This window comes from Physcomitrium patens, chromosome 20 (assembly GCF_059467195.1).
Source record: "Physcomitrium patens ecotype Gransden chromosome 20, ASM5946719v1, whole genome shotgun sequence".
NCBI lineage: Eukaryota > Viridiplantae > Streptophyta > Bryopsida > Funariales > Funariaceae > Physcomitrium > Physcomitrium patens.
Window position 1 is genome coordinate 13,843,416 of NC_143429.1, and position 72,089 is coordinate 13,915,504.

Here is a 72,089-nt window from a genome sequence, read left to right on the forward strand (position 1 = left end):
AAAGTCAAAGCAATGTCTATAAAGCTTCTAAGAAGCTTTTATACCAAATACTACAGAATTAACTTATTTTTATCTACTTTTATTTACTTCTACCTATTTATATATGTAATTACAGGCTTACATAAGTATATCCATGACATTACCCCTTCTTCTAGGGACGAGTTCCATGAAGAGTGGTCATCATATATTGAGAAAATCTATGATGTGACGAATTATATTTGCTACATATTTTGATCTTTGTTCTCTTCGAAGATGATTGATAGGGCTTCTCAACCATCGATAGTGTCCCATACCAAGGCGGAAAGAATACCTAGTTATTTGATCATTGTTGAGGCCTTCATAACTTCCTTCGAATAGAATATTTGGAACACCATTTGTCACGGACACAAAATACAGACTTGAAATCTAATAAGAAGTTCAAGAAGAAGTGGCAGAACTAGATTAAACAGATGAGTACAAGAACAACACCAGAAAGGTGAGCTAGAACTCCAAGAGATGTGTTGTCGAGACTGAAGAACTCTTCAGCCTCGACTCCTATATAAACTACTGGCCTATGGTTCTAAGGAAGCGCATCAAGAAGCTTCCCAAGAACTGTGAAGCTTCTCGAGCAACTACCCAAGAGCTAGGAAGCTTCTCAAGTAACTTCCTAGAATCTACTAGAATATTCTAAGAATCTTCTAGAGTCTTTTAAGGGAATCTTTAGGGAATCTTCAAAGAATCTTTAGGGAATCTTTGAAGAATATTCTAAGAGAATATTTAAGGAATCTTCTGGAAGTTTCTAGAGACTTCTTTCTAGAAGGTTCTAAAAACTTGTCTCTAGAAAGGTCTAAGGACTATGTCTCTAACACCATTAAGAGTTGTTCCTACCTCTAGTAAAATCATCAAACATTGAAAGTCCTTTTCCAAGTCATGATACCAAACGCATTGTATATCGCCATCTATTCGAGGAAGAACATGTCATTCTTGAAGATCTTCATCTCAATTGTGTCGTCTTGAAGGTTGTAACAATTATAATGTCTCGTCTGACAAGTCAGCAAATGAAGGCTCTTGAGTCAAATTCGCTGGTTGTTGGTTCTCCATCTCCTGAGCATTACAACTACAAAGAAGCTACAAATAAGGATTGAAAGTAGAATGTTATCTTGCCTAGATATTTTTTCTTTTATAAAGAAGGTTTTATCTTGATTTTGATAGATGTCGTCGATGAAAAGCCTTCACTACCTTTGCTACATTTGCAAGATTCTTTACTGGCTCCCATGTGCATTCACTAATATCATATCTGCGTCAATGAACAAGATATTTTAATTTATTTTGACGTCACCTTGAATCTATGACTTCTTCTACTTCAAACTCTTCACTATTGTGCACTTCTATAGGAAGAGGTAGAACTTGTCGTCTTCTTGGTATATCCACTATCTTGTATGGTTCAAAAAAGAAACGTGGAATACTAGATGGATTTTCATTGACTTCGGTAGATGTAAATAATATGCAACTGGATTAATTTGTACAAAAATAGAAAATGGTCCAAACCTTCGATAGTCCAACTTGTCACAAAGACGAGTGGTCTTGATATTGCGATGAAGTAACCATACCTTATCACCCATGTGGAATCGTCGTTGTTCCTTTTGATAGAGATCCGCAATGACCTTTTCTTGTTCTTGAACTTCTTTTAACTTTGCCTTTATCGTTACATACAGCTCTGACAAATGAATTGCCAAATCTTTCGCAGCAAGATTATCAACTTTTGAAAAGTCAAAAGTATCAAGTCATAGATGATAACCATGATTAACAAAGAAAGGTGTTTGTTTTATAGAAGAATGTATCATGTTATTGTAAGCAAACTCTGCCAATGGCAAAAGAGTTGTCCAATCATCTTGTTGGTAGTTAATGGTACATCTTAAATACTGCTCTAAAACTTGATTAACACGCTCCGTTTGTCCATCAATTTGAAGATGGAATGCCAAAGATAGTTTTATATCCACTTTTAGAATCTTAAAAAGAGTCCGCCAAAATCTTGATACAAATTGAGTTCTCCTATCTGATATAATATCCTTGGATAATCCATGATAGCGATAGATATTGTCAAGAAAGAGCTTAACTGTTTCTTCACGTGTGATAGATTTTGTACATGGTATAAAATGTGTCATTTTGGTAAAACGATCTACTATCACAAATATAGAGTCGTAAGAACCTGAGATTAGAAGATCCATGATGAAGTCTATAGAAACAGAAGACCATGGTTGTTCTGGAATGGATAATGGCTGAAGAAGTCCAAAAGGTCAATGACGAGGAGTTTTTGATCTTGAGCAAATATCACATGATTGTATAAAATCTTTGACTGCCTTCCACATTTGAGGCCACCAAAAATCCCTAGATATCAGCTCCAAAGTCTTATTATATCCAAAATATCTTGCTATTAAAAAGTTGTCACAAGCTTGAAGAATACGTAAACGTGCTTTTCCTTCTAGAACATATAGGCATCCTTCAAAATAGAGTAGGTTGTTCTTGAACTCAAATTTAGAGGAATCATGAGATTTAAAAGAATTATTTTTGATATCATGAACAAGAGGGTCTGAAGACATACTTAACTGGACTTGCTTGATAAAAATTAAATCAACAGTCAATATTGATTTTATTTCTTGAAGATGAAATTGCTCCGGCTTTAAGAGAATCATTCTTTGTTTCTCAAAAGCTGCATCTCTTTCTTTTGGTATAAGATAAGAACGTCTAGATAAAGCATTAGACAAACCTTGTTGTTTTTTTGGCCAATAAGTGATGATGAACTCAAATCTTGATAAAGACATGCTCCAACGAGCTTGACGACAATTTAATATACGTGTTGATATGAAATACTCGAGGTTCTTGTGATCCATATACATGGTGACTGGACTGAAAGTGCCTTCTAGATAATGATGCCATTCTTGAAAAGAATCTATAATTGCAAGAAGTCCTTTGTCATGGATCTCATAATTGATTTCTGCTATTGAGATTTTTCTTGAATGAATGGCTACTGGATGAAGTTTGTCATTAGTTCCTATTTGTGACAAAATCACATCCAGAGCAAAGTCTGATGCATCTGTTTATGTAAAGAACACTTTGGAAAAATCAACACGATACAAGATTGGTACAGAAACAGATGCTTTCTTCAAAGATTCAAAAATAACTTCCGTTTCTTGATTCCATTGGAGTTTGTCTTTACAAGTCACATGTATAAGTGGAGTTGCAACTCAAGAAAAATCTTTGATGAAGATCTGATAGTAGTTGGCAAATCCCAAAAAGTATTAGACATCTCTTACCATTTTTGGGATCTTTCAATCTATAATAGTTTGAACTTTCTTAGGATCCATCATAAGTCCATCATTTGAAATGATGTAACCTAAAAAATCAACTTGAGTAGTGTGGAATACATACTTTTCTATCTTGGTATAGAGTCCTACATCTCTTAATTTTTGTAACACATGACAAACATGAAGTTCATGTTCTTCTCGATTCTTAGAATAAATCAAGATGTCGTTTAGATAACAAACCACAAGATCGTCCAAAACTCTCAAAAAACATCATTCATTAGATGTTGAAAAGCTGATGGTGCATTTGTAAGTCTAAAAGGTATGACTGTCATGGACATACATTGGAAGATTCTTCGAATATTCTTCTAGAATATTCTCTAAAGATTCTCTAAAGATTCTTTTAGAAGGTTCTAGAAGATTCTTAGAATATTTCCTAAAGATTCTCTTAGAAGGTTCTAGAATATTCTTAGAAGGCTCTAGAATATTCTGATAGATTCTAGGAAGTTGCTCGAGAAGTTTCCTAATTAGTAGAAGTTGTTGGAGAAGCGTCCTAGTTAGCGGAAGTAGCTCGAGAAGCTTCCTATTCAGTAGTATATATAGGAGTCGAGGCTGAAGGGTTCTTCAGTCTCGACAACACATCTCTTGGAGTTCTAGCTCACCTTTCTGGTGTTGTTCTTGTACTCATCTGTTTAATCTAGTTCTGTCACTTCTTCTTGAACTTCTTGTTAGATTTCAAGTCTGTATTTTGTGTCCGTGACAGTTTGTCGAGACTGCATTTTCACTGGTATCAGAGCTAGTTCCTTCTTGTTAGAGAGTGGATTACCCCTCTTCTTGAAGGTGTGCTAGTGTTTTAGAGGTTGCGGATTACCCTCCTCTAAACTGATATCTCTTCTTTCTCAATATTGGAGCCTTATTCTTCTTGGAGAGAGTGGATTACCCCTCATCTTGGAGTCTTAAGGCGTTTTAGAGGTTGCGGAGTACTCTCCTCTGAACCAATATTGTTCTCTTGTCAAAACTCTTTTTTCTTCTTTTTGAAGGTTAGCCGAAGGTTAAGACGTTAAAATGGCTGAAAGTTTGGAATCCAAACTAGACGCCATCATAAATGCTCTTGCCTCGTTGTCACATAGGACAACAGAGATCGAAGGAGTCATGGTAGGACTCCATAATAATGGAGCATCTGGGATAGCGCCATCTAAAGCATATCAGCCTCAAACTTCTGCGCCAGAAGAAGCAGTTCTACCTTCAGTTCAACAAGATCGAGTAGTCCTACAACGAAAAGAGCCTCGAGTTAGTCTTCCGGATAAGTTTGATGGAACTCGTTCCAAGTTTTGAGGTTTTGTCAACCAAATCAGGTTGATAACAATTTTACAGCCCGAACGTTATCCGACGGAGGAAGCGCATGTTGGGCTTGTTGGAACCTTGCTTACAGCACAAGCTCTGTCTTGATTTACTCCCTTGTTCGAGAAGCGATCGCCAATCCTGAGCAACTTTGAAACGTTCTTGGAGGCGTTTGCAGAAGCATTTGGCGAGCATGATAAAGTTCGATGGGCTACAACAAAGATCCGATCGCTACGACAAGGAACACGCTCTGCATCAGTCTATGCCTCGGATTTCAGACAATTGGCAAGTGACATTAATTGGGGTGAAGAGGCGTTGGTGAGTCAGTTTTATTGGGGCTTGAAGGATGATGTGAAGGACTTGCTGTTATCTCTTCCTAATCCTCAAACGCTCAACGAAGCTATTAGCCAAGCTGTAAAGTGTGACAACCGCCTATTCCAACGTCGCCAAGACCAACGTCCAAGATACCAAATGACTCGTTACGACGTGACTATGTCTGCAAATAGCTTAAACTCACATTCGGAGGCAACAGACATGCAAATCGACACGGCGCGTGTCCGATCTCTTACTCCAACAGAGAAGAAACGGCGTATGAAGGAAGGGTTATGTTTGTACTGTGGAGAAGAAGGTCACAAGGTTGGAAATTGCCCAAAGAAGCAAAATTGGCACCCTGTCAAGACTAGAAGTGCGATGATTTCAGAAAACGACGATGCCCAGCCACAGTAGGAACCGTGCGGCTGGACAATCTAATATCACGACAACAATCAGGTTCCTCCTTCTCTGTCCAACCTGCTCGTTGCTTTACAATTCCTTTGTTTTTAGGCCCTCAAAAACAAAAAACTTTAGCTTTATTGGATTCGGGGGCATCTACTTGTTTTTTAGATGAAGAGTTTGCTAAACGCCACAAGATCCGTTTAGTACAGAAGTCCAAACCTGTTCACGTAGAGGTGATAGATGGACGACCCTTATTGTCAGGCAACGTTATCCACGAATCAGAACCTATAGAAGTGGTGTTTAAGGACCATAGTAGTCACGTTGTTTTTAATATTATTAGAACCCCATCAAGCCCTGTTATCCTTGGTCTTTCTTGGTTAGAAGATCATAATCCGTCCATTGATTGGAGGCTACGAAGGATAACATTTCCTGAAAAAAATAATAATAAACCTGTTGGTAGAACCTACATGAAGAAATCCATGTTTATTGGAGCGAGAGCGTTCCTAAGATCGTCCAAGGAAGGCGCACCATTTGTCATTTATGCAGCTCCAACTAGCGGCGAGAATATCTCAACATCGAATATACCAGAGCAATATAGGGATTTTGAAGACGTGTTTCAGAAGAAGAACGCCGATATACTGCCGGAACATCGACCATATGATTGCGCCATAGACTTGGAGGAAGGAGCGCAACCACCTTTTGGTCCAATATACAACCTATCGCAGACGAAGTTGGCAGAATTGCGGAAGTACATCGATGAGAATCTAGCCAAGAATTTTATTCGACATTCAAAGTCGCCAGCTGGAGCACCAATCCTATTCGTGAAGAAAAAGGATGGCTCACTGCGGATGTGCGTGGACTACCGAGGACTCAACAAGGTGACCAAGAAAAATCGCTATCCCTTACCTTTGATCTCCGGCCTCCTAGATCAACTTGGACGTGCAAGGATTTTTACAAAGATTGATTTAAGAGGAGCTTACAACCTTGTGCGAATCAAAGAAGGAGATGAATGGAAGACAGCCTTTCGTACAAGGTATGGCCATTTTGAGTACAATGTCATGCCTTTTGGTCTTACCAATGCTCCAGCGGTCTTTCAACATATGATGAATGACATCTTTCGGGAGTACCTCGATGACTTTGTTGTCATCTATCTGGATGATATTTTGATATTTTCCAAGAATGAAGAAGAACATGAGAAGCACGTTTGTTTGGTTCTTGAAAAACTACGCAAACGAGGACTCTACGCCAAGTTGGAGAAGTGTCAATTTCACCAGAATGAGATGGAATTTTTGGGCTTCATTGCGACTACAGAGGGCTTGAAGATGGATCCAAAAAAGGTAGAAGCAATTATATCTTGGGAAGTTCCGAAGACGGTTAGAGATGTTCAGTGTTTTCTTGGATTTGCTAACTTCTATCGGATCTTCATCAAGAATTATTCTCAAGTTGCTGCACCACTCACGCGTCTAACAAGCAAAGACAAGCTCGAATGGGGATCACAAGCAGCAAAAGCATTTCAAGATCTCAAGACGGCATTCACTACGGCTCTAATCTTGGTACACCCTGACTTTGCAAAGGCTTTCTATTTAGAGACCGATGCTTCAGATTTTGCTTTGGGAGCTGTGCTTTCACAGATGGGCATAGACAAGAAGCTTCACCCAGTTGCGTTCTATTCACGGAAGTTTTTTGCTGCTGAGATCAACTACGAGATCCACGACAAAGAGCTCCTTGCTATAGTGGATGCCTTCCAAGAGTGGCGTCACTTCCTCGAAGGAGCTGCACATCCAGTGACTATTTATACGGACCACAAGAATTTGGAGTACTTCATGACAGCTCGAATTTTGAATCGTCGTCAAGCTCGATGGAATATGTCTCTATCACGATTTGACTTTATTATCACCTACCGCCCTGGAAAACAGCAAGGATTATCTGACGCATTATCGAGGAGATCGTATCTTGCGCCAAAGGCTGGAGAAGCAGCGTTTGATCAACAATGTACAACATTGTTGAAACCAGAAAAATTCAAGATTTTTGCTACTGTTGCAACTATCGATGACGGCTTCCTCAGCGAGGTACGTACTGCGACCATTGAGGATTCTATAGCTCTTGACATCAAACAACGTGTCGATAATGACAAGTTTAAGGTGGAGGGAGATCTTCTGTATTTTGAGGAGCGGTTGTATATCCCGAAAGGACCAACTCGACTCCGAGTACTTCAATCTCGCCACGACTTTCCAGCTGCGGGACATTTTGGATTCAACAAGACTTTAGAGCTCATTTCACGAGATTTTTGGTGGCCCCAAATGTGGAAGGATGTGAAGGAATTTGTCCTTTCTTGTGATGTTTGTTCAAGATCCAAGATCCCTCGACATCGTCCGTATGGACTTCTCCAGCCATTGCCTATTCCGCACCGACCATGGTCTTCAGTTTCTATGGACTTCATTACGGACCTACCGCCATCGAATTCATTTGACAGCATCTTTGTTGTGGTAGATCGATTTACCAAGATGGCACATTTCGTGCCTTGCAAGAAAACATCGTCAAGTGAAGACACCGCAAGACTCTTTCTTAATAACATATATCGTTATCATGGCCTACTAGATGATATCGTGTCGGATCGAGGTACTTAGTTTGTATCCAAGTTTTGGAGGTCCCTCTTTGAGATATTGAAGGTGGATATTAAGCTCTCTTCGGCTTTTCATCCTCAAACTGACGGTCAAACGGAGCGGGTGAATCAAGTTTTGGAGCAATATTTACGATGCACCATCAACTATCAACAAGATGATTGGACTGCATATCTACCGCTTGCTGAGTTCGCATACAACAACACTCTTCATGCGTCAACTCAACAAACACCATTCTTCTCCAACTACGGATACCACCCCAAGCTCGATTTATTGAGTTCTTCAGCAAATAACAACCCAGCAGCTGAAGGATTTGTGAAACAACTATCGGAGCTTCAAGCGACGTTGAAGCTTCAATTGCAATCTGCCCAAGAGAGTTACAAGGCATCTGCAGATAAATATCGAAATGAGGCGCCTACTTTTAAAGTTGGAAGTAAAGTATGGCTTCTTCGACGGAATATCAAGACCAAGCGGCCATGTGATAAATTGGACTATCGGAGATTAGGGCCATTTGTTATCGGGAAGCAGATCAATCCGGTGGCATATCGTCTGGAGTTACCAGCTACTATGAAGGTACATCCAGTCTTTCACGTGTCTTTGTTGGAACCTTATCGAGAGTCAGCTTTTCCCCAAAGAGTACAAAGTCCACCACCAAGTATCGAAATTGAAAACCATGAGGAATACGAGGTGGAAAAGGTACTAGATTCACGGCGTAATAGAAGAAAATTGGAGTATTTAGTGCATTGGAGTGGATACGACATCAATGAACGAACGTGGGAGCGTGCTGAAAATCTTGCCAATGCGCCAAAAAAGGTACAAGAATTTCATCAACGATATCCTCATAAACCTAAGCCGATTCAACGATAGCTTCTTGCTGAAGCTTGCTCATCAAGTAGCATAAAAAGGGAGGAGGGCACCTCCAAAACCCATAGTTCGATAGTGTAGAACTTTGTTAGCAACTATAGTTTGCTCTCATCATTTTAGCCTTTAGACATGGATAGTCAAGATACTACACTTGTTATGTCATCTCAAGCGACTAGCTCACGAAGACGACCGCGAGATGAAGAACCGCCTGCACCACGACGACGTCGGAGGATACCGAGCAACAGATCGCTAGTAATTGTATTTGAGGTCGAGCCTGCCTACGACGGTCAGCCAGAAGGTGTGTTTGGAGGACAGTTTCACAATGAAGACACAGAAGTCCACGCTTGGTCAGAGGTTGAAGGTGTTGGTCACTACCGTTGGCTCCAAGGGCCGATGAATCATTTGCCTCGCGAACAACAATTGGAATTCATAGCGGATGTGATGCGACAGATTTTCATTTTTTTGCGTTGGTATTGACTGATAACAACATTGCTTCTCGGAGACCTCGAAGCTAGAAGAGGAGATGATGTCATGGACATACATTGGAAGATTCTTCGAATATTCTTCTAGAATATTCTCTAAAGATTCTCTAAAGATTCTTTTAGAAGGTTCTAGAAGATTCTTAGAATATTTCCTAAAGATTCTCTTAGAAGGTTCTAGAATATTCTGATAGATTCTAGGAAGTTGCTCGAGAAGTTTCCTAATTAGTAGAAGTTGTTGGAGAAGCGTCCTAGTTAGCGGAAGTAGCTCGAGAAGCTTCCTATTCAGTAGTATATATAGGAGTCGAGGCTGAAGGGTTCTTCAGTCTCGACAACACATCTCTTGGAGTTCTAGCTCACCTTTCTGGTGTTGTTCTTGTACTCATCTGTTTAATCTAGTTCTGCCACTTCTTCTTGAACTTCTTGTTAGATTTCAAGTCTGTATTTTGTGTCCGTGACAATGACGTTGTATTCAAAATGTCCATACCTAATTCGAAATGCAGTCTTTCATTCATCTCCTTCTTAAATGCGTACTAGATTGTATGCTCTCCAGAGATCTATTTTTGTATACATCTTAGCTTGATTCAACTGATCAAGAAGTTTAGATATTAAAGATAGTAGATACCTGTTCTTGATGGTAATCTTGTTGAGTCCTTGATAATCAACATACATCCGCAATGATCCATCTTTTTTCTTTACAAATAGAATTGGAGTTCCTATCAGAGATTTAGAATGGCATATAAAATTCTTGACTAGATTTTCTTCAATATACTCCTCGAGTTCAGTCAACTCATTTTGTGATAAACTGTAGATTGGTCTGAATGGCGATTGTGCTCTTTTCTAAAGGTCCATTGAGTAATCATAGAGACGATGTTTCGATAGTGTATCTACATTCTTTTTTTCAAATACATCTAGAAATTCTTGATATTGGCTTGGAATACTACGTGAAGTCTTTGCACTATTAGAAACGGGTGTGGTATAAATAATATATGGTGATTCTTTCATAGCAGCATGCAAGAAAGCTTTTGCATCTATAAACACGAGTTTAATTGAACTGGACTTATGACTCTCTACTTGATTAACTACACTGTTAGTTATACTTTTAGAGAAAGTAAGAGTTTGGAAAATCTAATCTATTTGAGGGTTGTATTTTTCTAACCACGATAAACTTAAAATGGTTGGATTAGAGGGAGATGTAATGATATTAAATACTACAAAGCTATTATGACCATTGATTATTATTTCTATAGGAAGGATTTCGTGAGTAATATCTCCAGAAGACAATGGACGACCATCTATGATTTCTACATGAACATGTTTAGTTTTCTTTATTAAAGATATGTTATGTCTTTTAGTAAATTCTTCATCTAAGAAACATGTTGAAGCTCCTGAATCTAACAAGTTAGAGGCTTTGTAATGTTTAGGTCCTAAAATAACATTTAATGTAAAATAAAGAGAGGGTTCTGAGAAGAGAATAGGACCTTTACTAGATCTTGTATAAGGTTCCAGCCACACGGTTCCTATTGTCGCTGGACAAACTCGTTTTCTGACATATTGTCTTCTTTGATAGCCATACTCTTCATTTTGTGGTTGCGTCATTTCTTTGAATAATGTTGAGCAGTGTGTTTTGATTCTCCATAATATTAATATAATCCTTCTCAATGATGACGAGTCTTTTCTTGTTCAGTAAGAAGTTTGAAACGTATTGCATTGATTTACATACCTTTTACTTCTGAAGATATGTATTGAGAAGACGTAGGTGTTGCCATTGAATTGTAATAATGTTGAGGCCTACTTATGTGACTCTCAGATCGAAATTCAAAAAGTCAATTATCACATTTTATAGCAAAATCAATTACTTGACTCAATATTTGAGGATCAAGTAAATTGAGCATCAATTTTTTACCTCATATTATAGTCCATAAAAGAATTGGTTAATGAATGCAACATCATTTCACTTGGTATCAATCGCAAGTTATCAAAATTGTAAAGCATATGTTGTTACAAATCAATTTTCTTGTCACAAGATATGGATCTTATTTGTTGCAACACGAATTGTATCATGTTCTCCATATATAGATCAAAATTCTACTAAGAAAGCTTCTAAATTATCCAATATTGGATCTTCTCGTTCAAGAAAAGATAAAAATCATGATAATAAAAAACCAAAAAGTAGTGTTCCAATAAACCTGACTTAAGATTGTAGAGTTGGATAGCTTTGGGGTTGAAGTTCGATTGTCAATTGTACTTGATTGATGAATCCTCAAAACTTTGATCTTGTACCATCAAATTTCTCGGATAAGGTAATTCTTGGTTCTCTAGCATTTGAATGGTATTCCACCATGGAAGAAGGTGCATGATTTGATGTAGATGTTGAAGCAGCTCTGACCATCTCTACATCTCCACTTTCTGTTATTCTTGTTCTTCCTTCTGTTGGTGAATTAAATTGATACATCACAAGCATTAATTGCCTTAGTGGTTCTTGCATTTGTGTCATTGCACTCTTCAATTCGATAAGCTCTGCCATGATAACATTTAGAAAAAAAATGTCTAATATTGCTCAAGACAAGTAAGAGAACGGACTTGAGAACAAAGAAAATACTAAAAATAATATCAGTTTTAAAGAGGGTAATCCGCAACTCTTAATACGCTTATGTCTTATCAAGAAAAAGGGGTAATCCACTCTTAATCAAGAAAAGACAAAGCTCTAATATTGTAAGTGTACTCTTATCAATCTGTCAAGGATAAGAACTCAATGAAAAAGCAATTCAGACAAGTGAGCCTTCACTCAAAGGAAGGTAACAAAATATAAATAAAAAAGTATGTATATTGAAAGAGAAACTGGAATGGCTATTCCCAAAGACTAGAAAATATGAAGACTCTTGAAACTAGACTGGAAACAAGAAAGGAGTTGACAAGAGTGAAGAAGGCTTCACTCTTCTCTCTATATATTCTATTTAACTAAGAACTACGTGGCCACGTTCTATAGCACCTCCAATATGTGTTGACTTTGTAGGACACATGCCTTGACTTACAAAGCAAGTTTTTCTACGTATGGGCCACATTATTAGCTGGATCTTCAAGTTAACAACATGTGTGGCACATGGCCAACTTGTTGACTACTTTCTAATCCAAAAAATCAATTAAAGATACCTATAAAGTCAAAGTAGCATCTATGAAGCTTCTAAAAAGCTTTTATACCAAATACTATAAAATGAACTTACTTTTATCTACTTTTATTTACTTCTACCTATTTATATATGTAATTACTGGCTTACATGAGTATTTTCGTAATACTTCTTCATTCTTGTCAATGCCTTTGTAGTCTTTAGTCTTATTTTTAGACTTCCTAATCTTCTTATCTTTAGCAATAGCCACTTTAGTTTAATATTATATCATCTTTTAGTGATTTTTTAGTCTTTTTGAATGTCACATGAGTGTATTGAGGTTTTCTTTCTCTGAGATTCATATCTTTGACACGTTATTTAGAAGACTCTTCTAATCTAGTATCAATGTATACAAATCAAAAGAATCTCGAGTATTTTATGTTGGCACGTGATTTGAATCATTACTTGGTGTGTTGGAATATGTCTTTATTAAGATTTAATTTTAAGATTATTTATTAATTCAAAAAATATCAAAATTTATCAAATATCTTTTTTAGATGTTTTTATCTTATATCAAAAGAAAAAAATGTATTTTTTAATTAAAAAAAATATAATTTTCTTTATGTCAAAGCATTGCTATCTTTGAGCAATGAAATCAACATTTATTCTTGATACAACCTTTTTCAAGTAAGTACAATTGAGTATATCCTTTGATCTTCATGTTTATGATATTATGAATAATTCTTCTAAGTCTAAAGATATTTTAAAGTTTGAATCTATGAACAATCTATTTTATTTTGAGAGGCAATTATATATTTTTCAGAAGGTAAAGCATAATTATTTATTCTTCAAGCTTGTCACAACTTTTGAAGAGCCAAATATTTTAGATACAATAAAACTTTGGAACTAATATCTAAAGATTTTTTGTGGCCTTAAATATAAAGACAATTAAAGACTTTATACAATCATGTGATATTTGATTATAATCAAAAACTCCTCATTATCCATTTTATGGACTTCCTTAGCCATTATTTATTTTAAAACAACTATGGTATTTTGTTTCTATGGACTTTATCACGGATCTTCTAGTATCAAGTTTTTTTGATTCTTTATTTATAATAGTAGATTATTTCATCAAAATGAAAAATTTTGTATTATATTCAAAATCTATTACAAGTAAAAAAAAATAGCTAAATTATTTCTTGACAGTATCTATTCCTATTATAAATTGTGTAAGAATATTATATCAAAAGAAAGGACTCAATTTGTAATAAGATTTTGATGAGTCCTTTTTAAGATTCTAAAGGTGGATATTAAGCTAACTTTGGCCTTTTAACCTTAAATTAATTGACAAACAAAGTGTGTAAATTAAGTTTTAAAATAATATTTAAGGTGTACTATCAACTATCAATAAGATAATTGGATAGTTTTTTACCATTGATAGAGTTTGATTACACTAATCTAGTACATTATTTTACTCAATGTATATTTTTTTTTATCAATTATGGTCATCATCTATAACTTGATATTTTTAACTTTTTAAAAGTTGATAATTTTATAATAAAAGATTTGACAAATTATTTATCAAATTTATTTGCAACAATATGGACTCAAGTAAAAAAAGTTCAAAAAAGAGAAAAGATCAATGTGGATGCTTATTGCAAGAAACAACTTTAATCCTATGTTGGCAACAAGGTATGGTTACTTCATTGTAATATCAAGACTATTTTTCCTTATGAAAAGTTGGATTATTATAGATTTGGACTGTTTTCTTTATGTGAAGAGATTAATTTAGTTGCTTATTGATTGTACCTACCAAAGTCTATAAAAATCAATCTCATATTTGATGTATTTCTTTTTGAACTATACAAGACAATGGATATATCATGAAGATGACATCCATCAAAATTAAGATGAAAGATTTTAAATCTTTATTATAAAAGAACTACAATTCATAAAAAAATAAATTCAACTTTTTATTTTTGTTTATAGTTTTTGTGTATTTGTGGCACTAAAGAGATATAGAACCAACAGCCAATAGATTCAACTCATGAATTATCATTTGTTGACTTATCAAATGAAATATTGTAATTATCACAACCTTGAAGATAATATAATTAAAATGAGGACCTTTAAGAATGATATGTTTTTTTCAAATAGATGATAAGATACAATATATTTGATATCACAACCTTGAAAAAGATTCCTAATATATGGTGATTTTATTAGAGGTATGAACAACTCTTGATGGTATTAGAAATATTTTATTTGAAGGAAGTTATTAAGTCCTCAATAATAATCAAATAATAAGGTGATCTTTCTATTTTAAAATAAAATATTATTAATGACTAAATAAACCTATCAACTATCTTAAAAAAATAAAAAAATAAAATATGTTGCAAATACAATTTATTACATCTTCAACTTACATAATATGTAATTATCACTCTTTATAGAATTCATCTTTAGAAAAAGAGATAATATCACATATATATATATATATATATACATATATTTATTCTAATATTTATCTAGATATTATGAATAAATAAAAGTACATTAATTTGATAATATCTTATAAGAAAGCTTCTTAAAATCTTTATAGATGTGGTTTCACCTCTATACGTGTTTATAAGTGATTGATATGTTAGAAACTTGGCCGATAAGTTAGCCACATATTGCAAGTATTGGTAGCTTGTGATACAAGCTGATGATGTGGCACACATTTAAGAAACTTGCCTTGCAAGTAAAGACATGTATCTTACAAATTAGACATGTGTTAGAAGTCCTATAGAATATTGCTACAAAGCTTCTAATTAGATAGTATATATAGAGGCAAGAGTGAAGACTTCTTCACTCTTGTTAATATTTTTTTAGTCTTTAGTCTTCTTTCCAAATTTTTTAGTCTTCTTGTCTTTGGCAATAGCCATTCTAGTTTAATATCATACCATCTGTGAATAGTTTTTTAGACTTTTTGAGTGGCACAAGAATATATTCATCTTTTAATTCTTTGAGATTTATATCCTTATCAATAGAAGGACCAAGATTTAGTTGCATGGAAAGATAAAATAAGTGTGAATTAAAAATCCTAATTTTTTCTCATTTATCTTAATTTTATTAGCTTAAATTTTAATATCAGATGTAAGGATGAGCAAAAAAATCCTCTCTAATAACTTCAATATCATATTGCTTTTGCTTTGTCCTACATTCTTACCATCTACTACTATTTGTTATTGAATGTTTTAGATTTATAATTCTTAAAAGTATTAGTGGCCAAGTAGTAGTGGTCTTATATATTATCATAGTAGGTAATACAATTTAATACTAATATATGATGAGTTTTAAGATGAAGTTCAATAATGTATTCAAACAAAGATATCTATGTATGAGCAACTAAGCATAGAAGTCTATGTCCATGCATGGAGTGATGTTGCACAAGATCATGCCAATAGAAAGGCCTATTTAAATCAGCCAAGTACACAATGCTATGAGCCCAAGTAATTATACTAATAGAATCAAGTATGGGCTTAAATTATGTATCATGTAGAGTTATAGGTTGAAATGATCTTTTTCTAGATGAAATTTTGATTTACAATGTTAGATTCTTACAAGGATCAAACTTGAATATTTGAAGGATTGTATTTATAAAAAATTTCTTTATTATAACTTCTAAATTTGATATTCTTTATTATACAAGATTATTTTTAGTAAAATATCTGTAATAAGTAATTGTGAATTAAATATGTAACAAAAAGACTATGTATACAAGAGTTGTTTAAGGCTAAGAACTTAAATTGAAGATTTTTTTTTGATAAAAAAATAAAACAATAAAATTTGATTTGTATATTATCTTTTAATTTATTTATAAACCTATCTATCAAATATGTACTTTTGAATAAAGCTTTTTGATATCAATCTTATATGAATTTGTGTTATTTAATGAAACTAAATCTTGTTTAAAAGAAAGATTATCATTTTTTTGAAATGAGTATATTTTAAAATACTAGATAATGTGTAGATAACTACTACAAACTATGTCGACAAAATTGTATTGATTCTTTGACATACTGAAAAGAAGTAACAATTGATCTTATAGACTAAAAATTTTATGTATTTGTAACAAAAAAAAAAATAGAGACATGGTTGTGGATATCAAGCAAAGAGGTGATAAGATGAAGGAATAAATATGGTTTTTTTAAGCATTAATTTAATGTATATGCACTTGAATACAAATCACATCTATTTGCATAAGTACACATACTTCTACTAGCATAAAAGCAAAAAACTAAGCAAATTAACTTCTTTTAGTATAATTCTATTTTAATCTTCTATTCAAATTATTTAACTACTTATCATGGACATATATCTTTACTTAAATAAGAAATATAAGGTAGAAAATAAATATATGTAGATTTGATATTATCTTGTGGCAAAGCTTTTTAAAAGATTCAAGATACATATTTGACTTTAGACATGAAAGATTAGAAACTTGGAAAATAAATTAGCTTTGTGTCACATGTATTAATAGTTTGTAGAATAAGCTAACTATAAGGTGTACATATAGGAAACTTATCTTATAAGTAAAGAACATGTCTTACAAATTGAATATGTATCAAAGGTCATATAGAATGTTATCATGTAACTTTTAGCTAGATAGTATATATAGAAGTAAGAGTGAAGCCACCTTCATTCTTATCAACACCTTTCTAATCTTAAATCTTTTTTCAAGACTTTTTAATCTTCTTGTCTTTGAAAAAAGTCATTCTAGTTAAATATTATACCATCATGAAGTGATTTTTTAGTATTTTTGAGTAATACAAGAATATATTGATTTTTTAATTCTTTAAAATTTATATCCTTAATATTAGCAAATCACTATGAACATGAAGTATGTTCATATAAGATTAAAACACCTCTACTATTGATCCAAGTCTATTTGAGAAAAATCCAAATCAATTGGTGATAAATTAAAATAATGTGCAATGAACTCAATTTAATCAACTATATAAAAGAAAAAGATTGTGAAGTATGAACATTGTAAGAAAAAAAAGTCTAGATGTAATGCCCAATGCTTTTGGAATTTTTAGAATAGTACACATTTCTACTTATGCCTTTGACATGTTCAAATTATAATAAATTTTATTATTTAGAATTTGTATTTTTTATATTTTTTGAACTACATGGATGATTTTTTGGGTGAATTATTCATTGTTGTCAACTCTTGCGCATCTTCTACTATTGGTGGAGTATGACATAAAAATTAATAAGTTGACCAAAAAATATTGAATATGGAAATCATTGACTATCAAACTTTTTTTCTAATTTAACATTGATAAAGAAAATTAAGTGTGGTTATAAATATGCCTAAAAATGTACTATTGTTATTGTGGAAAGATATTATAGCTAATTAAAATTACTCAAATATGAAATTAAATGTCTGCATCAACATCTTAATAATAACATTCTTGAAAATTTGATGTTGTAATAGTGGTGTATATGCAGATGCTCAGAATTGTCTTAAGCATTAATTCCTCTAGTTGTCTTTTCAAAAAACAAAGTCAAAGAAATTTGTACATGACAAAGATCTTTTGTAGAAAACTTGATGTACAAATTCAAGGCACACTGTTGCTCTTCCACATGCAATATAGAAATGTTGCTAAAGTAAAAAGTACTATTTATTTAGAATTCAACAAATTATTTTTTGTGAAAAATTTATATTTTTTTCATGACATGCAATAACTTCCTTTATAAGAAAAAAAGTATATATAATACAAAAGTTCATCCATTGTTTGTCAAAAACCTTATCTAAAGTAAACTTCGTTACTATTGTCTATATTGCAAGAAAAATATATCAACCATTATCTTTTTTGGATAAAGATAATTTATTATAGTTGACTAAAATGTTCTTTTGAATATGATTAATACAAAGATGGATCTTAGATATAGAAAAAACATCTTTGATGGCATTTATGAGTACCAAGTCTTTGTCAATATCAATGTTGATAGGCCACAATTCTCCATAAGATAGTACAAATTGAATCAATATCTAATATAAAAGTAATCATGTTTTTTCTTTAAAAAATGTAATTGCAATTGTAAAGGATGTATTGAAACTTGTAACATCCACAACATGTACTATGGACATCCTAAATTTATTTGTTTTGTATATGTAATCCATAATTATATTGTTTAGATACCTTTTTGCATATCAAGAATGAACATAAAAAAGACAACTAAGCTTGTTTGTCTCATCACATTTATAGCCATAGAGATATGTAGCATTGCAAATATTTTCCATCAAATTATGAATATGCAAAAAACCATGAAGATAAGTAGCATAAAGGTATAAGCATTCATTGTAGAAAGTGCATGCAACTACAAGAGTTATAGAGTCTCTTTGATATGAAGTAATAACAATATTTCTTGGAGCTACCAATATAATAAGCATTGAGTAATTAAAGCTATTTGTATAAATTGGAGGTAATGAACAACTAAATAATATGCTAGTAATACCAAAAGACTATAGTTATTACTTTCTTTTTGAACCAATAAATGCTAGTATTTATCAATATACAAATGACAAGCATACAATTAAAAAGAGTACTTGTTATCCTTGTAGTTAAATTATGTTGACAAGAATTTGCTTCAAATCTATTGTAAGTATGACTTTTATTGTATTTAAAGACAACACGACCCCTGTCAAAGCGACATTGATAAAATTACATATTTTTAGGCATGCAAAAATCAATCTAAGCATCTCTTTATTTCTTTGTATTTAGCAAATAATTCCTTTGGTGGAAGGTTTATATCCATAGGGATTTTCATTTTGGAATGGAAGAATACTAAAATGTCAAGTGTCTTCTTCTTTAGATAAAAAAATATCAAAGTATAAAGTCTTACAACTAAAATTATGATAGCAGAAGAAGATTAAAAAATAATGGTGTAAATTTGAAGTAGCAATAAATTAGCCAATTTAATTATTATGAAACCAATGTTATTATTTATTATATTTATCAAATTTTAATTATTTTACTAGTCATGTATTTACAAATATATTATATTTATATGCATATTTATCATGATTAATCCAATTATATAGCCAATAATATTTACTATGACATGTTATACCTTGACAATCTAATTCTCAATTGAATATTCAGATGGATATTAACATCATTAGATAATGATGTAGTTTTCAATCATTTTGATGATGGATAGATTGAATTAATGGCTAGTGGGGTCAATTTAATATTTTCCTTAATATATATATATATATATATATATATATATATAACATTAGATCTCCTTGTTTTTATTATTATTATTATTATTATTATTTTAGAAGTAATATATTAAAAAAATAAAATTCTAAATATATACAAAGAAGATAGGTATTAATTGTTAAAATAGTTTTTGTGTATAAAAGAGCATTACAACAAAAAAATTGAAATAAAATTTTAAAAATTATAATAAATGTCTTAGAAAGTGGATATTATGTAATATTTCAAAAGATCATGGAATGTGGTTTTTGATATCAATCTGAGAAGTTGGACAGCTTTCTCTTTTCTCATTTATTGAAATATTTCAACAAGATACAAAATAATTAATAATTTTGGATGAATTAAAAATACAAATAGAATATAATAATTAAAAACCATTTTAAAAAAATGAGTGTTTATAGACATGCTTTACTATTTCTAATAAGAAAAATACCATATGAAATAAAAAAACCTAATATTTAAATTTTATTTTAAAGCTAAAAATAGATAAATATGTATGTGTATATACATATACATATATATATACAATGAATTTTCTATTGATTAACAAAGGTAGTTTGAGTTTTATTACACATAAATGCATCCTATCATCTTTTTTAGAAACAAGAACATCTCATTGTGTTATCATCCAATTTTCTAGGAAAACTTCAAAATGAAGTTTTAGAAATCCCAAGTCATGACTCAATCAATCAATCGCATGAAGAGCAACGTCGTTGTGAATCAGCGAAGCTCACAGAGAAGGAACGTTGATACCCGCGAGCACTACCCTCGACGCCGGGCAAGAGTACCACATTCATTCGACGGTGCGTTCTGATCCCTCGTCATGGTTTTAGCTTTTTGTGTGAGTAGGGTTTTGGTGGGGCAGTAGTAGGCTGACAGATTTGCTGCCTTCTATTGATCGACCGAGCCTTGAAGTGAGTTGCAAGGAACGAAAAACCGGGACCAGGGGAAGAAGCATGAATTGAAGCTTTTTATCCTTCGCGAAATGGGAGCAATGGACGATGCTACCAGTGCGAGTGGCAGGGATGGTTACCCTGCCGGCACCACGCCGGAAAATTGCCAGCGCATGATCAGCCTCTCTCTTTCTCGCAGTTCGTTTTCGCGCCGTCCCCTTCACTTTCCAGCTTCCTGGTGGAATGCTTAGCTTGAACATTTCTCTGAAATTCGATGCCCCTTTTTGCTTTCTCGGTTACAGTCATGCGCAGGGTTTAGGGTTTATGGTTCGCAAGTTGCAGAACAGCGTGGCTGGTCTTCTCACTCAACAGGAACTTCCTTGAATTGGAACTTATTAGTTCGTGTTTCTGATTTCGTCAAGTGTGTTCTGTCTATGCAGATCCGACGGTGAAGTTCTTGCGCGAAGCTCTTACCAAATCGGGTTGCCCAATAGACGAAAAGTTCTTTAAAATCGAACAATGTTCTATGAAAGTTGCGGGCGGATTCAAACAGGATGAGGGGGTCAGGTCCTTAACATCTTCTCTGTTTCTTAATCCGCTTCTGGCGGTCATCGTCAATATTCTTTGTTCAGAAGGTGGTCAACCTTTTTTGAGTAGTAAACACTGTGGATGATGGGTTGAAGTCGCTCTCTCATACCCTATCTTAGGTGACTGTATTCGCGTGTTAATGATTTCTACAATAGATGTGGTGCTGTACATTTATTTGTTTCTTATTTACATCTGTTGTGTTTATATTGGTCATAGTTTGGATTTTAATGCCAAGGATGTGTAATATGCACGTATTACCTGATGCAAGCTGGCATTTGCCTGCCTTGTGTGTGTCGAAACACGATATTGCTGAGGCATTGACATCATGTTGAGACCACATTCATCTCGTATCCTTGCTAGAAAAAGTATGATTGTTTCTAGTGAGTAGAATTCTATTCTATGGTGTTACTTGTTTTTTTGTTGAGGGATGTATCACGTCTCAGTCTCCCTCATTCAATCTCTAGTCTATCTTTCTTGTTACGTCCTGGACCACTGTAGTAGGGGAGTTTGTGAATTGCAGATCTGTTACACTCCTGCATAGGTTTTAGATCATTGTCGTTACTTTTACTGTCGTATTTATTTGGAAGTTTCTTGTGAGACTGTCAGTTAAGGTGTAGAGTCTAGGGGTTTTAGGTTTATAATTTATTGCAATTGCAGGTAGTGATTTGCAGCAATAATGTGACTCATCAAGAGGAGGTGGATGTTGCATTGACTCATGAACTTCTACATGCTTATGACCATTGTCGAGCTGCTAATCTGGACTGGAGTAATTGTGAGCACCATGCTTGTAGTGAGGTGCACTTCTCAACTCATTGATTCGAGCATTCTGCTTTTAATCCCTTGGTTTAGTCATTGATGTCTAATTATTCTTCTTGTCATGATAAGTGCTATTTTTTACGAACATGTGTTACATCAACAGGTTGGTCTTCAAATACATCTTCTGATATGCTCTGATTAAGTGAACAATTATTGCAGCTAGTTTGATCTCTTAAAGATTGTAATAGCTTGTTACTTTATGTAGATTCGAGCAGCTAATTTGAGTGGAGATTGCGCATGGAAACGGGAACTACTGCGGGGGAATACAAATATTCAAAAGCAACATCAGGTACATTCCGAATAATTTGAAATATTATGTTTTTATTGAAAACTCAGTGGCTTTTTAGAGCACCTGTCGTCAAAGATTTATGAATCTGTACTTGTTCAGACACTTTTAGGGATTGTTTGTCCTCTCGTCGCCCATCTTTCTGTTCTGTAGCTTCACTTCAGATTAATAGTGATTTTGGTGATCCAAACGGTTGGTGATTGGTGGCATTTGACAGATATGTGTGAGAAGGCGGGCACTTATAAGCGTGGGCCTGAATCCAAATTGCTCAATGCTTCGAGCAACATCAGCTATTGACAGGGTTTGGAATACATGTTATAATGATACCCAACCTTTTGATAGGGTTCCTTAAACTTGTACTATCATTGCATTTAAGTTACGGGTAGATTTTTTGTGCCTGCATACATCGCACATGATTAAATTCTAATGGGAGATCAAATGTGATGGCTGTGTGGTTTAAGTAAGAAGTGCTTGCTATTTTGAATCTTTCTGATTCCAACTCATTTTTAGTCAAGTTTTAGCATGTCAGGCATAATATGCACATATTGAGAAGTGTTCAGAATATTTGTGCTCGTGAATATCACCTCTGTCCATCAATAATTTTCTTTAATTTCATGTTTATTCACAAGCATTGCTTAAGTAATGTGGTAAAGCAATTTCATGTTATTTTTACATATAATTAGTAATGTTGCATCTCTTGGTTAATTGTTTGATGGATATTAATCCTAAATGGAAATTTAACATCAAACAATTGACTTTTTAATTGTTATTTTTCGTTTTTGGTCTTGGTAACAATCAAAGATTGCCTTTTCAAAAAATATTCTTTTAAGAACTTTGAATTCTTAAATAATTCACATACATATTGTATTTAATGCAATGTATATTCATGTATTATTTTTGTAATTATAACAATTTCATATGAAAATGTATTTTGAATATCATCTTGCAATTATTTTTTATGTGAATGATTATGATATTTTCATGTTTTTTATAATTACTTTTAGAATTGTCTAATTAAAGCGTTTGGTGATTTGTATGATAATAAATTTGTAAGAATATTTTTTATGCTTGAAAGTGGGTAAATTTGTAAAAAAAATTGTGAATATGATAAATAGAATAGTTTATTTTTTTTTATCTTTTCATCATTGATTACTATTAAATATTCAAGTAATCATGTGTTCTAGCAATTGCGTTTCAAGCTTCAATTCACAAATTAATAGAGCCTAATAGAATTTCACCTACATACAAAGTTTTTAGAGTATAGAGTTGTGTCATTAAATTATTTCTTAGGTAGTGTATGGAAACAAATTGAAGACACAATACTTTTGTTAGTTTTTATTAGTTTTAGAAGATAATATTGAATAGTACTATATGATTTGTACTACAAGCTAGGACTTGTCTAGCATATAATAGAAATTCCAAAAAGTATCACTTCTCCCTTCTTTTGGTGCATTTGTGTTTGCATCATGAATGAATGTCTATTTTGTAATATGATATCAAAGTCATGGATGAATAAGTGTTATAAATGAAGTCTATTGGATGAATTTTATAGATGAAAAACTTTTGCAAATGAACTATTGCCATCTTGCTATTGTCAAAGCCTTGCAATCATAATACCAATAGAGTCTTGTCTTATTGTTGAACCAAGCTACTATTGCAGATTTTATTTTCTATTTAAATTAATCTGTCAATACTATTAGTATTGAAGGAGTGTTATTTTGCTCAATCATAACTTGGTATCACTACCTTCTATTATTGTACTTTATACAACAATTGTTAATTGTTCTTCTATAGTTACTATAAGTTTTGTTGAGATTAAATAATCTTGTCATTTGTTGCTATTGCATTCATTGTCTTTACAATGGCATCATCCTAAACTAAATACCGTATTGATAAGTTGGATGAAAAGAATTATGGCACATAAGCATTTGTTATAATATATTTGGTGCATATATGTAAACTTTGCATGCATATATATGGATATGGATGAGAAATCAAAATAAAAATCAAGCAAGGCAAAAGCACAAGCGTTGATTGCCCTCAATTTCAATCCTTGGCAATTAACTCAGATATGCAAATATAAGATTGTAAAAAAGAATATTGGATATATTGCTTAGAATCTACAAGCCTTCAAAGTTTATTATTGAGATCTTTTTTATGAAGAAACTTTACAATCTTTAGTATGTTGATAGAGAATCTATGCAAAGTTTTTTGGGAATTTATTTTATTTTATTTTAGTGATCTATGCATTGAATTTGGTGATAAAATAGGCAAAAGAAAAAAGCATGGTATTTCTTGTATTTATTGCATTGCCAAAATCTCAAAATTTGCTTGTTCAATTGATTGTACTGAGAAAATGAAAAGAGATCATGGACAAAGTAATGCAATCTATACTAATTGATGAGAAGACACAAAGAAAAAAGAAGATTAATTTTCTATTTTTTGCCTTAGCAAAGATAACTAAAATAAATTTTCTTTGTTGAAGTCAAAATGCAAAAAGAATAGTTCTATTAATAAAAAGTAGATTGACCAACAATTAATATAGTTCTCATAGGAAGAGAGGTATATAAGTCTCATATGGATTATATCACCTTGGATGTATATAGAAAGATAAGACTAAGGCTTTAAAGTCTCTCTATGACACCTTTATATAGTACATATGGACCTTGGTGAGTCCCAAATCTTTGATCTACAAGCAACTTATCTTTGTGGCTTGTATGTCATATTTTATTTTCTTATATATATATATATATATATATATACATATATTTTTAGAATATTGTTAATAGTACTTTAATACAAAGCTTTAGATAGATTAAACTATTGTTTTGTTTATTTGATAAATTTATTTTGTAAAATTTTATGATAATAATATTTATACTTATATAGCTACACTTGTCGTTTCTTAATCAAATTAACATGCATTAAAAGAGAAGATAGAGAGTGGAGAGAAAGGATGACAAAAACCATTGCTTGTGAAATAATGTCTAGAAGTGGAGAAAGAGAGAGAGTTATTATGAGAAGTTGTAGGCTAATAGTGGAGGAAAGAGCAGTTGTTGCCCAATAGAGAAATATAAGTTGCAATATATCACAATACCTTTGGCAGGTGCATTTTAATTTTTATAAAATCAAAAATATTCTCATAATAAAAATATTTTAGATTATATTCAAATATATAAAAATTGAGTTTTGACAATTCTTTGGTGAAGATTCACATTTCTCTCTTTCAACACATTCAAATGGTTAAAATTCATGAGTTGTTTTAAACAAAACAAAGAGGATAATTTCAAAACGGACTAAGCCACACAAGTTTGTGCGTCTCAACAGAAAAATTGTAGCTTTATTCCAGTAAGAAAATCACATGAAATTCAATTAGACAAGTGCCACACATACATTAGACAATCACTGAACGCTTTTTATTCAAAACCGGAGCTCGTAGTGAAAAGGAAATTACCCGAACCCTTCTCATCCTTCCCACATTGGTTCCGATGAAAGGCAGCATCGAAGGGTTCTGGAACGCACTTCCAAACCCTAAACCCCTGAAACCCTAGTTCAGTCTTGGAGATGTGAGAGGCTCTTTTGGCAGCCAAACCTCGACTCTCCATCGCCTCAGCGATTGCCATCCTCGGTAAGGCGATCCAGCCCTTGCCTTCTCCGTGCCTCAGTAATTGTCGTCGTTGGCAAGGTCGTCTTGCAATGGAAGAGAAGATGAGCTCCATGGCCCTCAGCAGCCCCGCCGATGTCAAAGGTATGGCGGACACCGTCATCAAGAAGCGCGTCGAGTTGTTTGAGAAGCTGCAGAAGGAGCAGGCCGAGGCGTTTCGGGCGAAGGGCGGGGATCCCATCAAGTGAGTGGCGGTGGGCATGGCAGGGAGGGGTTTGGGGTTTAGGGATTTCATAAAGTGGTGATGAGAGTGAGGCGCTGACAACGGTGATGGTCTTGTTGCTGGTGTTCGGATGATTTGATGAGAGTACTTATGGTGTAGGATTACGATGCCGGATGGAGCTGTGAGGGACGGGAAGAAATGGATCACATCGCCCATGGATGTTGCGCGGGAAATCTCTCAGGGACTTGCAAACAGCGCGCTCATTGCCGAGGTGTGGTGCTGTGATTGGAGTGTTGATGAATTCGACCTTTGGGGAATGAATTAGTTTGTTATGTTTCTGAGGCACGTGATGCCTTGATGGAATTGGAAGAAGGATTGGTATTAGTGGTACATGGTGCACTCTTTTGAAGTCAGCTGGGATACAGTAATATAGGAGTGTGCATCTGTTCACGAGTACTCTGTCTTCTATCTACTGCTTGGTTTTGTGACCAGGCACTGTGAGAGACCTCTCATGTTTTCCTGCATTTTAGGGCACAGGTGAATGGCGTGTTATGGGACATGACGAGACCATTGGAGGGCGACTGCACTCTACAGTTACACAAATTTGAGTCAGACAAGGGTCGCGACACCTTCTGGCACTCGAGTGCTCACATTCTTGGCCAGGTTTTTTGTTCGTCCTTTTTACATTCATGCAGTGATTTGGTTTGGTCATTAGTTGCGTTGCAATATGAGACTTGGCGACAGCACTTGACAGTTCTTTGGATGTGTATTTCCCATTGCAGTCAATTGAAATGACATACGGATGCAAGCTTTGCATTGGACCTTGCACCACTAGAGGAGAGGTACCGAATTTGGCTACTCCCTCTGCCGTTGATTTGGGTGCCGTAAAGTCTCTGTTTTTCGTGCTTCGTCGTTTGCTCATGATTTCTCTTAACTATTCGCTTTTCAAAATATTACGACTTGAAGTGCGCTCAGCTAGTGTTATTCAAGAATCAATTGTCCATGAAGGATTCCGTGTTGTTTGTTAACCATTCACACCGTAGCAACTATCGACCTCTGAAAGTTTGGTGACTTTGCAGGGTTTCTATTACGATGCTTTCTACCATGGGCTTACCTTGACTGAGAAAGATGATTTTGGAAAGATTCAAGCACAAGCAAATAAAGCAGTGAAGGTTACGATGTTTTTCTCAGTTTCTGACCAGCGTTTATTTGAATCCTAAGTAATTTCGTGTGGAAAGTAGTGACCTTTTCATGATGTTTACATTTCCATAATTCCTTGATTTCTGAGGTGAAAATGAAGAAATGTGGTCAACATGTGTTCTATATAGCTGTATTTGCAACATTTGAAATGTCGGTGATCAGTTATGTGATGGTCACTGGCCGTGATTGCTGAGCTTAAGCTGTAGCTGACTCTTACTGCTCTGCGTCATGCTCTCAGGATAAGCAACCTTTTGAGAGGATTGAAGTTACCCGCGAACAAGCTTTGGAGTTCTTCGCAGAAAATCCGTTCAAGGTGAGTTAATCGCTATTCTCGAGGTGCTCGTAACTCTCGTCGGTCAGTGAGCTCCCTTCAGTGTGAGGGTGTTTCTTGGTGTTTTCATGCTTTGGCTGTGAGCATCTAAGAGGTTATCAAGGGGGATATATTCAAAGCAAGCACGCACGTAAGAGGGAGACTGAGTTTGTGTTCACGTATATCGGTGCAGGTTGAAATTATCAATGAGCTTCCGGAGGATAAGACAATCACTGTGTACAGATGTGGTCCGCTTGTAGATCTATGTCGTGGTCCTCATATCCCAAGCACTTCTCACGTGAAGGCGTTTGCTTGCTTGAGGGTTAGTGGTACTGCCACACTGACGTAGATGCATGTTTTGTGTTTTGTTTCCTTATTTGAATGAATTTGTAAGTCACGAGAATGTAATTGTGGTGAGAATATTCTTTGTGCACTTCAGGCTTCGGCCTCATACTGGAGAGGAAGAGCAGACCGGGAAAGCCTTCAGCGTGTTTACGGCATTTCCTATCCAGACAACAAGCTACTGAAGGTAATATGTCATATCAAGGTTCTATTGGTGATGTGATGCTAGGCAGTGTCGTTCTCTTATGGCAACATATTGGATCTGTGAGAGCAATATAGTATCCTTTATTTTTCTAAGTAACAATATATGGGTACCAATAATATTTTTTTTTATCACAAGTCACTCAAACTCTAAATTCTAGAAGTCAGATTACGCTGGTCATTTCTAAAGCGCATCTATGCAAATTTTGGAATGATTTGTAACGAGTTGTCCTGGGTAGCTGGCTTCTTAGGAATGACGTTCTTAGGTCGGAGTGAGTTGTGCGTAACGTTTTGCGTGTGCTGTAGACGTTTGTTTAGGTTGTGGTTATAACATTTTATAACCGAACTTGCGCAGGAGTATCTTCATAACGTGGAGGAAGCTAAGAAAAGAGACCATCGGAAGCTTGGCCAACAGCAAGAGCTTTTCTTCTTTCACGAATTGAGGTTTGGTTCACTGTCACGTTTCTGTTCGGCATGATGAACAAGTGCAGAGTTATGGTCGCTAGAACACATGCTTCTGTTGTGTTTTATTGTTGTGGTTGTGTTTCAGGAATGATCCCGTTCTCTTGGATGTTTCTGATTACACCTGATTTTTCTGTGCTGTTAGCCCTGGGAGCTGTTTCTTTTTACCTCATGGTGCTCGGATATACAACAAATTGCAAGCTTTTATCAGGGATGAGTACCGAAAAAGAGGTTATGAGGAGGTGCGCGCTGTTCTCGTCATTCAATTTATGTGTTTGTAGCTTTTCTGGTTTATTAGAGGGAAGTGTCCTTACTTTGTCAGTATTTCGTATGCGGCATTTTGTGAATTTACAATTGATTTACAGAAGTCTTTGCGCTTCTTGTAGATGGCTCACCATGATACTCTCAGTAGGTTGGTCTAGTACACAGCGAAGTCTCTAACGTATCTAGCTATGTTGGCTCTTGACAGGTCGTTTCTCCGAACATGTTCAACATGCAACTTTGGGAAACATCCGGACATGCTGCGAATTACAAAGACAACATGTTCACATTTGAGGTTCGTTGTCCTTGCAAGGGCAGGGCGCAGTACTATGAGATCCCCATTATCTTTGACTTCTTGGTCGCGTACTGGCCAATGTTTTCTTTGCGCTTTTTTTCTCCGAGTGTTATAGTAACAGTGATTGTAATTGTTTTTTTTTAGGTGGAGAAACAAGAGTTTGGATTGAAGCCCATGAACTGTCCTGGTCATTGTCTCATTTTTGATCATCGCGTCCGTTCATACAGAGGTAAGGGTTCATGTTCATCATTGGGTTGTCCGGAGGGGTAAAAGAAATCCCATCAATCCTGAATCATATGTTTCGCTAGATTAATAGAACAGTAGTTGCAGTATATTTTTATTTTTTGTTCTTCTTTTTGTTTGTTTGTTTGTTTTTTTTTCTACGCTTGTTCTATTTTTGTCCATTAGACATTTTCCACTAATCTTGGTGTGTGCGCCAACCTTTCTTAGTAGCTTTCTGGTTCTTGTACAGAACTTCCGTTGCGCTTGGCAGATTTTGGAGTGCTTCATCGGAATGAGTTAAGTGGTGCTCTTTCTGGACTGACGAGAGTACGAAGGTTCCAACAGGATGACGCACACATATTCTGCATGGAGTCTCAGGTCCGTCACTTCCGCTCTGTTTGTCGACATCTTGCTTGAGGTCCTTAAAAGCTTGGTAATGAACATGTTTCCTAGTTGAGGTACGGATACTTCAGTTCTGGTGGATTGATGGTACTGCAATTCGTCTAATGTGGTTGAGTTGATTGTATGAGTCATATGAAACCATAACGTGAATAACGTTTTTGAACTAGTGGACTCGTTCCACCGAGAGTTGAGGTCTTGGTTTCGTACTTCACCTTCTTTTGTTGAGTTGGTGGATGTTGACCCACCTGTGGAAGTTCTAAATTGACACTAGTTTTTAGATGGTCTTGGTATCGTTACAAGTGGAAGTAGTTGGCTTTCAGCGCAGAGGGTTTCTATTGATGGTGAACATTTCTGTAACTGGGTTGGTTTCTTGGAAGTCTTATGAAGACAAGAGTTGTATGTTAATTGATACCATTTGGTTAATTGATAAATTAATTCAATCTAATAATATTCATTGGGCACAGTATATCCTCTTCTTTTTTTTAGATAATTGTTGAATTGATGTGGAGTAGTATGCACCTTTGCATATGCAGATTTATAACCTTGTGTTGTGCCTTGTGTTATGACGTTTATATGCAGCTTCTAACTGAAGTAAAGGGCGCCTTAGACTTTCTGGAGTTCGCTTACGGAGTGTTTGGTTTCACATTTGAGCTGGAGCTTTCCACGGTACAGGAATTGTATTGCGTATTGTGGATTGCACGCTTGTACATAATCCTGTGTCTAAGCTCTTAGTTGTTTTCTAATTTCCTTGGTTTTTTGAATTCTTGATGTGTTTCAATTACATTTTAGTCAAGCGAATCGTTGTCTTTGATTATTCCGGATGTCTGTAGGTCGTGTTTTTGGGGAGAGAGAGTAGGAAGCGTGTGTTTTGTCCAACTTCTGCAAAATTCATCTGCATGTATGTAAATTTGTGTTGCCTGAACAGTTTTTGTGATGATGGCAGAGACCAGAGAAATACTTGGGTGAGATAGAGACATGGAACCGAGCTGAGAAAGCATTGGAAGCTGCCCTGAATGCGTTTGGTAAACCCTGGCAGGTGAGTATTTCGGCTGGTCTTTAGCGATGTAGATTGGAGAACGTTGGGTAATTAGCATGATTGAAAGTACGTCTGAGTTGGTTTGCGATGGATCCCCTGAATCGGTTAATCAATGTGTGCAGATTAATGAAGCGGATGGTGCCTTTTATGGACCAAAGATTGACATCACCGTTTTTGATGCATTGAAGAGAAAGTTTCAGTGTGCTACAATCCAGGTGGGTAGGCTAAATTGTTGCATTTATTGAATAATCTCATGTTATTATGGTTGATCTTAGAAATTGTTAGATTTCATCAGTTACAACTCCGTCATTTCTATGGGCGAGTAATAACAGACATAGTTACAGCGTGGTCCTCTTGTGGAGAAGTACTTTCAGATCTTGACGACGATCGAGTGCTGCCGTTTGTAATATGTTTTTTTTCTTATTATGGGTCTTCGTCAAGTGCAGCTTGACTTCCAGCTTCCGATACGTTTCAACCTATCATATTCCACGGAAGACGAAGCTAAGAGGGAAAAGCCAGTTATCATCCACCGTGCCATTCTTGGATCGGTAGAGCGGATGTTCGCTATTCTGCTGGAACACTATGCAGGGAAATGGCCTTTTTGGCTGAGTCCACGTCAGTGTATCGTTTGCCCGGTATCAGAGAAATTCACGCATTATGCGGTGGAGGTCCGTTCTTGCATTATCTCACCTGGGATCAAAATGATCATTAGTTTAGTTATGAAGTTCGTGTTTTGGCAATTTGACAACAATCATCGTCGCCGCACTCATCGGTGTGACTTCTGATGGGGTGTTGGTACAGGTTCGGGATGCTATAAATGCAGCTGGCTATTTTTGTGAAGCAGATGTCACTGACCGTAAATTGCAGAAGAAGGTATGCTGCTGATTTACGTACTGATTCAAATTTGAATCGTAGCGTTTGTATTAAGGGTTGCCATGCATGAGTTGGTGGTTGTAGGTAGGTCTTTGCATTATTTTCCCATCTTCGCAGAGTTCGCTTGCATGGTTTCGGTATATTGCCGTTGAAACATTTCAATTGTTTGTTGCGTTAAGTTAATATATTTGCGTACTGTGAAACTCTTTCACTGTTTCAGATCCGAGAAGCTCAGTTGGCGCAATTTAACTACATTCTTGTCGTTGGCGAAGAGGAAACAAGCAAAAAACAAGTTGGTTTCTCATATCTCTGAATTGGTTGAAATGGTTTTGGTTAGATTTATTATATGTTTGATTTAGTTGAATGCTGTCTAATATTTTTTGTGTGCACCGTGTAGGTGAACATCCGTACGCGAGATAATGTTGTGCATGGCACCAAGTCTGTTACTGAGTTGCTAGCAGATTTTCAGAAAGAGACTGCTGAGTACCGCTGAGGGATCGGTTTTCCTCTTGTGGTCACCCATGTAGAGCCTGATTGCGAGCTGGTTTCCTTCCACTATTGGAAATATTCATCCTTTTATAGGAGCATTGCAGTTTTGTTACAAAAGATTATATTATTAGAGTATGGTTTACACAAGCTCGCCCATGCGGGTTATTGTGTGGTGTCTTGAATCGCCAAGTTTGCTGAAGTTGCAGCTGGCCAAGAAAAGTGCCTCATTCATTTGGTCTAGTGGTAAAAAAGGTGGTTTCTTCTGTTTTGGCAAGGGTGTTGGATGCTTGTGTAATGAAGAAACATTGGAATGAATTTAGGATCTTCACCTGCACGATAGGCTTCAAGCAACCCAGCAATGACCAGCACCGTTTCTGTATTTCTATGTGTGTGTTTGCCATGACAAGGCACCCCTTTCGTCTTTATTATTCAGTAACAGGCTCACTATTACTTGGTGATCTCTTTTATGTGTTTGAGATTCTTAATTCAAAATCTAGTAAATATTATCAACAGTAGATATACGTATATGTACACATATACATTTGTGTGTGTGTGTATATTTCGGTTCGTATAAGCAAAACGCATTATTTGATCATAAAATTATCTCAACAATAATGTAGCCTTGATAAGAAAGGTGACTGGAAAGTTCTACCTGAAAAAATCCTTCATCAAGAAGGGGGATGGTGATTATTACTGGGCCTTCTAGCTTAACCAGAGTCATCATGTTTACTTAATTTATGGTTGTGTCGTTGCTCGTCTCTTTCAACGGACCGTCCAACATCTGGGACTAGAATGTTTTCCGGTTAAACCAACAATACACCGGCATGTGTCAAGCCCATAATCCCAAATAGAAATCTTCGGATCTGGTGGTATTCCAAAAATCACCCAAGGTAACTTGTGTATGCTGTTTGAACCATAGAACATTATCTATTTGCTGAGGCATAGTTTTTGTTGTCTCACGGTGTTGTTATTTTTGTCTTGTTTATAGGCCGTTAAATATACGTGCATGTCAATGGACTTTGAACGTACTACTAACTGAAGAATGTGACATAGTGGTTAAGTTTTTGCGTGGAGAAAAATTGGCCTTGGTTTGCAGTGTATTTCACCCTATTAGAAAACTTAGATGTCTTGACATTTGGACATTTTCTTCTCGTTTTCTCACACACGAATACTTCTGAAATTAAACATGTTCAACCTACAAAAGCAGACAATGTTTTCTACTTTTTCCGTTATTGTTGTTTTTACCTATTTTTCCTGTCTAACCTCCCATATGTTTACTGACGAATATGTCACGCGTTTTTCAATTCAATAATTCTCAATTATCGAAGTTAAACACACACACGTATATATATATATATATATATATATATAATATGAATTGAAATGATTTCGATTACGACTTGTGCTCGGAATCCATTTCAATGCATTGAAACAAATGTTTTGGATGACAAGTTATTGACTGATTATAATAATGAAAAGCACCCACATTGCTCACGTAGCATTAAATGGCATTGTGATAGTGCTTAGTAGGCCTGATCGTCTTTATCCCATTTATCTGGTGATGGTTCGATAGAGAAGAATAATCTTTCAGTCAACGAAAGCTTCGAATACCTTGTCTACGCTGGCATATCGAAGTCGCCGGAGCATGAGCACGACTGCAGGCATGCAAAGGGCAATGCCATTATTTGGGAATGTGCTGATCTGCCCGCTACGGCACGCAGATACCGGATCAGGTCTTGCGGTTAGGAAGAATGGAAGAATGGCTACCCCCAGCATGCACATGGGCTTTTGATATCTTTCAACCGTTTCTGTGCGAGCATAACCTTGCATGGATCACATCCCTTGGCTTTGTAGCAAGACGTTTTGACCAGTCTCATGTGACTTCACCGTGTCGGCCTTCACGTTTTGGCTTTTTTTGGAGATTTTCACACAATTTTTTGGTTTAATGCGCGTACTTTGCCTAGCAACCGAGGCCGTTGTAGTGATTGGAACATTAGACTATGGCTGATAGCGGACTGACCAATCGTGTAGATATGTACGAGAGGCATTGTTCTTTTTCACTACGAATCAGATGCTTTTAGTAATGCTGTGAGATAGTGCTTGTGTTCAACCCTGGGGAGAGAAAATTCAATCGTTAAGTAGAAGCTTCGATGGGGCAGATCCGGCTACTAGGTTTGTTACAGTATCCCGAAGTGACTAATTGTCAAGTTCTTGTAAGTTGGCGCTAGCGAGGCCAATACATAGTGCTGTACATCGCTGATGCGTGTTGGAAACAATAACAGTGACTAACCAAACATAACGAACAAACTAAGTGAAACGTCGCAACTAGTCAAATATGCGAGACCTAAACGGTCGCACCTCCCTCAATAGAATAATAACAGTGTACACTCAATTTTTAATATAGGTAATATATTTTTTCTATCATAAACTCTCAAGTTCACTTGCTTCTAATATGGTATCAGAGCGAAGCTCTGAAAAAGTTTTATGATATATATTTAAGAAAACACTGCAGACAGAAAAAGGAGGCTTTGTAGAAGACGTTCTACATAGAAAGTTGGGGCACCAACGAATCCTCCTCTTGTCTTCAAACATGACTGCAAGCATCATTACCACGGATAAGTGGCCTAAGTTTGATGGCTAGTGGTATTCCATCTGGAAGAAAAAGATTCAAATGAAGTTTGAAATGGAGAACTTATGGGATGTAGTTTCAGGAAAAGAAACACAACCAACACCTGTTCAAGAAGTAAATGCAACATCAACTTCACCATCAACTAATCAAACTGAAATCCTTACCTGGAAAAGGAAGGATCATGTTGCTTTAGCAGCAATTTGGGATTGAGTAGAAAATCCAATTTTCTCTCATGTCTGAGCATGCAAGACAGCCAATGAAGCATGGCTGGCCCTTGAAAATACATACTCAGCAAGTGGCATCGTCACTCAATCCCACCTACAAGAAAAATTCATCACACAAAAGATGAAAATTGGAGAATCGGTAACTCAACATATACACAACTTCAGAAGTCTGCTTCAACAATGCACTTTTGTCGGAGTTATCATTTCTCCTCAAATGGAAATCCTCACTCTCATGAGGTCCATGCCATCCCAGTATGGCATCGTGATACAAACGCTTCGCACAATGGGGACTGTAACACTCCCCACGCTGATTTCAATCCTCTTGCAGGAAGAAACAGCCATGAAAAGCTCTTCTTCTGACTCACATGCCCTCTTTGTAGGAGGCAAAGGAAAGACAAAATGGCAACCTCACAAATCCAATCCAAAAGACCATAAGCTTTCAAAACAGCGCAACAAACCTACAACTCCTTGCCCACATTGCAAGAAAATGGGGCATTGGGGTTCCGAGTGTTTCAAACACAAAACACGAGTTGCTGCAAATTCAGCAACAACAAATCATGATAACAAGAAAAATAACCAAACATGGAAGCAAGAACAAGTAGAGGAATTACCTCCCGCTTTCTATGCCCATGTTTACATTACACAAGCTTTTTGCTCTGCTAAATTACTTAAGCCTGGAACTACCAAAGACACACAATGGCTCATTGATACGGGTGCCACCCACCACTTGGCACATAATAAACGACAATTCATTAATTTCAAACCATTTCTACATGATGACAACAAAGTATACCTTGGCGATGCCACAACATTACCCATCTATGGCCAAGGAGAAGTAGAAATCTCAATGGCAAATGGCGAGACACTTCGTCTCTCCAATACCTTAATATGTACCAGACTTACACAAAAATCTATTCTCTGTATGTGACTATGATCTCGAAGGTGGTGGAATCTTAATAAAAAATCAGATATGTAATCTATTAGCAAGAGACAACACAATACTCGCCTCCTGTCCTCTTTGAGATAATCTTTATCTACTAGGATCAACAGAATTCCCAGCCCAAAATGTGGTGGCACATACCATTGCTTGGTCGAGAGAATCACCATCTGTTTCAATGCCCCCAAGTGCCGATCACAGAGTTTTTATCTCGAAGCCTTCACTGACGACCCTTTCCGGTCATTACGTATGCTGGTCACCACAGCTCTCTCCAGCGCCGTCTTCCCCCACTACGAGCGACTCTGCCTGGTGGACAGTCGACATGGAGTTATCTTCCGCCCTCAACCCCCATGCCTCTCAACTACCACTACCAGAGCCTCGGAATCCTACTTGTCACCACAAAGCACAGCAGATTCCTCTCCACCTCGGCACAGCAAACTCGCAAGGACACCATGGCCGAACCGGAGATCCCTCCATGGCCGAACCGCTGCTGTCTGCTGTCTGCTGCTGCTGTCTTTTCCGCCCATATTACGACACTACGACCCACTACAGCCCCGTTGCCCGAAGCCACTCAAGCTGTCGCCTCAGTTCCAAGCTCGCAACAATTCTTGCGGCATCGAAGGCTTGGTCATCCCAGTACTGACCGCCTCAAGCACTTAATCACCAACTCAGCTGTCACGGGAATCCACCTCAAAACGATCTCCAACCAGGTGTGCCCGACATGCCTCCATGGCAAACATACAGCCAAAAAGTTTCCAAAACAAGCGACTACAAGAGCCACTCAACCTCTCGAATTAATTCACTCTGATTTAAGCTGCCGCATCGCTACAACATTCTCCGGCTACGAATACTATGTTACATTCATCGACGACTTTTCCAGATATACCTTACTAAGACTATTACGAAAAAAGAGCGAATGTCTACATGAATTCAAAATTTTTCACACATGGGCTGAGAATCAAACCGGCTATAAAATCAGAACTCTCCGCTCCGATCAAGGAGGAAAGTACTTATCTTCAGAATTCACTCACTATCTGGAAGCACATGGAATTCAACGTCAACTCACCACAGCGTATACACCACGCCAAAATGATGTGGCTGAACGCAAGAATCGAACTCTCCTAGACACCACAAGGTGCATGCTCCATGAAGCTCAACTCTCTAGATCGTATTGGGGAGAAGCAGTCACCTGTGCTGCGTATATACAAAATCGACTTCCCACGAAGGCTATTCCTTCTCACACCACTCCATTCGAGATGTGGCACAAGAAGAAGCCCGATCTCACTCACATTCGTGTATTTGGAAGTCGATGTTATGCCAAAATCCCTGATCCGCTCCGTGTCAAGCTTGATGGAAAAACGGAGGCTTGCATATTCCTTGGCTATAGCCCGGTCAGCAAGGGATACAAGGTTCAACTCCTCCGCACCGGCGCCACCGTCGTCTCCAGCGACGTCATCTTTCAGAAGGAGCCTGCTTCTCCCCGCCAACCTGTTCAGGCCAGCCCCTCACCCGATGCCAGACTCCAGGAAGACCCACATTTCTTCCTTCCCAGCGGGTCGCAGCTCCCTGCCACTCCACCTGCGCGTGTATCCACGCGTGAGCCCCAGCACCCTCTTTCTGATGCTCCGCAGGTGCCGTCGGACCAGCATCAACGTCCTCCTTCACTACCTGTCACGAATCCTCTTAATGATCACCTCTCGTCTGCTGCTCAGGAACCAGCTGCTGCTGATGGCCCCAGCCCGGGGTTGAGCAATTTTCATATTTTGCTTCCCCTGGCTCCAGATTCCGCCCGTGCTCAGTCCCGACTTGAACAATCCTCGTTGCCCGAGGTACCACCACTCCTCCCGGCTAGACCGCCCCCGCGGCATGACGTCCGGTCTCCCACCGGCTTCGCCCTCATGCCTCATTTAGGCCACCACAAACAAGCTCCCAGCACGGACCATGTTGCTGACTCTCCCGTTGAGTCCCCGCATGGAACCTCTCCTGTACTCGTTCGCAAGTCTTCTCGCACCAACAAAGGCGTACCCCCGCCGCGAGACCCTTCCGAAAATTATGATCCAAGTTCTCTTCGGCCGCGGAAGACTCCTCCGCGACCCTCTCGACCGAAGCGCGCTCTTCTAACCCTTGCCGCCCAGCTGAAACTTCATGTCCATCAGATGGACGTGAAGACAGCCTTCTTAAATGGCGTTCTCTCCGAGGAAATATACATGCGGGTGCCGGAGGGGGTGACTTCCCCCCGCCCCGGCATGGTCTGCCGCTTACTCACGACCCTCTACGGGTTGAAACAGTCTCCCCGAGAATGGTTTACGGTCATAAACAAATTTTTACTTACCGTCGGCTTCACAAATTCTGCTGCGGATGGGAATGTCTATGTGTTACAGAACCGCTCTCACTTCGCGGTCCTCACCCTCTACGTCGATGACACTCTCATCGCGGCGAACTCCCTCCCCTTGCTCCATTCGATCAAGCGACAACTTAACTCTCGCTTCTTACACTCCGATCTCGGCGAAGTACATCACCTGCTCAGTTTACAGGTCACTCGAAATCTTGATCACGGATGGTTCCGAATCACACAAGCTCTGTACATCACACAGAAGCTTGCAGAATTCGCTTTCCTCGCCTCCAAACCTGTGTCGACCCCGCTGGCCCCTGGGACTCATCTTTCAGCGGCCGACTGTCCGTCCTCCTCTGCCGAAACTGCCCTTATTGCTGCCTTCCCCTATGCGAATGCTGTAGGGTCGCTGAACTGTGCCAGCTTGTGCACTCGCCCGGATCTCTCGTTCACAGTCAGCGTTCTTGCTCAATATATGCACAACCCGGGCGATGCCCATATACGTGCATATAAACATGTGTTTCGGTACCTCCGCGGCACTATCGACCACTACCTGGAGTACCGCCGCACTTCTACTGTGCCGCGCCCTCTCTACGGCTTCAGCGATGCCGACTGGGCAGGCGAAGTGGATCAACGCCGCTCGACATCCGGCTACGTTTTTCTTCTGTCAACAGGCGCCATCAGTTGGAGCTCCACGCGCCAAAAGACGACAGCCCTATCCAGCACCGAGGCTGAGTATGTCGCCATGGCCACAGCCGCGTCTGAACTTGTATGGTTGCGGCAACTCCTCCACGACCTTCACTGCACCGACACCCTAAAAACGCCGACCCGTGTATACTGCGACAACCAATCAGCGTTAGCATTGGTCACAACCACTCGTTTTCACTCCCGCACAAAGCACATTTCTATCCGCTACCATTTCATACGCCAACTTATGGCTGAACACAAAGCCAAATTTACCTACTGCCCAACAGAAAATATGCATGCAGACATTTTCACGAAGTCCCTCACTGGACCGAAGCTTGCCCAGCATTTACCCATGCTTGGCCTGCTTGGAGGAGAAACCCCCCGTTCGTGATGCTTTGGTTAAGCGACCGTGTTGGAAACAATAACAGTGACTAACCAAACATAACGAACAAACTAAGTGAAACGTCGCAACTAGTCAAATATGCGAGACCTAAACGCTCACACCTCCCTCAATAGAATAATAACAGTGTACACTCAATTTTTAATATAGGTAATATATTCTCTCTATCAAAAACTCTCAAGTTCACTTGCTTCTAATAATGCGGGACTTCCGCGTCTGAGGGCTTGGTCAAAATTTTAGTGCGGTAACGAATATTAGTGAGCATGACGTCGTATTTCACACGTAGTGTGCGTGGAGCGAAGGTACGGATGTAAGTTTGGTAGCCTTGACGGGATCGTATCGATTAAGCTTGAACAGCTTCGTCAGATTCTTGGTCTGTCATAAAACATCAGTGAAATTGAATCCTTGGGCTTGGACGGACATGATACGGAACCCCAGAAGCAGTGGTGCGTATCTCTGGTGCTTTCTACACTCCCGAAGTTTCAGAGCTTCAGGAGTCCTCACCAGGAAGTGTACCAAGTGAGTGGAACTTTTGGATCAGTGTCAGAAGTATCCCTCGATCCAAATCCTCGGAAGGCTTCGGAGTTGCTGGGCATTTTGAGCTGCCAGGCAAGGTCCACGAAACATCAAAGAAGGTTTAGAAGCCTGGAAGCTCTGAGGTGATGATGACAACATCTTCAACAGCCCAGAACATTGAAGAAACCCTGCAGACAAAGGTGCGGGGAGAAACGGAGGCTGAAACGATGAGCCTCCTCTCTGCCAGCATAGAAAATCGTCATCCGGATTCAGTCAAGGGAAAGATCCTTCGAACAGAACTAGGAGCAGTAAAACCAGAGTCGGTGAGGACTAAATTTCAGTATCACGTCCTTGCGGTGGATGACAGCATGGTCGATCAAAGGGTCATAGAAAAGCTTCTCAAGGTCAGTCACTTGTTTAAAAGACAAATCATACTTGCTGCTGACTTCATTGAAATGAAGCCGCAATATATATATATATATATATATATATCGGTTGAACCTAAGAAAAATTTATAATAGGATAATAGAGTAAATCATGAATTGATAATTCGTTTAGCCATTGCATGCAGTCACAACCGTCGACAGTGCTGTGAGGGCCTTGGATGTCTTGGGTCTTTCAGAAACACGCCCCAGCTCTTCCAAGGTGCTTCATTTTAACTCTTTCGTTCAGATCAAAAGTTAGCAAGTCAGTTTCTTTAGCAAAGTGAGCACTGTTATCTGGTTTAACAAGAACTTGTGATGAATCTACAGAACTGGATATAAACCTGATAATGACGGATTATTTCATGCCAGAGATGACTGGTTACGACCTCCTCAAACGAGTGAAGGTACTTCACTTCCATTCCAGTGTCAGCTAGTATTTGATTCATTGATCCATTCCAGCGTGCTCAGTATCTGCAGTTTCCATGTAATGAGATTTAAAGAATATGAATCAAGATGCTAATAAACACGTTTTCGAGTGAAATTGCCCTTTGAGAAGTGCACAAACCAAGCAAAGCGTTGCATGCGGGTATATCTGATAAAAAGCATCGTCGCGTGCACTAATCGAGCTGATTATTATTAAAAACCTGTCGGGATAGTAACGATTTGATCTTCGACTATACTAAGCCCGAACTTTGCAGTTTATTGCATTGATGCCAGTTTATTACGCTGTTCACAAAGCTCTGTCATAAGTCATCACAAACACCATTGCATTTTCAGGCGAAGTCTTCGGCATTGAAGGAAATTCCCGTCGTTTTGATGTCCTCGGAGAATGACAGTCATCGGATCAGAAGGTGATTTCAGGCATTGTATATACCTCCCATCGTCGATGCTTCCTGTTTCCCATGTACTGCTGTAATGGAGCTACCTTGTCGATCAATTTCTAGTCCATGCACAACACTATCAGAATCGATGTGGAACTGATAATGCGTGTATGAATTCTCACCAGATGCCTCGCCGAAGGCGCCGATGCGTTTTTGACGAAGCCAGTGCAATTGGCGGATGTGAAGCGGCTGCGGGGCTATATCAGACGGCAAAGCTCACCCTCATCATCGTCAGGAGGAACTGGTGGGAAGATCAACGGTGATGCTGTGGATCATCGCCGTGAAGTTTCATAGCCAGTGGCAGATCATCCAGTTTTCTATCACCATCTTTGACTTTCCTTTACGTGGAACTCAGATTCAACACCTCGATCGATCAAGCGTGTTTCGAAGGAAGGCTTCAGAGATAGATCAAAAAACGATTTTATTTTGGAAGGAAGGCTCCCAGAGCATCATCGCAATGCCCGATGGGCGTGGATACAATCTCCGAATTCAACCTTCACAGCCTCAATCAGTCAATTGGTTAATCCTTTTTCTTGGGTTTTTCCATCATACAGATAGATATTTATTAATTAATTGATGAATATCTTTAAATGAACATCCATCCATTTCATTGTTCCATCTAATCTCTGGAGAAAATTGCAGTTTCTAGATGCTATGATAATTGGCTGCTTGTTGGATCTTGTCCCTGACCCATTCTATGGCTTAAACAATTTGAAAGTGCCCAACATAGCCGATATTGGTTATGAGTACTACACTTTTTAGTTCTGCAACACGTTCAAGCTTCCCAGAGTGGTGGGTCTTATTTGATGGCTACATCTAGATTGAAGGTCATGCTATTTGCTTGACAATTGCATGTTGTGGTACTGAAAATTACCATGGGAATCACATGACACAAGAATTGGTGAAATGACAGAGTGAAGAACTTGAGATAGGTTTTCTTTTATAAATTTTTAACACAATCTTATTGTGAGTTTAGGAGACCTATGCAGTAAGTGACATATACAGTTGCAGCTCTAAGTACATTTGTTTCAGGCAGATAAAAAAGCGTTTTTATGTACGGTGCTATAACTAAAAGACTAAAAATTCTTTCAATTCTGTTGACTGTCTTTAGTTCTCATTGATGCCTTGACAAATAGAAATTCTATCTTTCATTAGTTGAATCATGTTATACAATTCAAACTTAAGCCATAGTAAGAAAACACAGCATATAGAGAAGTGTCAACATCATAAGCAACTTTACCAATGACAAAGACTTTATTGCAACATTATTTTTTTATCATCAATTTTAGAAAAGAAGCTTTATCAAACACTCAATTTTACAACAAACTTGCAAATAATTTCATCTTGTTGTTCAATTCTACAATCCAATATTCTACAATTACTATTTTTTTTATTCAATAAACATGAAAACACTAATCATCATGGCCTACCAAAGTTCATTTCAAACAATACATATGCAATATAACAATACTTTGTGCAAAGAAAAAAAAGAAAAAAAAGAAAAAAAAACATTCATTAAACTCTAGTTTCTTACAAAACATGGATTTAGAGGTTTTAAATTTGATGAAGTAGCTTGCATTTCAATAATCTCTAAAATAAATCTCTAATGGTATCCAAGTTTTATTCCTACATAATTTGCAAGAGATAATTTAGGAATAGGCACAAGATTTCTCAGTTGAGGAGGCCATTTCTTCTCCAATTTTGCATACTTTCTTTTCATTATAGTTCTTGATTTTGTATCCATTTCATTTCATTGCTTGAAAAAAAAATCATTGCATACCTTGAATCAATTAGATGTTCTAACCATTATAATATATTATATATTATCACTAGTCTTAATAATAATATAATTTAGATACACTTAGGACCTCTGAATAGACATCAACAAAGACATTATTGGAGAGTCGTTACATAAGGTCATCAAATTTGAGCCATGCTTTGAAGTTCTTGTAACATGTTGAGAGGATATAATGCAATATCTGCTCATCACATTGGTTGCATTTGAACTACATAAAATTGAAGTCTTTGAAAAATGATTTTGATTTTAAACAAAGATTTTGATGCTACAAATAGAATTTGCATAAAAAATCATTACAAGAACATCAATAGAACTTCTAGCCAAAAAGAATTTATCTAAGTATATTTTTTTATTGTAGAAATGCTAAAAATATTCTATTAAATCTAAAAACCAATATATCAAAAAATAAAAATTTGGACATACCTTGAGAAGGTCTTTTTTTATCAAACTTTGTTCTTCTAATGTTTTGTTAAGTGCCAACTTTTATAGACTTATATAAAGATTCGTGTTTGCAACTTCAAATATTGAACTATTGGTAAAAAATGTTGGTAAATCTATTGATCACTTTGATGACAAATACTTCTCAACAAAAATTGCATTGCTACAAGTTTGAGAATATAAGAAAAATGACAAGGATACAACAAATTATAAAGTTGATTCTAGCAAAAAATTTGATATTGACAAAACATAGAAAATAAGCATAAGATATATAAAGGATTCTCCATCTCTACCATTGCTAAAAAAAATATAGTGCACTTGTCTTTTGAAGCCATATTATATAAATGAAAACAAAAAAATACGTACATGCCACCATGTCTTAAAATATTAGCATCAAATATACCACAAAAATCATGTAACAAAGAAATGTATAACCACACATCACATTTCTATGGCACCACATCTCACCAAAACAATCATTTGCTTTAGTACCATCTGGTTTTACTTATGGTATATTTTTACCTTTATTAGTAAATGGCACAGATTCAACATCATAGTAAATATTAATATGGGTTAGATTTACTCCAGTTCAAGCTATAAGATGTTCTCATCTTAATCCAAGATTGGTTTTGTTAAGGCCCTCTAAATTTACAAGTTATGTTAAGTTTTGATGAAAACAATGTTGATTGAAAAATCCAATTAACTAGAAGGCCAATTTGTCTCTTTAATTTATTCCATTGATTTATATTCTTCTTGATATGTTTTATAATAGAGACTAATTAAACTTTTGTTGTTGTCACAAAAACTATGTGTGATACTAGGTTACACTATCTTCATTAATACATACTTTAGAAGATCTTTCTTGAGAAAAGATGACATCTAAGTTTGACCTTGAAAATGCAACAACCAACCTCTAAGCATATCAAAATTTGACACTTGTAGATGCTAGTCATACTCTAATATTTTTTTCTTATTAAAGTTAGAAAATGAGCCAAAACCAAGGATCTTCTCTAGAAGGTCTTGTAAGTCAAAAAAATTATGGTGGCTTCAAGCTTAGAGAAGACATGATGCCCATTTAATTTTCTATAAGTTCATAAATTATGTAAAGAATTTCTTAATGCATTCACTTAAAAGCGTTCAATGAAGTTTCATATTAAGAGATTCAAAAATTTCTAAAAGAAATTAACATTATGAAGTCTATTGACTACCTTGATATTTTGTTGGGATCAAACATGTTTTCATGAATCTTTGATTGATATGCCAAAAAAAATAAAAAAATAAAAAAATACAGCAACATATGAATATTGTTAAAAAGAGATACTACAAAAAAAAACAAGACTAATACTTAAGTTGCAATTTGTCCTTGCTTTTGACCAAGGCTGTGGCAAAATAATGTACAATTGCTTAAGCTCTAGTGTAGCTTAAGATGCAAGTCTATACTTGAATTTGCCAAAGATGTTATGTCCTAGAAACAAGATAGCTCTCAATACTTGGATAAACATTGATTGTTCAAAAAGTTGGCTTTTGATACTAGGTAACTTTTTTAAAAAATACCTCAAGCACTCTCCTTCACTACATGCTCAATTGCACCATGTTATATACAAAAGTGACAATGTCATGGTATACACTAACTTGGTACAATTGAGTAGAAAATAGCAAAAGTACCTTGATGTCAAAAGAGCCACAAAATTTGTTATTTCCATGTACAAAAAAATGCCAATTTTTAGAATAATATCTACCAAAAAATGACTTTTCTTTCTTGCATTCATTACACATATATGCCAAGTGTAGCCCAATGAAATGGAACTTCAACCTACAATATATATTAAAGATTATAATTCATAGTTTAGTTACCATATTAGACAAAAAAAACCTTCACGTTTTAAAGGAAGTTGTGATCATCTCCTAAGCAAGCTTTTAGGTGGCAAAATCTTAGAGCTTAATCTAAGATTGGTTTTTTAAGGCTCTATGAATTGGAAATTTAAGTTTTAATAAAAACAATGATGATTGAGAAATCCATCCAATCAAAAGGCCAATTTGTCTCCATGGTTTATCTCATTGATTTATACTCTTGTTAATATGTTTTATAAAATATATGTATTTAAACAAAACTTAATTGATTGAAGTGAATTAATATGATTTCAATTATAATATAAAATTTAAGATGTTCTTTTAGAATACTAATTTAGTTGTTAGTTTTTTTTAGTAACTATTAAGTAATTTTAGAAATTTTATAAAATTAATTTGAGCTACAATTTGTAAAAAACTAAATTGTTATTTTGTTAGTTAAAAGTGATGGGCCAAAACCTTAGATTCTTTTACTAAGTTTTTTTTTTTTTTTTTTTTTTTTTTTTTTTTTACTAGTAAGACACTATTGAGTATTCACTTTATAAAAAAATTATTTAATTTTATATTTTTGATGTAATTATAATTTATTATGAATAAAATATTATTAATATAAATCATTGTTTTTAACTTTAAAAATAATCAATAAGTTAAACTTGTATTTAAATAAATAATTTCATTTCATTTTGTAAAAAATAAAATTTTCTATACATTATTAAGTTTTTAATGCTTACCCTTTTTTAAGTGGTATTTATAAAGAAATTTGATTTTAATAAATATATCTTTTACATATAGAAATAAATATTAAAACCTCGTATAATTTTTTAATATATAATTTTACATAAATTTTAAAAAAAAGATTTTTATTTATATATTTTTAAACATTACGAAAAATTCTTCCAATATAGTTTTAAATTTATATATATTGTTTTAAGAAAGTTACATTATATTTGAAATTAAATTGGATTTTGATGTTTAACTGAATAGCTTAAATTTAAAAATATAGAACATATTTTTATTTTTTATTTATAGATTAATAAATATGTCTAATAAATTAAAAATATTTTTTCATTCTAATTATTTCTTATCTATTCTAAATATGATTTTAAAATAATTTACACATTCATATTTATAGATTGCCATATTTTTAAAAGAATGTGTATTTTATATACAATATATATTTTAAATAGAATATAAGTATTTTATTAATTTTTATTAATATAAATATAATATTATAATTAAATTAAATAATTAAATACCACATATCATATAAAAGTCTTAAGATAATTATGATACATTCTTTAATATGCGAACCATACATTGTATAACTTTAAATCTTCAAGATATTTCTTTTTTTCTATAAAAATTAACATAATTTTATTGATGAAGTTATATTATATTGTATTTTATTTTATTTTATTTTATATTAATTTATATCACAGTATTTCAATTTTTCATATAAGTTTCTTAACTTTTCTTATATCAATCATGGTATCAAAAGTGTTATTTTTCCTAAAACTAAGTATCAATAATAAACATCTAAATTATATAAATGTTAAATTATTAACATTGTTATTTTGTACACTTTTAGATAGTTTAATATACAAATATTACATAAATTAACAAATCAAATTAAGTAAATATGTGTCAAATGTAAAAAGATAAAAAGTCAATTCAAAATAAGATATAAATGAAAAGACAATCTAACTTTTATATATTAATGCAACATTATGAAAGAAAATCACCATATTGTTAACTAATCACAATATTATGTTATAAACAATAATGATAGCAATTAACTAAGTAAAGTAAAGATGTTTTTTATGATTGAAAGAAAACTTATTATATAAATCAAGCATATTTAAAAATTAAATAAAAAGAATGGTTTTTTGGCATAGAATTCTATCTAAAAAAAGCCTATAGATACTTTTTTTTTTTTTTTTTTTTTTTTTTTTTGCAACAAAGTTGCTAAAAAAATAGTTTAATCTAAGATAATACTAAATTTAATGCATGAAGAAATTGGATTGTGCCTAATAGAAATCCTAACTCAACAAGTTTATATTGATTTCTTTAGTGTTTTTAGAAAAATTAATAACATCTATTATTCAATTTAAATAATATATACATGTAGACATATTCATCTTTTATGAGGTTTAAATTTAATTTTTACCCAGGAAATATTATAAATATATTTTTATTTTTTGTGATTAATTTTTAAATAAAATATTATAATAATATTTTTAATCTATTTTGATAAAAAATATCGAAAAAATATATTCTGCAACAAATCATTTTAAAGTGTTAACTACTAATTTTTGTTTATTTATATAATTTTTAATTTTTAAATAAAAATATCATTTAAGATTTAATAAAAACTGCAAATTTTGATTTTTTTTTATTTTTTTTTATTTTTCTAAGATTAATTTTTGACATCTTTTTTCACAATAAATTTTGTAATACAAGTGCATTGATATGGTATATAAAATATTTAATATTTATATTTTATAATTTGAATACATCCAAGATTAGCATAAGCATATAAGTTGTAAATGTGTTTTTTTTAAAAAATATGTTTCTACCAAGTTTTTTTAAGCATTTCTTTTCTTTTCTTTTTCATTTTTGCAAAACAATGAAATTATTAATATTTGCTTGAAGCATCTAAATATTACAAGCTTTGTAACTTTTAGAACCAAAAATATTTCTTTTAAATAATTTTATATTTGCTCATTAATTGATCCAACTTTACTTAATAAGTGTATAACCTTAAATCAAAAATATACTATATATATATGTATATATGTATGTGTGTGTAAATTATAGAATTCTAGATTGAATCCTTTAAGTAATAAAAATGTTTCATAAAAAAGGAAGAGGAAGTAGATATTCTAATTAAAGTGATTCAATAAATTTTATTTACCTTAGGAGTATGGAAATAAAAATAACAATTCAAAACACTTTAAAACTATCATAGTACACAAGTAATATGTAATGATGTTAAAATAATAATAATTTAAAACTGCTTTAAATGATATCTTTCATATCTTTTAAGTAATGAAATTTATATATTACCACCTATATATTGTATTTCAAGCAATAAATTTAGAAGCTCTATTCAGGGAACATTGTCAAAGCTTCCCTTATCTTCAAAGAATAATAGAACATGCCAGAAGTCATAAACAAAAACATCACACATTTGTTGTATGTCATGATACATCACTAGCATTTTGTTGTTCGAAAACTTGACTGTAGAATGAATCATGGAGGGAATGAAACCACTACTAGTGTGATGCCGATCTGCTAAGAACTGATAGAAACTGAAAGCCATGAAACGCCGCATCGCATACTGTTGTTACTGACCTGGGGTTCCACCGACAGCCCCCAATCGGCTTCGATCATACATCAGTTCGGTTCCGATCACGGGTGTAGATGGATCTCGGTACCCAATTGAAACTTGAATGCGAAACAATACTCAGATCGGCTCCTGTAATGAGCTACGTTGCGAAACTTCCACATCTACTTCAGTCGACGGATTTTACCGCTGATCATGTCGGTATCTGGCCAGTCCGGCTCAGATTCAGTTCGAAAACACATCTCGGTATGTAGAGCAAAAGCATCGAATCGGGTCTTTTTGTTGTTTGGGACTGATGTGTGCAGTTGTTCTCATTTTGGATTTTTGGATAGTTACGGATGATTGGAGTACTAGGTATTTGAGTGTACTAGTTGTTCAGTGATGGGAGGCATTGCAGTTAAGATATGATTTCGGTGATGGTATTCATCTCAACTCAAGCGTACATTCGGCTCGAGGTAGATTACCACTCGCAGTGACTTTGGTGTACTGTTGACTGCTAACTCTCACGGAAGCTACGCACTCAATGTGGACCATCGTAATGAAAACGCAGGTCCCATGGTGCATCCCTATCTTGCTGGATCAAAAAAGTGCTCTGTCCCCCGAGTCAGAGGACGGCACTACATGAAATTTCTCTAATTATTTACTATGTGGTCTATATTACAGCACTCGATGTTCTCAGCTAAGTATGCCGCGGTGACGAAACATTTCATAAGAATCTCGCAACAATCAAGAGTACCGTCGGTGTACACCGGATAATTGAAGCGGGGAGGAATTGGCAAACAGCATCAAAACCAGGTTATCAGCTTCGAGAGCAGGGCATTGCTCGAGGAATTTCAGGATTGCATGCTTAACTCCGAATCTGTCAAAGATGGTGTTCACCTTCGAAGGCGAACACATAGACAATCCAATTCAGGGCGCTCGAAAAGTATGTGCTGGTGAAGTTGAATTGATCCAGGCAAACATTTGTGTTTTCAATCGAAGAGAAAGATTGAAGAACGCATACATACTCCTCTTCAGAATTAATCTGGTAAGATTTCACCACATGAATGATTGGTGTCTCTGCAGCAGTCACAAGGAACGGGGTCAGATTGTGATTCAGCATACTACAAATTTATCTGTGGTCTAGTCCACCATCCACTCTAACCTCATCCAGGGTACGGTGTTTTCAAAGTAATCAGCAATTGCTAGTTCTCGTGCGGGATTCCATGGAAAATATAAGGTTAGCGTTATATATTAGGTAATCTCAACAATAGCCTGCATTGAGATACAAAAATTACATGAATTCTGCAATTTACCCTTGCGAATTCGTCGTTGCGAACAATAGACTGTGTCTTTGCGACGCCGCGCTTTCTATACCTCTGAATTGTTTGCTTCAGTGAGCTGTAGAATGCCTCCTGTTGCCATAAACACAATCTTGTAAGGTACACTTAACTGGCAACCTTATCATGTCTCAAATGCATAGGCATCATGGCCGCAGGTATCACACGGGTGGTTACAACACCACTAAACGACTAAATCGAGAATGTAAAGATGGAAATATTACAACAAGATGCGGTTGACGTTGCCGCAAGCTCGAACTCCCAAGCTTTGAACTTCGAAAACCGCTTTTTTTCGACAGGTTGGGTAAGGGCGACAATAGCTCTAAAGTGGCCTTATATGCTGGAGACCTGACTCCGTCTTCCATGGAATTTGATGGCGCATCCAAGCCCGAGGAGGGATTTGCCACCCAAATGCATGACTTCGCCTTCGACACAGATTCAGAAGTCTTGGAAAGAAGTCTGGGAAATGCGAGACAATTCGAGAATTCTGGAAAAGCACTCGTTGGTGAGGCAAGTTCGGGCTCTACTGAGACTTCCCGAGGAGGAGAAGGCATTTTGTATGGTAATCGTGTCGGGGGATCAACCTCTTCCTCAGGTTTAGAAGGCGACCGCGGGAACTCATTAATGTCATGACAGTCGTAAAATTCCTCTCCGTGAGAAGAATAATCACTGCTGTCTACAGAACGAGGAATATATACATTTCTCCCGCAGGTTGGGCTAAGTGGAGGTTTTGAACTCGACGAGCTCAGATTCAACCTACTACGCACCCTGACTAATGCCCCGCCATGGCCAGTTTCACCTTCATCATGCCCTCCAACAGAAGCATAGCGCGGAGTACCTTGCACTTCTGTCTCCCGAATGGTAATATGCCTGGATGTAGGACTGGAATGATCACCACAAGACCAGGCCTCAAACGACTCGACAGAGTGCGAGTTGGAGGAGAAGCTCCCACTCACAGGAGACTTACGACTGCTTTTGTCCGAGCGGGGCGAGGGATTTGAATTGCCATCACAACTAGGTCCGCAGAGTGTACTCGTGGGAGAGCGAACAGTGTTGCACACATTGGATGAGTCGCAGGAGAACTCGCCGCTCAAGTGTTGTGCTGACCCGAATTGCGAAATATGTTCCGATAGCGAGCCTGATGCTTTCTTCATAGGGGGGAGATTATGCGGTCTTCCAGTTTTATCCAACGGACAAGACCGAAAAGCGGCAGGACGTGTGTGGCTGGACTCAACTTCACCCGGCGACGACTGCAGTGGCAACTGTGTTTCTTTCGGCAAAAGACGGAGGATTTTTATGCTAGGAGACGAAGCAGGTGCCGGTGCACTTGAAGTACGGCCTGCGGTCCAACTTCGGTTAGCTAACACAACCGACATACTGTGGCTCCTGCTAGTTGGTGCATTTCCTCTCATAATGTTGAGCCTGGCAAGTCTTGGTGGCAGTTGCAGAGCAGGAGCCGCCTCAGGACTAGGTCTCTCATCCAACTTTGGTTTCCCAGGCGCCTCTTCCCATTTGAACGGGACGGCCGAGCACACGACTTCCTCCGACCCATCCACCTCTGACGGGGATGATGCTGCTTCTAAGCATTTCGCGGCTGCAGTAGCTACAGGATTTCTACTAGGAACCACCGCTAATTTGTCCCCTCGTCCACTTGCTTCATTTTCAGTAAGATGTTCCGACCTACCGTTCAGATTGTGGCTGTCATTAACCTGAAAATCTTCCGCCTTTGATACGCTCAGTCCTGACAGTGCTGGGCTTGATGATGATATGCGCAAGTGAGACTTCTTCGCCACATTTCTTCTTGTTGAGAAAGGAGCATCCTCCCACTTGAATGGAATTGCCACCATAGAAAACCCGGAGTTGGAGCTCTCGTTCTTAGAATTGTTTGCAGTCTCTCTGATTGTAGAGCCTGATGATTGATGCTTGAGAGCACCTGCTACTGCACCAACTTCCACATCTGCACCATGCTTTCTGGTCCCCGTCCTCTGATTGATTCTATTAGGGCAATTGTTCGGTTCAGCAAGCGATCCACTCTTGCTTCCTCCACAAACTCCAGTTTTCTCGTAGTTAACGCCCATCTTCTCACTAACGGGATTACGAGACTTATCATTCGGTCTCGGCATTCCCAACATAGCACCCAAGCTCAATGTCGACGGCGAGCAATTCTCCACTGTCTTGCTAAGGTGAGATGAGTCCAGCACATTTCTTACTCCATCAACCTCGTCGTCCTCGCCCTCTCCTGCAGACATCTCTGCATCTTCTTCATCTTCTCTAAATCTAGAACCAACTTCAGGTTTTCCGGCCGAGGAAATGTCACTCAATTGACGTTCAATCGTGTTAAAATTAGAAGGAGGACCACCGAAGTATGATGGAAGAGGACTATGACAGTAAGGAAGAGGGCCGCTGTTGTAAGATCTTCTCATCCCGTGCGTAGCGACAGGAAGGGGACCGCTTCTGAAATTGGATCGGTTGATACCCACAGGAGTATACTCAAAAAGTCTAAATAGATTTTCTTCATCACTGAAAGTCTCCGTACGTGGAAGCCATGGTGATTGAGGCATACTCGTATCACATTCTGTATCCGTCTTCGAACAGCTCCGAAGCTGATAGTCGCGACGATATGGGGAACTAGCCGGAATATGCAGTACCCCAGTGTCGCCAGTGAAGGACGCCATATCTAACCCCGAAATTTAGACACAAACCCCTCCGAGAACTCCAGCTACATATCTAGGCGGAACAGCATTAGGTTCGACTGCTAGGATAACCTAACTCTTACTCTCTTCGGAAAGAACTACGCTCTACAACCTGCAAGATGTAGCGGAACTGCACAACGTACACACCTTACGCGCTCTCTACGACCTCAATCTGGCACCATCAGCGTGCACTCCCTCGCTCATTGAAAGACGTGAAACATTCGACCGTTTGGTACCTTGTCCCGGTCGTGATGACGAGAGTAACTAAACCACTTCTAGCACGTCTTTGGAACTGACAATAAATGCAGCTGGAACAACCCCCCGAGGTACACGCCTGTACCACACTCCTCAGCCTAGCTGCCAATACTGTCAAGCTATCCGTCCACAATGCAATGACCACCTCATTGAATGAAAACTGCGAACGAAGAACACGGGTCAACTTAAGCTTGCAGCTGTCGCTGCGCAGCAGTACACTACACCGAGGACTCCTGGAACCCACCGGTGATTTCCTCGCGCGGACACAACCACTGACCTGCAGTAGCAGCACAAGGCTGACAACACTAATGCCTTATGACCTCCGTGCACATACACTAACTCTTCAAAGCTGTAAAGCACCGAACTCTCCACTCGATTGCGATTCTGCGGTTTGTATCCCAGGAAATGTATGATAATTGCAGTTACGGCCAATGGCGAAACTGTCGCTGGACTTTTCCCGCCCGCTCCGATCGATCCGATCCGGCAACCGCAAACTTCTGCTTCAACTCGCGGGTGGGCGGCGGAGAAGCATCCTCCGTGATCTATAGCAGCTGACATGAAGGGCACAGGCTCTCGCGATACCGATGAAAAGCGAGGGTATGAACGAAAAATGAATAGTTTCATAGTTAGACTCATGGACTCTGTAAAATAAAAAAAACAAAACAAAACAAAACAACACGAAAAAAAAAACTCGGCCAAGTCATCGTCAAGGGAGGACGTGCCACTGCTGAAATGCCCAGTACGAATAGCGAGGGTGGTTCTCCTCAAAATAAATTTTGGTCTTTCGAGAAATGTTCTACAGTCCTACAGTAGAGTATTTTCTATTCTGGCTGGAACCCGAATACATCGAAAATAAGAAGTAGTTTTATAATATGTTTTTAATTTAAAGCTTTTTATGCGTGAAGACTGCGGATTCAATAGAAGTCCCCATTGGTTGAGGATGTGGACTAGGATTAGATAGGGAACCGAGATTCGGGACAGAGGCATAGGAAACAATGCATCTGAAAATCAACAAGACATTAACATAAGATTTCCACACATACCTCTTTATAATTAATATTGATACTATTCCATTGCATTCGACGAGAGAGTACAACTGAACTTACATTTTTATTTATATTTATGTCGCAAGATATAGATGTTGTCGGGAAAAAGCTGGTTTTTAGCCCATCCTGTGGTCCTTGCAAGATTTACGAGCCCGTCTCTTAGGAATTCATTAACTAGGAAAGAAAATAATATCGCAACAATTAATATTTGTCCTCTTTACTTCTAATCAAAAAGCGTGGGCAGGCCCCCCAAGAATAGTATCAGTAGCAATTTTTGTGAGGCCCGCACTTCTAGCGGTTTCTCCGACTTCAGAGGGAGCGTGGAAGTTACAAGCCACTCCAGACAAGTTAGAGTCGAGACACGGGATTCGAATATCCACTGCAGTTATGGCAGTTGAAGGGCAAGTGGGCCATTTCCAGTTTGGACAGAGAAATTTTCAGCATGCTCAAAATTTCTCAAAATTTCTCAAAATTTCCCAAATCATAAGGCTCAGCTCCAGACGAAGCGATCGCAGCGACCCGAACAAGCCAACGGACTCTCCATTCTTTCTTTTAAAAGTGCTTGCCGTGAAGCTTCGTGGACCAACAGGGGCTATCGATCGAAGACGACGATGACTCTCCGCCCAGGACCACAGTCGCAGCAGCAAATCTGTTGAAACCCCAAGAGACAACCTGGAGAAAACGCCAACGGGGAGGAAAAACCAAAAAATGGGCGTAAGACAGGCAGCCCTCCCGGTGGGAATGGTTGTTGCCGCACCGGCGGTTCCTTTTGTCGATGTCAGTGAAAATCCAAGCGTCCGGGCGAGGGCCATAGCAGAATTGCCCTCCGAACCATAGCCACTGCTTTCATCCTTGAGGTCGCGGATTGCCGCATGCCGTCCAGGCGCAAGGCGATCAGGCTTTCTGTCGTGCCGTCCATAAACTCTACGTATGTCTAGATTTGCTGCTGCGGTGGCGTCGTTACACCCCGCCCTTGCAACTGTTGGTCGCCTTGTGTTGCTTGGTGGTTTTGGAATCGCAAAAATTCTCGGCCAAATCTCCTCGTGCTTGTGTGGTTCTAGTGCTGTGGGCCGTTGTTTGTATTGGGCTCGGGAACGGTGCATTCGGGCGAAGACATGAAGGCCTCGTGTTGTTTCGTTATCGTGTGGAGTTCCACGGATAGGTCTCACATAATATTTCCCATCAGTATATGGTATGTTATGTTTAATATTCTGCAGTAAAATAATGATTCATGAGCAGAATACTAAAAAACTGCAATAAACTGGAGTCCGCTCATTATCGGTTGTAAATCACAAAGATAGAAGAAAAAAAAAGTGATTTGAGCCTTCAACGGACCTTAGTGTCACGGATACACCGCAACTGTGGTTTGTTTACTATTAGGAAGACTTTCTTTTTTCTTTTTGAAATGCGTTACTGGTATATTTGCTACCGATACAATGGTTCTCCATGAGAAAATCATGTATAATTCAGCAACCATTCTAAAAAAGACAGGTTCTGTTGCGCATAACCTTCGAACGATGGAAGCATTGCGCAACAGCAACCAGGCAGACCACATCAACTCCGGAGGGGAGCGATAACGGAATGTGATGCAGAGACCGCAGATCCTCGGCACACAGACAATCGGTGGTGGCGCCCATGCCGTGAACGCGCCTGCTCATAAATTCCGACTCCACCGCATCAGCAGCCTTGTCCAGGTTCCACCGCCGCTGATTGAGCTCGCCATTACTGCGACGACGCAATGGAAGACTATATTAAAAGCAAAGGCCGGATTTAGCAGAAGGACTTTCCTGGTTGTGAGGGCAGCAGCGGCGGAGGAGCAGGAGCAGGGATGAGATATCAGTCCCCTTTGCGTGGGTACGTGCGCCCCAGGGCCTGGCACCGCTGATTACAGTGGCCATTTTCAACGCAGTTATTGCTACGATCGTCATATTGACCGGTGTGGAAAAGGATGCCATGGAGAGTGCGGATTGTGGACTTCTCGTTAACTCTAATTGGCTTTCGCTGCGGTCTTATCTTCATTAAGAGGTCTCGTTAGCGTTTGTCTGCCGTTGGATTTTGAGGTTGGACTTAAGGAGATGGGTGGCTTCTCTCGATGCAGCAATGCGCAGCGTCTGAAAAGTAAGAAAGGGGGGCATAACTCATCTGAACCCTTCATCGCTCTATCCATTACCGGGTCCATCATCTCGATTCTCCAAATTTCAGAAAGCCGTTGCCAACTTGTGACCCACCTTCTAGCATGTGGAAAGTTACTGTTTCAACACTACCTCATGAAAAAATTAAACACGATTAAAAATGAATTATTCAAGCAAGAATAAAGAGAAATTCTGATGAAGGAATCCCATGAACAGTATTTCTGCAACCCTATCCAATCCAAGGTGGAGGTTAAGAACCATGTGAGGATCGCAGCAACAGTGAGAAAAACACCCACCAACTCGAACCACATGTGTCCCTACGCAGGAACTATGAAAAATGACAACAACAACAACAACAACAACAACAACAAAGAGAAACACAAAAAGTCTGGGATAAAACCAAAACCAAAACCAAAACCGACAGAAACCCATGCAATTACTAGACATTTTCGTTTTCTTTTATTTGTGGAGGTCATGTCGCGTTATGGAGCAATAACCACGGTTGTAGTACCTTTGTGGGGTTACAATGCTATTTGGCTTCCTACGAGATATGGACGAACACTAGGGTGGCGAGGTTTGTCATCACGTGTCTTGTAGCAAAAGCGGCTTTTACTTCCTTTCTCGCTTTCTCCTTTTGCAAACACGCTTTACTGTCTTCATGCTTTGAAGGCCAAAGCGAAGTATCTCGTCTTCATGAGGAAAAGATAGAGAGCTCTCCTGCCTTCAGGAGTCCATCATGCCTGAAGAAGAAAAAGACGAAGAAGAAGAAGAAGTCCCCCCATCAATTACTACTGCCCCCCTTGATCTGCTTGATTTGCCTTCCCGCATCCATGCCAGAATTGCCCGCCCCACCCTCCGACGAGGCATTCGTGCCGCCTCTTCGATGCAGCTATCCTCACCATAAAGCCGACAATCAGGTTATACTTCTACTGCTGCGGTGAAGAAAAAGAATAAGAAAAAGAAGAAACCTATAACAGTAGGATGTTGAGTCACTAGAATACTTGAATTCGCCGACATTGCTTGTTGTGGGTTTGTGCACTCGTGCACTTTCACGACAAAACAACGAAGTAAAATTAATATTCTGGTTCCATATTATTTCAGGGGGTGGAATGCGGGTTTTCAAACCCTGTCAGGTAGTGTAGTTCTAGAACATGGTTTTCTTTTTTATTATTTTAATCTTTTTAAGTTTACTAGGATTGGGTTTTAATCCGTGAGGTTTGTGGCCTTGCTTCTGACACTTGTGCATATTTTTATATCGTGTTTGTTAAGTTCTTTGATCATTTGTTATTGAATCGCTGTAAAAGAATAATGAACGTGCAGTTTTTTTATTCTTGAGAAGGCAATTTTACGGACTGCAGAATAATGCATTTAGTACATCCTTGCGAATAAAATGTTTGTATTAGGATTTAAAATATTTAATGCTTTAAAGTCTGCATGAAATTTGTATCACTGAATATTACATCACCATGAATATTGAAAACTTACCACACTAATTAATTATGCCAATCAGTATATATTATCCAATATCTCAGTCCAAGTTTATTATTATTATTATTATTATTCAAGTAATATTTAATGGGTTGTTTCTAAAAGCCATAATACATGTTGAGAGCATTAAATGTAGTTGGTACTCTCCATAATAATCACTATAGTTACAATATTTAATGTAGCTATAGTGCAATGTAGTGGAAAAAAACTGTTTATCTTCTCTCCTTCTCTTTGTATTCAAGTGAGACAACCACATCAATACAGGGTTTTTAGAAGCTCTCTCTCTCTTTCTATCTCTCTCTCTCCTTTTATATATTCTCTTGTGTATTCACATTAATTCTAGTTACTCTTGTGTCTTTTTAAACATTCTCAAGACATTATTAATACAATTGCTCTTGTGCACTACTCTTGATTCTTAAAAACTTGTATATACCTTGCCATTTGCCTTCTCATTTTTTTTTCTTACATTACATTGCCTTGCATGCTCATTGCTTGCTACATCCTACCGGCTACTACTGCTTCTACTTGCCTTCATGATCATGCCGCCAAATCGCCATTGCTATCATTATCTGCAATCACCATCCACTATCCGTAGTCACTATTGTTGTCACCATTTGTCGTTTGTTGTTGCTATAACATTGCACAAGGGTGTACAATGAATTGTGCAATTTATTTGTTGAACAACTCTCGGATGCAATTTTATTTGAAGAATCTGCTACTGTAAGTATTTTTATTTGTCTTACTATCCATTAGAAAATACTTCTTTTCATTTGTTATTATCTTATACCTCCATTGCAACATCAATATTCAAAAATGGAAGATCTAATCAAGCTTTAGAAGAATCTTAAATTCAGGTTTAATCGTCAAAAGACTATTTTCCTTCTGCATGCATGTCATGATTTGACACATTTATGTGTCTTAGATTTTTAAAATTTAAATGCTTTCAATAGTAAAATATATCGTATTGTCTTACAACTATGGTTCTATGAATAAAACATCTCTAAAGAAGAAGTGATTGAAAAAATTCTATCTACATTTCCTCTCATATCTATTGTATTTGCATAACAATATATGAACATGAAATTTTAGAGTCATCCTGATCTCATGTCCTATCTATTTCTTGTAGAGAAATAAAATGAGCTATTTTTGCATAATGCAGAAGCTCATCATATTAAAACCATAGTTCTAGAATATCATGCATTTAATATTTTAAAGTCTAAGAAAAAATTATATAAACATAAGAAAGGTGTTCATAAGCATCGAGGCAGTCATGGTCATGACCATTTCCACCTATATGGAAAGAATAAATATTCTATTATTAATTATAGTAGAAAAAAAAATCAGAGATGTGTTCTTGCTATAAATGTGGCATGATTGGACATTTAGCACATTTGTGCCATATTTCAAAAAACTTAGTTAAAATATTCTAAAAAAATAAAAAACTTCAAGCTAAGGCTTATGAAATTCATATCATGGATGCATCTATAGACTCAATTGATATTGATGATTTAAAGGCTTATATAAATGACAAAATCTCTAATAATGAATCAAATGATACGTTCATTGATTGTACAATAATACATACTATCATATAGAATAGACAATTTTTTATTAAAAAATCTTCAACTAGGCAAACTAGAAATTTGATGCCCATAGTTGGAGCAAATGTCTTTTATTTCGAAGAGGGAACAAAAATGAAAAAATTGTATACATGCTCCATCATAAAATATAAACATGCAATGTTTGTACAGTCAGGACTTGTCAAGGACAAGAACTCAATAAAAAAGAAATTCAGACAAGTAAGCCTTCACTCAAAGAAAGGTAGCAAAATACAAATAAATAAGTATGTATATTGAAAGAGAAACTGGAATGGCTATTGCCAAAAGACAAGAAAACTAGAGACCCTTAAAACAAGACTAGAAGTAAGAAAGGAGTTGACAAGAGTGAAGAGGGCTTCACTCTTGTCTCTATATATACTATCTAACTAGGGGCTATGTAGCGACAATCTATAGGACCTCCAATATGTGTTGACTTTGTAGGACACATGCCTTGACTTACAAGGCAAGTTTTTTTACATGTGGGCTACATAGTTAGCTTGATCTTCAAGCTAACAACATGTGTGGCACATGGCCAACTTATTGACGACGTTTCTAATCCAAAAAGTCAATTAAAGACACCTATAAAGTCAAAGCAGTATTTATGAAGCTTTTAGAAAGCTTCCATATTAAATACTATAGCATTAATTTACTTTTATCTATTTTTACTTACTTCCACCTATTTGTATATGTAATTACTAGCTTACATGAGTATGTCCGTGACATTACCCCCCTTTTAGGTACGAGTTCTACAAGGAGCGGTCACCATATGTTGAAAAAATCTATGATGCGATGAATTGTATTCGTCACATATTCTGATCTTTGTTCTCTTTGAAGATGACTGATAGGGCCTCTCAACCATCGGTAGTGTCCCATACTAGGGCGGGAAGACCACCCAATTATTTGATCATTATTGAGGCCTTCATAACTTTCTTCGAATAAAATATTTAGAACACCATCAAGAGTTGTTCCTACCTCTAGTAAAATCACCAAACATCAGGAGTCCCTTCCAAGGTTGTGATACCAAACGTGTTGTATAATTCCATCTATTCGAGGAAGTATATGTCGTTCTTAAAGATCTTTATCTCGATTGCGTCGTCTTGAAGGTTGAGATAATCGTAATGTCTCGTCTGGCAGGTCAACAAATGAAGGCTCTTGAGTCAAATCCGCTGGTTGTTGGTTTTCCATCTCCTGAGCATCACAACTACAAAGAAGCTATGAACAAGGATTGAAAGTAGAATGTTATCTTGCCTAGATCTTATTTCTTTTATAAAGAAGGTTTTTATTTTGATTTTGATGGATGTCATTGATGAAAAGCCTCCACCGCCTTTGTTGCATTTGCAAGATTCTTTATTGGCTCTTATGTGCATTCACTAATATCATATCCATGCCAATGGACAAGATATTCCAATTTATTTCGACGTCGCATTGAATCTAAGACTTCTTATACTTCAAACTCTTCATTGTTGTACACTTCTATAGGAGGAAGTAGAGTTCATCGTCTTTTTAGTATGTCCACTGTCTTGTATGGTTCAAGAAGAGACACGTGGAATACTAGATGGATTTTCATTGACTCCGGTAGATGTAAACGATATGCAACTAGATTGATTTATCTAAAAATAGAAAATGGTCAAAGTCTTCAATAGTCCAATTTGTCACAAGAATAAGTAGTCTTGATATTATGACAAAGTAGCCATATCTTATCACCCAAGAGGAATGGTGGTTGTTCCTTTCAATAGACATCCGTATTGATCTTTTGTTTTTCTTGAGCCTCTTTTAATTGCGCCTTCATCGTTGCATGTAGCTTTAATAAATGAATTGCCAAATCTTTTGCATCAGGATTATCAACTTTTAAAAAGTTAAAAGTATCAAGTCGTGGATGATAACCATAATTAACAAAGAAAGGTGTTTGATTTGTAGAAGAATATACCATGTTATTGTAAGCAAACTCTGCCAATGGCAAAAGAGTTACCCATCATCTTGTTGGTAATTAATAGTACATCTTAAATATTACTCCAAAACTTGATTAACACGCTCCGTTTGTCCATTAGTTTGAAGATGGAATGTCGAAGATAGTTTTATATCCACTTTAAGAATCTTGAAAAGAGTCCGCCAAAATCTTGATACAAATTGAGTTCCCCTATCTGATATAATATCCTTGGATAATCCATGATAGCGATAGATATTGTCAAGAAAGAGCTTAGCTATTTCTTCACCTGTGCTAGATTTTGTACATGGTACAAAATATGTCATTTTGGTAAAACGATCTACTATCACGAATATAGAGTCCTAAGAATCAGAGATTGGAAGGTTCGTGATAAAATCCATAGAAATAGAAGACCATGGTTGTTCTGGAATGGGTAATGGCTAAAGAAGTCCAAAAAGTTGATGACAAGGAGTTTTTCATCTTGAGCAAACATCACATGATTGTACAAAATCTTTGACTGCCTTTCACATTTGAGGCCACCAAAAGTCCCTAGATATCAGCTCCAAAGTCTTATTATATCCAAAATGTCGTGCTGCTGAAAAGTCGTCACGAGCTTGAAGAACATGTAAACGTGCTTCTCCTTCTGGAACATATAAGCGTCCTTTGAAATAGAGTAGGTTGTTCTTGAATTCAAATTTAGATAGATCATGAGATTTAGAAGAATTGTTCTTGATATCACGAACAAGAGGGTCTAAAGACATACTTAACTGGACTTGCTTAAAAAAAGTTAAATCAACAGTCAATGTTGATTTTATTGCTCAAAGATGAGATTACTTTGGCTTCAAGAGAACCGTTCTTTGTTGCTCAAAAGCTGCATCTCCTTCTTTTGGTGCAAGATAAGAATATCTAGATAAGGCAACGGAAAAACCTTGTTATTTTCCTAGCTGAAAAGTGATGATGAACTCGAATCTTGATAAAGATATGCTCCAACGAGCTTTGCGACAATTTAATACACCTGTTGACATAAAATACTCGAGGTTCTTGTGATCCATATACACGGTGAGTGGACTGGAAGTGCCTACTAGATAATGATGCCATTCTTGTAAAGAATCCATGATTGCAAGAAGTTCTTTGTCGTGGATCTCATAATTGATTTCTGCTGCTGAGAATTTTTTTGAATCAAAGGCTACTGGATGAAGTTTGTGATCTGTTCCCATTTGTCATAAAATCACACCTAGAGCAAAGTTTGATGCATCTGTTTCCATAAAGAATGCTTTGGAAAAATCAACACGATACAAGATTGGTGCAGAAACAAACGATGTCTTCAAAGATTCAAAAGCAACTTCTGCTTCTTGATTCTATTGTAATTTGTCTTTACAAGTCAAACGTGTAAGTGGAGCTACAATTCGACAGAAGTCTTTAATGAAGATTCGATAGTAGTTGGCAAATCCCAAAAAACATTCGACATCTCTTACCGTTTTTGGGATCTTCCAATCTATAATAGTTTGAACTTTCTTAGGATCTATCATAAGTCCATCATTTGAAATGATGTAACCTAAGAAATCAACTTGAGTAGTGTAGAATACACACTTTTCTATCTTGGCATAGAGTCCTGCATCTCTTAATTTTTGTAACACATGACGAACATGAAGTTCATGTTCTTCTGGATTCTTAGAATAGATCAAGATATCGTATAGATAACAGACTACAAAATCGTCCAAAAACTCTCAAAAAACATCATTTATTAGATGTTGAAAAGCTGTTGGTGCATTTGTAAGTCCAAAAGGCATGACGTATTCAAAATGTCCATACCTAGTTCGAAACGTAGTCTTTCATTCATCTCCTTCTTTGATGCGTACTAGATTGTATGCTCCCCGAAGATCTGTTTTTGTATAGATCTTAGCTTGATTCAGCTGATCAAGAAGTCCAGATATTAAAGGTAGTGGATACCTATTTTTGATGGTAATCTTGTTGAGTCCTCGATAATCAACACACATCCGCAATGATCCATCTTTTTTCTTCACAAATAGAATTGGAGCTCCTGCTGGAGATTTAGAATGGCGTATGAAATTCTTGACTAGATTTTCTTTAATATACTCCTTGAGTTCAGTCAACTTATTTTGTGATAAACTGTAGATTGGTCCAAATAGTGGTTGCGCTCCTTCTTGAAGGTGAATTGAATAATCATAGACACGATGTTCCAGAAGTGTATCCGCATTCTTTTTTTTGAATACATCTTGAAATTCTTGATATTAGCTTGGAATGCCACTTGAAGTCTTTCCACCAGTAGAAACAAGTGTGGCATAAATAATATATGGTGATTCTTTCATAGCAGCATGCAAGAAAGCTTTTGCACCTATAAATACGAGTTTAATTGAACTAGACTTATGACTCTCTACTTGATTAACTACATTGTTAGTTATACTTTTAGAGAAAGTAAGAATTCGGAAAATCCAATCTATTTGAGGGTTGTATTTTTCTAACCTCGATAAACCTAAAATGACTGGATTAGAAGGAGATCTAATGATATTAAATACTATAAAGCTACTATGACCATTATTATTACTTCTATAGGAAGGGTTTCATGAATAATATCTTCAGAAGACAATGGATGACTATCTATGACTTCTACATGAACAGGTTTAGTTTTCTTTACTAAAGATATGCTAAGTCTTTTAGTAAATTCTTCATCTAAGAAACACGTCGAGACTACTGAATCTAATAAGTTAGAGGCTTTGTAATATTTAGGTCCTAAAATAACATTTAATGTAAAATAAGGAGAGGGCTCTGAGGAGAGAATAGGACCTTTAATAGATGTTGTGCAAGGTTTCAGCCACACGGTCCCAATTGTAGTTGGACAAACTCGTTTTTTGACATATTGTCTTCTTTGATAGCCATACTTCTCATTTTGTGATTATGTCATTTCTTTGGACAATGTTGAGCAGTGTGCTTAGGTTCTCTACAATATAAACATAATCCTTCTTGACGACAACAAGTCTTTTTTTGCTCAGTAAGAGGTTTGAAACGTACTACATCAATTTGCATATCCTCTACTTCTGAATGTATGTGTTGAAGAGATGTTGGTATTGCCATTGAATTATAGTAACGTTGAAGTTGCTTCTCAAATTAGAATTCAAAAAGGTGATTGTCACACTTCACAGCAAAGTCAATTGCTTGACTCAATGTTTGAGGATCACGTAAGTTGAGCATTAATTTTTTTACCTCATATTATAATCCGTAGAAAAATTGGATAATAAGTACAGCATCATCCCACTTGATATCAGTTGCAAGTTATCAAAATTGTGAAGTGTACAACGTTATTGATCAATTGCTTTGCTGTAAAATACGGATCTTATTGGTTGCAACATAAATTGCATCATGTTCTCCATACATGGATCGAAACTTTGCCAAAAAAGCCTTTAGATTATCCAATATTGGATCTCGTTGTTCAAGAAAAGATAAAAATCACGATAAAGCTGAATGTGAAAAAAGTGTATCAATGAATCTTACTTGTGATCCTGAAGTTGGATAGCTTTGGGATTGAAGTTCAATCACAAGTTACACTTGATTGATAAATCCTCGAAACTTGGATCTAGTACCATCAAACTTCTCGGGTAGGGTAATTCTTGATTTTCTAACACTACAAGGGCGTTCCACCATAGGAAAAAGGACATGATTTGGTGCAGATGTTGAAGCAGCTCCAACCATTTTTATATCTTCACTTGCTGCCAATCTTATTGCTTTTTGTAGTGGTAAATTGAGTTGATGCATCGCAAGCATTAACTCTCTCAATTGCTCTTGCATTTGTGCCATTGCACTCTTTATTTCAACAAGTTCTGTGATGATAACACTTAGAAAAAAGAAGATGTCTAATATCACTCAAGACAAATAGAAGAGACGACTTGAGAACAAAGAAAATATTAAGGACAATATCAGTTTAGAAGAAGGTAATCCGTAACTTCTAATATGCTTGTGTCTTATCAAGAAAAAAGGGTAATCCACTCTTAATCAAGATTAGACAAAGCTCTGATATTATAGGTATACTCTTGTCAATCTGTCAAGGACAAGAACTCAATTAAAAAAGAAATTCAGACATGTGAGCCTTCACTCAAAGAAAGGTAATAAAATACAAATAAATAAGTATATATATTGAAAGAGAAACTGGAATGGCTATTGCCAAAAGACAAGAAAACTAGAGACCCTTAAAACTAGACTAAAATAAGAAAGGAGTTGACAAGAGTGAAGAAGGCTTCACTCTTGTCTCTATATATACTATCTAACTAGGAGCTATGTGGCGACATTCTATAGGACCTCCAATATGTGTTGACTTTGTAGGATACATGCCTTGACTTACAAGACAAGTTTTTCTACATATGGGCTACATAGTTAGCTTGATCTTCAAGTTAACAACATGTGTGGCACATGGCCAACTTGTTGACCACGTTTCTAATCCAAAAAGTCAATTAAAGACACCTATGAAGTCAAAGCAGCGTCTATGAAGCTTCTATGAAGCTTCCATATTAAATACTATAGAATTAACTTACTTTTATCTATTTTTACTTACTTCCACCTATTTGTATATGTAATTACTAGTTTACATGAGTATGTTCGTGACAGGACCTCAGAGTCTGATCAGCTACGAAGATGTGCATGCCAATGGTTATCACCTCTCAGCAACTATTTTAGATAGGCGAGAGATTTGGTTATTGCACAAAACTATAAAATTGTTGAAAAAAGCCTTTGCTGCAACAAATGGTTTATACCAAATTTCAATCTAGTCTTTCATTATATTTAATTTTGCATCATCTATCATAAAGAGTCACATTTCTCTCAAGTATAGGTAATTGGAACATCTAGGATCTACATTATTTTAAAAGATAATTCTATGTATAACTAGACATAATTTAAAACCTACAAATGTAGATTCTATGAAATTATGTTTACAAAGCAAGTTGATTCTTTGATTTTCAATTTGGAAACTTTTACAAGAGTTATCAGCAATTCTTAAAAGGTTGTATGGTGATATTTATATTCCTATTAATCCAATATCTGGACCATTTCATTATTTTTTGGTCCTTATTAGTGTATTATGCAAAAAATCACATGTTTTATTATTATCAATTTGAAACATGGTATTTGTCAATCTTATATCTATGCTTATTTATTTTCAAGTACATTTACTTGATTATCTTATCAAAATATTACATATGGATAATACAAAAGAATTTGTATCAAAGTCTTTTGAAGATTATTGTATTATAATAGGGATTAAGTTAATATATTGTGTTCCATTTGAACATGCTTAAAATGGACTTACAAAGTCATTTATAAAGCATATATAATTCATTATCTAATCCTTCTTCAGAAAAATTTATTTATATTAATGTGGAATCATGCAGTTTTACATGCTACAACATTAATATGCCTCCGTCCTTCTCTTGAAATTATTATACTTTAAGAACTTATTTCAGATTGTATTCTTAATGTATCTCATCTATGAATGTTTAGTTTCCATACTAAGATTCCAATACCAAAACCTCAATAGCATACTATTAGAGCTCAAAGACAAGAGGGCATATATATTGGTTTTGATTTACCAAGCATTATTTGTATTGTTGATCCATCAAATAGTATATTATTATGTGTATATTTTAAAAATTTTCATTTTGAAAAGAATGTATTTCCATCTTTTTGAAGAAGAATATTTAATCAACAAAGAAATATAACACTTGTATTTGAAGCATCAAAAATATTTACAATAAATTATGATCCTAAAATATCTTTGGCTGAAACTAAAGTTGTCAAGATTTTATATCTAAAATGGATTGCAGATGAAATAATGATGGCTTCAATGATACTCTTTAAATTACAAGAATTTCCATTAATGAGGCTTAAAATGAACTTTTTCAAATTACAATATTACTAACTAATATACCTCAAGTTATAATATCAAAAACTAAAAGGATTCATGGATCAGATAAACAACTATATAAGAAGAAGCTATAACATGTGATAATTCTAGTATTAATTCTATGAAAATTCCTATTAAATCTATGAAACCATCAATTAATGATGATATGTATATGCAAATTATATCTTTATCTCATGCAATAGAAAATCTTCATATTACAAGGAATAAAAATAAATTAAATATAAAATTACTTATTTTATATTATACTAAAAATGATATTTGGAATAGACTATCTATTACAATAGATGAATCATTTCCATGCATGATTGCAAAAGCTCTTTTCTATGAAGAAGAGGATCCTAAACCTCAAACCATAAAGGAAGAGATATATCACTTTGATTGGTTAAAATAGAAAAATACCATCAAGGAAGAGTATGCTTCTTTGCTTGAGAAGAAAGTCTTTGGTCCAATTGTGGATACTCTTACATCTTACCTTGTGGGATATAAGATGGTATTAGTATGCAAGCAAGATGCTAAGAGTCAAATAATCTAATATAAAGCTAGTCTTATTTTCCAAGGATTTATTTAGTAATTAGGCATTAATTATAAATTTACATATTTTCCTATCATTGATTCAATTATATTCTAATATATTATTAGAATGGTATTCCATGCCACTCTTAAGATGTATTTTGTAGATGTGATAATTGCATATTTATATGGTTCTCTTGATGAAGATATTTATATGAAAGTTCCAATTAATTTAAAAATAAGAACTCCAAATACACTTGCTCTAGGATGATATCATGGTATTAAATTACACAAGGTCTTGTATAGTCTAAAACAATCTACATGCATGTGGTATCAACGTCTTTAAGATTATTTATTTACAAATAAATTTGTATGTGATCCATTAATTCTTTATTTATTTATCAAATAAGATAAAATTAATTTTGTAATCATTGCTATAAATGTTGATGATCTTAACCTATTGGGTACTAGATTTACATGCTTTGCAGATACTAACATATTTATCTATGAATTTGAGATGAAAATGCTAGAAAAAATAAATTTTTGCATTATTCTTTAAATTAAGCATTTCACATATGGTAGCAGTTTTCCCTACAAATTAACGTATATTGGACAAATCTTGTAGAGATTTGATATGATTGATGCTTATCCATTATCAATACCAATGGTTGGACATGGTTGTGATGGTAATAATTCATACTATTCATGCAAAGAAGAGAAAGAGATATTAGGAGATCAATATCCATACTTTGTAGCAATTGGAACACTTTTATATTTAGTCACATCTACAAGATCAAATATTCCATTTGTGATTAATGTTCTTATAAGACACAATATATATCAAAGACTATGACATTGAAATAGCTTCAAATACTTATTACATTATTTAAAAGACATTGAGGACTTAGAAATGTATTACTGTCATGGACATACACATGTAAGTCAATAATTACATGTATAAATAGGTAGAAGTAAGTAAAAGTAGATAAAAGTAAGTTAATTCTATAGTATTTAATATGGAAGCTTTTTAGAAGCCTGAAAGACGCTGCTTTGACTTCATAGGTGTCTTTAATTGACTTTTTGGATTAAAAACGTGGTCAACAAGTTGGCCATATGCCACACATGTTGTTAGCATGAAGACCAAGCTAACAATGTGGCCCATACGTAGAAAAACTGGCCTTATAAGTCAAGGCATATGTCCTACAAAGTCAACACATATTAGAGGTCCTATAGAATATCGCCGTGTAGTCCCTAGTTAGATAGTATATATAGAGACAAGAGTGAAGCCTTCTTCACTCTTGTCAACTCCATTCTTGCTTCCAGTCTAGTTTCAAGGGTCTCTAGTTTTCTTATATTTTGGCAATAGCCATTCTAGTTTCTTTTTTAATATACATATCAAGTTATTTCTATTTTATCATCTTTCTTTGAAAGAAGTCTCACTTGTTTATTTATCTTTATTATCTTCTCGTCCTTGACAGATTGACAAGAGTACACCTATAATATCAGAGCTTTGTCTAATCTTGATTAAGAGTGGATTATCCTTTTTCTTAATAAGACACAAGCATATTAGAAGTTGCGGATTACCTTCTTCTAAACTGGTATTGCTCTTAGTATTTTTTTTGTTCTCAAGTCCTCTCTTCTATTTGTCTTGAGTGATATTAGACATCTTCTTTTTTTTAAGTGTTATCATGGCAGAACTTGTTGAAATGAAGAGTGCAATGGCACAAATGCAAGAACAATTGAGGAAGTTAATGCTTGCGATGCATCAACTCAATTTACCACCACAAGGAGCAACAAAATTGGTAGGATGTGAAGATATAAAAATGATTGGAGCTGCTTCAACATCTATACCAAATCATGTCCCTTCTCTTATCGTGGAACGCCCTTCCAATGTTAAAGAACCAAGAATTATCCTACCTGAAAAGTTTGATGGCACCAGATATAAGTTTCGAGGATTAATCAATTAAGTGCAACTTGTGATTGAAATTCAACCCCAAAGCTATCCAACTCTAGGATCACAAGTTAAATTCATTGATATGTTTTTTTCAAGTTCAGCTTTATCATGGTTTGCATCTTTTCTTGAACAACGAGATCCAATATTGAATAATCTAGAGGCTTTTTTGGCAGAGTTTTGATCCATGTATGAAGAACATGATGCAATTCGTATTGCAACCAATAAGATTTGTATTTTACGACAAGGCAATTGATTAGTAACGTTGTATGCTTCATAATTTTGACAACTTGCAACTAATATCAAGAAGGATGATGTTGCACTTATTAGACAATTTCTCTACGGATTACAATATGAGGTAAAAAAATTAATGGTCAACTTACGTGATCCTCAAACATTGAGTCCAGCAATTGACTTTGCTGTAAAGTGCCACAATCACCTTTTTGAATTCCGATCTGAGAACCATACAAATGGACCTCAATACAACTATAATTCAATAGCAACACTAACATCTCTTCAACACATACATTCGGAAGTAGAAGATATGCAAATTGATGCAGTACATTTCAAACCTCTTACTGAGCAAGAAAAGACTCGTCGTCGTCATGAAGGTTTGTGCTTATATTGTGGAGAACCTAAGCACACTGCTCAACATTGCCCAAAGAAGCGACACAACCATAAAATGAGGAGTACGGCAATCAAAGAAGATAGCATGTTGGAAAATGAATTTGTCTAGCTACAATAGGGACCGTGTGGCTAGAACCTTGTACAATGCCTAGTGAAGGTCTTATCCTCTCCTCAAAACCCTCTCCATGTTTTATAATAAATATTATTTTAGGATCTAAACATCTCAAAGTCTCTGCCTTACTAGATTCAGGAGCCTCAGTTTGTTTCTTAGATGAAAAATTTGTTAAAGACATAGTATATTTTTAGTAAATAAAACTAAACCTGTTCATATAGAAGTCATATATGGTCGTCCGTTCTCTTCAAGAGATGTTACTCACAAAATCCTTCCTATAGAAATAGCAACTCATGGTCATAGTAGCTTTATAATATTTAATATCATTAGATCTTCTTCTAATCCAATCATTTTAGGTTTATCATGGCTAAAAAAATATAACCCTAAAATAGATTGGACTTCTCGTAGTCTTCACTTTTGTGAAAGTATAAGTAAGAATGTAGTTAATCAAGTAGAAAGTCATAAGTCTAGTATAATTAAACATATATTTGTAGGTGTACGTACTTTCTTGCATGCTGCAAAAGAAGGATCACCTTAAGTCATTTATGCTACACTTGTTTCTACTGGTGGAAAGACTTCAAGTGGCATTCCAAGCTAATATAAAGATTTTCAACACTCTTCTAGACTCTTTTAAGATGTATTTGAGAAAAAGAATATGGATATTCTTCCAGGACATCGTTCCTATGACTTTTCAATTGACCTTCAAGAAGAAGTACAACCGCCATTTGGACCAATCTATAATTTATCTCAAAATGAGTTGGCTGAATTCAAGGAGTATATTAAAGAGAATTTGGCCAAGAACTTCATACGCCATTCCAAATCTTCAGCAAGAGCTCTAATTTTATTTGTGAAGAAAAAAGATGGATCATTGTAGATGTGTGTTGATTATCAAGGACTCAACAAAATCACTATCAAAAACATGTACCCACTACCTTTGATATCTGGACTTCTTGATCAGTTGAATCAAGCTAAGATCTATACAAAAATAGATCTATGGAGAGCACACAATTTGGTATGCATCAAAGAAAGAGATGAATGGAAGACTGCGTTTCAAACAAGGTATGGATACTTTGAATACAATGTCATGCTTTTTGGACTTACAAATGCACCAGCAGCATTCCAACATCTAATAAATGATGTCTTTTGGGAGTTTTTAGATGATTTTGTTGTCTATTACTTAGACAATATTTTAATCTATTCTAAGAACCCAGAAGAACATGAACTTTATACTCGCCAAGTATTACAAAAATTAAGAGATGCAGGACTCTATGCCAAGATAGAAAAGTATATATTTCACACTACTCAAGTCGACTTCTTAGGATACATCATTTCAAATGACAGACTTATGATAGATCCTAAGAAAGTTCAAACTATTATGTATTGGAAGATCCCAAAAACGGCAAAAGATGTCCAATACTTTTTGGGATATGCCAACTACTATCAGATCTTCATTAAAGACTTCTCTCAAGTTGCAGCTCTACTTATACGTTTGACTTGCAAAGACAAACTTCAATAGAATCAAGAAATAGAAGTAACATTTGAAGCTTTGAAGACAGTCTTTGTTTCTGCACCAATCTTATATCACGTCGATTTTTTTAAGCCATTTTTTATGGAAACAGATGCATCAAACTTTGTTTTGGATATCGTATTGTCATAAATGAGAACAAATGATAAAACTCATCCAATAGCTTTTCATTCCAAAAAAATTTTAGCATCCAAGATCAACTATAAGATCCATGACAAAGAACTTCTTGCAATTATGGACTCATTTCAAGAATGACATCATTATCTAGAAGGTGCTTCTAGCCCAGTCACAATGTAAACGGATCATAAGAACCTTGAATATTTTAT

The 72,089-nt window shown here is 36.1% G+C and overlaps 3 protein-coding genes and 1 long non-coding RNA gene across 6 annotated transcripts; 2 read left to right on the top strand and 2 right to left on the bottom strand.

Moving 5' to 3' along the window:
- The first annotated feature begins 20,488 nt into the window (after positions 1-20,488).
- LOC112273065 (mitochondrial inner membrane protease ATP23) lies at positions 20,489-22,672 on the top strand. Its single transcript, XM_024501412.3, has 5 exons — positions 20,489-20,778; positions 21,021-21,142; positions 21,826-21,963; positions 22,190-22,273; positions 22,488-22,672. Exons 1-5 carry the CDS (start codon positions 20,673-20,675, stop codon positions 22,620-22,622), a joined length of 585 nt encoding a protein of 194 aa, XP_024357180.1. The 5' UTR covers positions 20,489-20,672; the 3' UTR covers positions 22,623-22,672.
- Positions 22,673-25,843: 3,171 nt separating this feature from the next.
- LOC112273352 (threonine--tRNA ligase, mitochondrial 1) lies at positions 25,844-32,541 on the top strand. Of its 2 annotated transcripts, none has more exons than XM_024502018.3 (20): positions 25,844-26,118; positions 26,257-26,368; positions 26,628-26,760; positions 26,880-26,939; positions 27,177-27,269; positions 27,536-27,610; positions 27,801-27,929; positions 28,047-28,136; positions 28,506-28,594; positions 28,758-28,854; positions 29,082-29,168; positions 29,313-29,397; positions 29,641-29,768; positions 30,372-30,458; positions 30,736-30,828; positions 30,951-31,043; positions 31,275-31,496; positions 31,630-31,701; positions 31,922-31,993; positions 32,099-32,541. In XM_024502018.3, the coding sequence occupies exons 2-20, from the start codon at positions 26,316-26,318 to the stop codon at positions 32,192-32,194; spliced, it is 1,854 nt and encodes a 617-aa protein (XP_024357786.1). In that variant the 5' UTR covers positions 25,844-26,118; positions 26,257-26,315; the 3' UTR covers positions 32,195-32,541. The 2 variants fall into 2 exon arrangements, with proteins under 2 accessions (XP_024357786.1, XP_024357785.1); XM_024502017.3 differs by having other exon boundaries at positions 26,635-26,760.
- Positions 32,016-34,152, bottom strand: LOC149987309 (uncharacterized). Of its 2 annotated transcripts, none has more exons than XR_016498988.1 (2): positions 33,802-34,152; positions 32,016-33,053 (listed from the first exon to the last, which is right to left on the bottom strand). It is a non-coding gene; the product is annotated as an uncharacterized LOC149987309 (long non-coding RNA). The 2 variants fall into 2 exon arrangements; XR_016498989.1 differs by having other exon boundaries at positions 32,016-33,385.
- A 14,890-nt stretch (positions 34,153-49,042) lies between these two features.
- On the bottom strand, positions 49,043-53,420 carry LOC112273351 (uncharacterized). The gene is made up of 3 exons (XM_024502015.3): positions 50,195-53,420; positions 49,947-50,045; positions 49,043-49,710 (listed from the first exon to the last, which is right to left on the bottom strand). Exons 1-3 carry the CDS (start codon positions 52,643-52,645, stop codon positions 49,687-49,689), a joined length of 2,574 nt encoding a protein of 857 aa, XP_024357783.1. The 5' UTR covers positions 52,646-53,420; the 3' UTR covers positions 49,043-49,686.
- Between the last annotated feature and the right edge of the window lie 18,669 nt (positions 53,421-72,089).

What these genes read in the sequence shown, in the direction of transcription:
- LOC112273065 (XM_024501412.3), top strand. Translation starts at nt 20,673, where the DNA reads ATGGGAGCAATGGACGATGCTACCAGTGCGAGTGGCAGGGATGGTTAC. An exon ending in CAGCCTCTCTCTTTCTCGCA is followed by an intron (nt 20,779 to 21,020) that starts GTTCGTTTTCGC and finishes CTGTCTATGCAG; the next exon opens with ATCCGACGGTGAAGTTCTTG. An exon ending in ATATTCAAAAGCAACATCAG is followed by an intron (nt 22,274 to 22,487) that starts GTACATTCCGAA and finishes GGCATTTGACAG; the next exon opens with ATATGTGTGAGAAGGCGGGC.
- LOC112273352 (XM_024502017.3), top strand. Translation starts at nt 25,967, where the DNA reads ATGGAAGAGAAGATGAGCTCCATGGCCCTCAGCAGCCCCGCCGATGTC. An exon ending in TTCTTCTTTCACGAATTGAG is followed by an intron (nt 28,595 to 28,757) that starts GTTTGGTTCACT and finishes CTGTGCTGTTAG; the next exon opens with CCCTGGGAGCTGTTTCTTTT. An exon ending in TCACGCATTATGCGGTGGAG is followed by an intron (nt 31,497 to 31,629) that starts GTCCGTTCTTGC and finishes GTGTTGGTACAG; the next exon opens with GTTCGGGATGCTATAAATGC.
- LOC112273351 (XM_024502015.3), bottom strand. Translation starts at nt 52,645, where the DNA reads ATGGCGTCCTTCACTGGCGACACTGGGGTACTGCATATTCCGGCTAGT. An exon ending in AACGTCAACCGCATCTTGTT is followed by an intron (nt 50,046 to 50,194) that starts GTAATATTTCCA and finishes TTATGGCAACAG; the next exon opens with GAGGCATTCTACAGCTCACT. An exon ending in GCAACGACGAATTCGCAAGG is followed by an intron (nt 49,711 to 49,946) that starts GTAAATTGCAGA and finishes TGACTGCTGCAG; the next exon opens with AGACACCAATCATTCATGTG.